The sequence below is a fragment of the Pseudophryne corroboree genome, unplaced genomic scaffold, assembly GCF_028390025.1.
Source record: "Pseudophryne corroboree isolate aPseCor3 unplaced genomic scaffold, aPseCor3.hap2 scaffold_299, whole genome shotgun sequence".
Classification (NCBI taxonomy): domain Eukaryota; kingdom Metazoa; phylum Chordata; class Amphibia; order Anura; family Myobatrachidae; genus Pseudophryne; species Pseudophryne corroboree.
Genome location: NW_026969662.1, coordinates 14962 through 75613, shown reverse-complemented (window position 1 = coordinate 75613; position 60652 = coordinate 14962). Strand labels below are relative to the sequence as shown.

Here is a 60652-nt window from a genome sequence, read left to right as displayed (position 1 = left end):
CAAGGTCAATTACGTCCCTAGGTGGGATTGAACCACCAACCTTTTGGTTAACAACTGAACACGCTAACTGTTTGTGCCTCAGAGACACTTTGCGAAAGTACATACTGACAAAGGCTAATAAGCATTCATCTAGAACGTTTCCTAGAAAAACTTTAAAAAGTCAATAATCTGGAGAGTTTTTGTAAGATGTTTCTTCCATCAACCAATGAAGAAACACATTGGTACTTTCCCATGATGAGTGAGTGCTTCAGGATCTCTTGCACTTACATGTGCAGCAGAGTACTGTAATGGAAGCATGCTGGGTCCATAACCCAGAGGTAGGCAGATTGAAACTATCCTCTGCTATATGCATTGTTTTTTGTTAATTAAAGTAATCCAAAACTGGGATTGATATTTTTGCTCTTTTATTTTTACTTAAAGTACAATAACTTTTACCATTTTAATTTGTTTTAATAGTATATTGACAGTATTGTTTTCTTTCAAAAATCCACTTAATTTTCTTTACCCTATTATTAAAATGGTAATTGACAAAAACAAACTACATTGTCACCAGAAGAGCAGTACAAAATATACAAGTGATATATTAAAATCATCTTTCCAGCTTTAATTTCAATGATGCCTTGGTGCAACAATTTTGTGAGAAACATCTTCACCCATAAAGAAAGATTTTCTTAATTCCTTACCTGTGTGCTGATTAGATATCACCTTGTTTTCACATTAAACAGACTTCCCCATGAGGAAGCAGCAAGGATGCAGTGACGTTTATGTTTCCTGGTGTCAACCTGTATTATTTCAGTAGACATTGAAATGAGGATGCATCTTGCTTCCTTTCCAATGAAGCAAGTTTAATTCAGTAATAGGTGGATAATCATTCCTACAAAGGTGTTAATCAGAGACTTGGCTTTGTGGACACTTTTCAGAGAGCAAATTTGTTAGCATAAACATAAAATCAGAAAATGAAGAGCTGTTTAATCACTCAATTGGACTTTTCTGCCAGCATAATTTTTTTTCTCTGCAACCCACTGCTAAATTGTGCTTCCTAGCTGTTTTTTATAAAATCACTTAATCAAATCTAACTCTGATTACATCAGAGAAGGCCGGGTACCCTACACCATAAGAGGGGGTTTGAAATTTTGACTTGTCTACTTAAAGATCACCAAAATCTGATAACAAGGTCAATTACGTCCCTGGGTGGGATTGAATCACCAACCTTTAGGTTAATAGCCATACACACTGACTGATTGCGCCACAGCGACACTTTGCAAAAGTACATACTGACAAAGGCTAATAAGCATTCATCTAGAACGTTTCCTAGAAAAACTTTAAAAAGTCAATAATCTGGAGAATTTTTGTAAGAAACACATTGGTACTTTCCCATGATGAGTGAGTGCTTCAGGATCTCTTGCACTTACATGGGCTATTAACCAAAAGGTTCCCACCCAGTGATGTAATTGACCTTGTGATCAGATTTTGGTGATCTTTAAGTAGACAAGTCAAAATTTCAAACCCCCTCTTATGGTGTAGGGTACCTGGCCTTCTCTGACGTAATCAGAGTTAGATTTAATTAAGGTGCGCAAGGACATAGAAGGGAGCGGTTTAAGAAAAGAGAAGTGGAAACAGACAGCAAACTAGGCTGGAGAGAGACCTGAGACAAAGAGATCTGAATTATACGAGAGCCGACCAGGGGAAACACAAATTATGCAGTCAAGTTTCCCACATTTGGGGAAATCGCAGGAGCAGCACACCCAGAGTGCAATGGGTGAGCCTTGCCCTGGGAGAAGCACCTTCATGATCATAGTATCTCACCTGGCAGGTAAGTAGGAGTTGGGCTAGTGCTGGGGAGGGTCGCTGCTCGGGTACGCCCCTGTCAAGTGAAGGAGATCCAACTGAGGCAGCACAAGGGAACTCTCGAAAGAAGAACAAGGCTAGAGGAAGATCTGAGACAAAGAAATCTGACTTTTACCAGAGCTGACCAGAGGAAAGCACAAACACAGTCCCCCACTACCACCAGGAAACATTAACGCCACTGCATCCTTGCTGCTTTCTCATGTGGAAGTCTATTTAATGTGAAAACAAGGTGCTATCTAATTAGCACACAGAAAAGAAAATTAAGTGAATTTTTGAAAGAAAACAATACTGTCAATATACTATTAAAACAAATTAAAATGGTAAAAGTTATTGTACTTTAAGTAAAAATAAAAGAGCAAAAATGTCAATCCCAGTTTTGGATTACTTTAATTAACAAAAAAAATGCATATAGCAGAGGATAGTTTCAATCTGCCTACCTCTGGGTTATGGACCCAGCATGCTTCCATTACAGTACTCTGCTGCACATGTAAGTGCAAGAGATCCTGAAGCACTCACTCATCATGGGAAAGTACCAATGTGTTTCTTCATTGGTTGATGGAAGAAACATCTTACAAAAACTCTCCACATTATTGACTTTTTAAAATGTTTCTAGGAAACGTTCTAGATGAATGCTTATTAGCCTTTTTCAGTATATGCTTTTGCAAAGTGTCGCTGTGGCGCAATCAGTTAGTGTGTAAGGCTATTAACCAAAAAGTTGGTGGTTCAATCCCACCCAGGGACGTAATTGACCTTGTTATCAGATTTTGGTGATCTTTATGTAGACAAGTAAAAATTTCAAACCCCCTCTTATGGTGTAGGGTACCTGGCCTTCTCTGATGTAATCAGAGTTAGATTTGATTCAGTGATTTTATAAAAAACAGCTAGGAAGCACAATTTAGCAGTGGGTTGCAGAGAAAAAGAAATATGCTGGCAAAAAAATCCAATTGAGTGATTAAACAGCTCTTCATTTTCTGGCTTTATTTTTATGCTAACAAATTTGTTCTGTGAAAAGTGTCCACAAAGCCAAGTCTCTGATTAACACCTTTGTAGGGATGGTTTTTCACCTATTACTAAATTAAACTTGCTTCATTGGAAAGGCAGCAAGATGCATCCTCATTTCAATATCTACAGAAATAATACAGGTTGACACCAGGAAACATTAACGCCACTGCAAACTTGCTGCTTTCTCATGTGGAAGTCTGTTTAATGTGAAAACAAGGTGATATCTAATTAGCACACAGGTAAGGAATTAAGAAAATCTTTATTTAAGGGTGAAGATGTTTCTCACAAAATCGTTGCCCCAATGCATCATTGAAATTCAAGCTGGAAAGATGATTTTAATATATCACTTGTACATTTTGTATTGCTCTTCTGGTGACAATGTAGTTTGTTTTTGTCAATTACCATTTTAATAATCGGGTAAAGAAAATTAATTGGATTTTTGAAAGAAAACAATACTGTCAATATACTATTAAAACAAATTAAAATGGTAAAAGTTATTGTACTTTAAGTAAAAATAAAAGAGCAAAAATATCAATCCCAGTTTTGGATTACTTTAATTAACAAAAAAAAATGCATATAGCAGAGGATAGTTTCAATCTGCCTACCTCTGGGTTATGGACCCAGCATGCTTCCATTACAGTACTCTGCTGCACATGTAAGTGCAAGAGGTCCTGAAGCACTCACTTATCATGGGAAAGTACCAATGTGTTTCTTCATTGGTTGATGGAAGAAACATCTTACAAAAACTCTCCACATTATTGACTTTTTAAAATGTTTCTAGGAAGCGTTCTAGATGAATGCTTATTAGCCTTTGTCAGTAAGTACTTTTGCAAAGTGTCGCTGTGGCGCAATCAGTTAGTGTGTATGGTTATTAACCAAAAGGTTGGTGGTTCAATCCCACCCAGGGACGTAATTGACCTTGTTATCAGATTTTGGTGATCTTTAAGTAGACGAGTCAAAATTTCAAACCCCCTGTTATGGTGTAGGGTACCTGGCCTTCTCTGATGTAATCAGAGTTAGATTTGATTCAGTGATTTTATAAAAACAGCTAGGAAGCACAATTTAGCAGTGGGTTGCAGAGAAAAAGAAATATGCTGGCAAAAAAATCCAATTGAGTGATTAAACAGCTCTTCATTTTCTGGCTTTATTTTTATGCTAACAAATTTGTTCTCTGAAAAGTGTCCACAAAGCCAAGTCTCTGATTAACACCTTTGTAGGGATGGTTTTTCACCTATTACTAAATTAAACTTGCTTCATTGGAAAGGCAGCAAGATGCATCCTCATTTCAATGTCTACTGAAATAATACAGGTTGACACCAGGAAACATTAACGCCACTGCATCCTTGCTGCTTTCGCATGTTGAAGTCTGTTTAATGTGAAAACAAGGTGATATCTAATTAGCACACAGGTAAGGAATTAAGAAAATCTTTATTCAAGGGTGAAGGTGTTTCTCACAAAATCGTTACCCCAATGCATCATTGAAATTCAAGCTGGAAAGATGATTTTAATATATCACTTGTACATTTTGTATTGCTCTTCTGGTGACAATGTAGTTTGTTTTTGTCAATTACCATTTTAATAATAGGGTAAAGAAAATTAAGTGGATTTTTGAAAGAAAACAATACTGTCAATATACTATTAAAACAAATTAAAAAGGTAAAAGTTATTGCACTTTAAGTAAAAATAAAAGAGCAAAAATATCAATCCCAGTTTTGGATTACTTTAATTAACAAAAAAAAATGCATATAGCAGAGGATAGTTTCAATCTGCCTACCTCTGGGTTATGGGCCCAGCATTTTTCCATTGCAGTACTCTGCTGCACATGTAAGTGCAAGAGATCCTGAAGCACTCACTCATCATGGGAAAGTACCAATGTGTTTCTTCGTTGGTTGATGGAAGAAACATCTTACAAAAACTCTCCAGATTATTGACTTTTTAAAGTTTTTCTAGGAAACGTTCTAGATGAATGCTTATTAGCCTTTGTCAGTATGTACGTTTGTAAAGTGTCTCTGTGGCGCAATCTGTTGGTGTGTTTGGTTATTAATCACAGGGTTGGTGGTTCAATCCCACGCAGGGATGTAATTGACCTTGTTATCAGATTTTGGTGATCTTTAAGTAGACAAGTCAAAATTTCAAACCCCCTTCTTATGGTGTAGGGTACCTGGCCTACTCTGATGTAATCAGAGTTAGATTTGAATCAGTGATTTTATAAAAAAAACAGCTAGGAAGCACAATTTAGCAGTGGGTTGCAGAGAAAAAGAAATATGCTGGCAGAAAAATCCAATTGAGTGATTAAACAGCTCTTCATTTTCTGGCTTTATTTTTATGCTAACGAATTTGTTCTCTGAAAAGTGTCCACAAAGCCAAGTATCTGATAAACATATTTGTAGGGATGGTTTTTCACCTATTACTAAATTAAACTTGCTTCATTGGAAAGGCAGCAAGATGCATCCTCATTTCAATATCTACTGAAATAATACAGGTTGACACCAGGAAACATTAACGCCACTGCATCCTTGCTGCTTTCTCATGTGGAAGTCTGTTTAATGTGAAAACAAGGTGATATCTAATTAGCACACAGGTAAGGAATTAAGAAAATCTTTATTTAAGGGTGAAGATGTTTCTCACAAAATCGTTGCCCCAATGCATCATTGAAATTCAAGCTGGAAAGATGATTTTAATATATCACTTGTACATTTTGTATTGCTCTTCTGGTGACAATGTAGTTTGTTTTTGTCAATTACCATTTTAATAATCGGGTAAAGAAAATTAATAGGATTTTTGAAAGAAAACAATACTGTCAATATACTATTAAAACAAATTAAAATGGTAAAAGTTATTGTACTTTAAGTAAAAATAAAAGCTAAAATATCAATCCCAGTTTTGGATTACTTTAATGAACAAAAAAAAAATGCATATAGCAAAGGATAGTTTCAATCTGCCTACCTCTGGGTTATGGGCCCAGCATGCTTCCATTGCAGTACTCTGCTGCACATGTAAGTGCAAGAGATCCTGAAGCACTCACTCATCATGCGAAAGTACCAATGTGTTTCTTCATTGGTTGCTGGAAGAAACATCTTACAAAAACTCTCCAGATTATTGACTTTTTAAAGTTTTTCTAGGAAACGTTCTAGATGAATGCTTATTAGTCTTTGTCAGTATGTACTTTTCGCAAAGTGTCTCTGTGGCGCAATCGGTTAGTGTGTTCAGCTATTAATCAAAAGGTTGGTGGTTCAATCCCATCCAGGGACGTAATTGACCTTGTGATCAGATTTTGGTAATATTTAAGTAGACAAGTCAAAATTGCAAACCCCCTCTTATGGTGTAGGGTACCTGGCCTTCTCTGATGTAATCAGAGTTAGATTTGATTAAGTGATTTTATAAAAAAAACAGCTAGGAAGCACAATTTAGCAGTGGGTTGCAGAGAAAAAGAAAAATGCTGGCAGAAAAATCCAATTAAGTGATTAAACAGCTCTTCATTTTCTGGCTTTATTTTTATGATTACAAATTTGTTCTCTGAAAAGTGTCCACAAAGCCAAGTATCTGATTAACATCTTTGTAGGGATGGTTTTTCACCTATTACTAAATTAAACTTGCTTCATTGGAAAGGCAGCAAGATGCATCCTCATTTCAATATCTACGGAAATAATACAGGTTGACACCAGGAAACATTAACGCCACTGCATCTTTGCTGTTTTCTCATGTGGAAGTCTGTTTAATGTGAAAACAAGGTGATATCTAATTAGCACACAGGTAAGGAATTAAGAAAATCTTTATTTAAGGGTGAAGATGTTTCTCACAAAATCGTTGCCCCAATGCATCATTGAAATTCAAGCTGGAAAGATGATTTTAATATATCACTTGTACATTTTGTATTGCTCTTCTGGTGACAATGTAGTTTGTTTTTGTCAATTACCATTTTAATAATCGGGTAAAGAAAATTAAGTGGATTTTTGAAAGAAAACAATACTGTCAATATACTCTTAAAACAAATTAAAATGGTAAAAGTTATTGTACTTTAAGTAAAAATAAAAGAGTAAAAATATCAATCCCAGTTTTGGATTACTTTAATTAACAAAAAAAAATGCATATAGCAGAGGATAGTTTCAATCTGCCTACCTCTGGGTTATGGACCCAGCATGCTTCCATTACAGTACTCTGCTGCACATGTAAGTGCAAGAGGTCCTGAAGCACTCACTTATCATGGGAAAGTACCAATGTGTTTCTTCATTGGTTGATGGAAGAAACATCTTACAAAAACTCTCCACATTATTGACTTTTTAAAATGTTTCTAGGAATCGTTCTAGATGAATGCTTATTAGCCTTTGTCAGTATGTACTTTTGCAAAGTGTAGCTGTGGCGCAATCAGTTAGTGTGTAAGGCTATTAACCAAAAGGTTGGTTGTTCAATCCCACCCAGGGACTTAATTGACCTTGTTATCAGATTTTGGTGATCTTTAAGTAGACAAGTCAAAATTTCAAACCCCCTGTTATGGTGTAGGGTACCTGGCCTTCTCTGATGTAATCAGAGTTAGATTTGATTCAGTGATTTTATAAAAACAGCTAGGAAGCACAATTTGGCAGTGGGTTGCAGAGAAAAAGAAATATGCTGGCAGAAAAATCCAATTGAGTGATTAAACAGCTCTTCATTTTCTGGCTTTATTTTTATACTAACTAATTTGTTCTCTGAAAAGTGTCCACAAAGCCAAGTATCTGATTAACATATTTGTAGGGATGGTTTTTCACCTATTACTAAATTAAACTTGCTTCATTGGAAAGGCAGCAAGATGCATCCTCATTTCAATATCTACTGAAATAATACAGGTTGATACCAGGAAACATTAACGCCACTGCATCCTTGCTGCTTTCTCATGTGGAAGTCTGTTTAATGTGAAAACAAGGTGATATCTAATTAGCACACAGGTAAGGAATTAAGAAAATCTTTATTTAAGGGTGAAGATGTTTCTCACAAAATCGTTGCCCCAATGCATCATTGAAATTCAAGCTGGAAAGATGATTTTAATATATCACTTGTACATTTTGTATTGCTCTTATGGTGACAATGTAGTTTGTTTTTGTCAATTACCATTTTAATAATAGGGTAAAGAAAATTAAGTGGATTTTTGAAAGAAAACAATACTGTCAATATACTATTAAAACAAATTAAAATGGTAAAAGTTATTGTACTTTAAGTAAAAATAAAAGCTAAAATATCAATCCCAGTTTTGGATTACTTTAATGAACAAAAAAAAAAATTCATATAGCAAAGGATAGTTTCAATCTGCCTACCTCTGGGTTATGGGCCCAGCATGCTTCCATTGCAGTACTCTGCTGCACATGTAAGTGCAAGAGATCCTGAAGCACTCACTCATCATGCGAAAGTACCAATGTGTTTCTTCATTGGTTGCTGGAAGAAACATCTTACAAAAACTCTCCAGATTATTGACTTTTTAAAGTTTTTCTAGGAAACGTTCTAGATGAATGCTTATTAGTCTTTGTCAGTATGTGCTTTTTGCAAAGTGTCGCTGTGGCGCAATCAGTTAGTGTGTAAGGCTGTTAACCAAAAGGTTGGTGGTTCAATCCCACCCAGGGACTTAATTGACCTTGTTATCAGATTTTGGTGATATTTAAGTAGACAAGTCAAAATTGCAAACCCCCTCTTATGGTATAGGGTACCTGGCCTTCTCTGATGTAATCAGAGTTAGATTTGATTAAGTGATTTTATAAAAAAACAGCTAGGAAGCACAATTTAGCAGTGGGTTGCAGAGAAAAAGAAAAATGCTGGCAGAAAAATCCAATTGAGTGATTAAACAGCTCTTCATTTTCTGGCTTTATTTTTATGATTACAAATTTGTTCTCTGAAAAGTGTCCACAAAGCCAAGTATCTGATTAACATCTTTGTAGGGATGGTTTTTCACCTATTACTAAATTAAACTTGCTTCATTGGAAAGGCAGCAAGATGCATCCTCATTTCAATATCTACGGAAATAATACAGGTTGACACCAGGAAACATTAACGCCACTGCATCTTTGCTGTTTTCTCATGTGGAAGTCTGTTTAATGTGAAAACAAGGTGATATCTAATTAGCACACAGGTAAGGAATTAAGAAAATCTTTATTTAAGGGTGAAGATGTTTCTCACAAAATCGTTGCCCCAATGCATCATTGAAATTCAAGCTGGAAAGATGATTTTAATATATCACTTGTACATTTTGTATTGCTCTTCTGGTGACAATGTAGTTTGTTTTTGTCAATTACCATTTTAATAATCGGGTAAAGAAAATTAATTGGATTTTTGAAAGAAAACAATACTGTCAATATACTATTAAAACAAATTAAAATGGTAAAAGTTATTGTACTTTAAGTAAAAATAAAAGAGCAAAAATATCAATCCCAGTTTTGGATTACTTTAATTAACAAAAAAAAATGCATATAGCAGAGGATAGTTTCAATCTGCCTACCTCTGGGTTATGGACCCAGCATGCTTCCATTACAGTACTCTGCTGCACATGTAAGTGCAAAAGATCCTGAAGCACTCACTCATCATGGGAAAGTACCAATGTGTTTCTTCATTGGTTGATGGAAGAAACATCTTACAAAAACTCTCCACATTATTGACTTTTTAAAATGTTTCTAGGAATCGTTCTAGATGAATGCTTATTAGCCTTTGTCAGTATGTACTTCTGCAAAGTGTCGCTGTGGCGCAATCAGTTAGTGTGTAAGGCTGTTAACCAAAAGGTTGGTGGTTCAATCCCACCCAGGGACTTAATTGACCTTGTTATCAGATTTTGGTGATCTTTAAGTAGACAAGTCAAAATTTCAAACCCCCTGTTATGGTGTAGGGTACCTGGCCTTCTCTGATGTAATCAGAGTTAGATTTGATTCAGTGATTTTATAAAAACAGCTAGGAAGCACAATTTAGCAGTGGGTTGCAGAGAAAAAGAAATATGCTGGCAGAAAAATCCAATTGAGTGATTAAACAGCTCTTCATTTTCTGGCTTTATTTTTATGCTAACAAATTTGTGCTCTGAAAAGTGTCCACAAAGCCAAGTATCTGATTAACACCTTTGTAGGGATGGTTTTTCACCTATTATTAAATTAAACTTGCTTCATTGGAAAGGCAGCAAGTGATGTCATCCAAGCAGTGGGTCAAAGTTGGCTTCAAACCTCGTCTGCTTATGAAAAGAGAAAAGGGGTATGCAGGGCATGGCGGCCTTTTGCGGTGCTTGGATGACCCCTAGTTCGCATTAAATAATGCAGTCGAGTTTCCCACATTTGGGGAAATCACAGGGGTCAGCATACCCAGAATGCAATGAATGAACCGCACCCTGGGAGAACAGTCTTCATGACCATGGTATCTCCTATGCAAAATAAGTATGATTTGGGATAGGGCTGGGGAGGGCCGCTGCTCAGGCACATCTCTGTCAAGTAAAGGAGATTCAACTGAGGCAGCACAAGGGAACTCTCATCTGGGGACAACAACTGCAGGGAGAACACATATTTTCAGATGAACATGGGAGGGCAGAAGGCTGCCTAATACTGAAGCACCCTCAAACAACAAACCAAATGCAACAACTAGTGCAAGTATTCCTGGGGGAAGGCCTGCAGCAGATGGATTTGCATATGGCGATGTCATCCAAGCAGTGGGTCAAAGTTGGCTTCAACCCTCGTCTGCATATGAAAAGAGAAAAGGGGCGTGCAGGGCATGGCGGCCTTTTGCGGCACTTGGATGACCCCTAGTTCGCATTAAACACCTCCACCCTCCGTCGGTGTGGGGCTCATGTTGGCTATGCCCCAGCCCCTGAAGGATTCAAGCTGATTTCTTGCAGCAGCTGGGCACTGTAACAGCTCCAGAGCTGCTCTGTAAGGCAAGTAAAAGGGTGTGGGCCCTGCAGCACTACCTGTAGTTTGCATTGTGCATTGGAAGGCACAAAGTAAGCAGACGGGAGGAGAAGTTAGGATAGTGCACAAGGGTATAGACGGGAGGGGCTCAAGAAAAAAGAAGTGGAAACAGACAGCAAACTAGGCTTCCAATGCACAATGCAAACTACAGGTAGTGCTGCAGGGCCCACACCCTTTTACTTGCCTTACAGAGCAGCTCTGGAGCTGTTTAATCACTCAATTGGATTTTTCTGCCAGCATAATTTTTCTCTTACGTCCTAGAGGATGCTGGGGACTCCGTAAGGACCATGGGGGATAGACGGGCTCCGCAGGAGACATGGGCACTTTAAGAAAGACTTTAGATCTGGGTGTGCACTGGCTCCTCCCTTTATGCCCCTCCTCCAGACCTCAGTTTACTACTGTGCCCAGAGGAGACTGGGTGCTTTTCAGGGAGCTCTCCTGAGTTTCCTGACAGAAAGTATATTTGTTAGATTTTTTTATTTTCAGGGAGCCTGCTGGCAACAGACTCCCTGCATCGAGGGGCGGAGGGGAGAGATGCACACCTACTTCTGTGAGTTGATAGGCTCTGCTTCTTAGGCTACTGTACAGCATTAGCTCCAGAGGGATCGGTACGCAGGTCTCACCCTCGCCGTCCGTCCCAGAGCCGCGCCGCCGTCCCCCTCGCAGAGCCGGAAGATAGAAGCCGGGTGAGTATGAGAAGAAAAGAAGACTTCAGAGGCGGCGGAAGACTTCATGATCTTCACTGAGGTAACGCACAGCAGTAAAGCTGTGCTCCATTGCTCCAATACACCTCACACACGGCAGTCAGTGTAAGGGAGAAGGGCGCAGGGGGGACGCCCTGGGCAGCAATATAGACCACTCTTTGGCAAAATAAATATATATGCAGCTAGGCACTGTATATATATATATAAGAGCCCCCGCCATTTTTTTACTATATTTGAGCGGGACAGAAGCCCATCGCTGAGGGGGTGGGGCTTCTCCCTCAGCACTCACCAGCGCCATTTTCTCCACAGCACCGCTGAGGGGAAGCTCCACGGACTCTCCCCTGCTTATACCACGGTAGAAAGAGGGTCTTAAAGAAGAGGGGGGCACATAATTAGGCGCATATATATATGGAAATACAGCGCTACTGGGTAAACATAAAATTATTGTGTTTTTTTCCTGGGTCATATAGCGCTGGGGTGTGTGCTGGCATACTCTCTCTCTCTGTCTCTCCAAAGGGCCTTGTTGGGGAACTGTCCTCAGATAAGAGGATTCCCTGAGTGTATGGTGTGTCGGTACACGTGTGTCGACATGTCTGAGGTAGAAGGCTCTCCTAGAGAGGAGCAGGAGCAAATTAATGTGGTGTCTCCATCGACAACGCCGACACCTGACTGGATGGATATGTGGAATGTTTTAAGTGCTAATGTAAACTTATTACACAAGAGATTAGACAAAGCTGAAGCTAGGGAACAGTCAGGGAGTCAACCCATGCCTGTCCCTATGTCGCAGGGACCTTCGGGGTCTCAAAAGTGCCCACTATCCCAAATAGTTGACACAGATACCGACATAGTGTCGACTACGATGATGCAAAGTTACAGCCAAAATTGGCTAAATGTATTCGATATATGATTATTGCAATAAAAGATGTTTTGCACATCACAGAGTCCCCTGTCCCTGACACGAGGGTACACATGTATAAGGGAAAGAAACCTGAGATAACCTTTCCCCCCTCACATGAGTTGAACGAATTATGTGAAAAAGCTTGGGAATCTCCAGACAAAAAGCTGCAGATTCCCAAAAGGATTCTTATGGCGTATCCTTTCCCGCCAATGGACAGGATACGGTGGGAATCCTCCCCTAGGGTGGATAAAGCATTGACACGCTTATCCAAAAAGGTAGCGCTGCCATCCCAGGATACGGCTACCATCAGGGACCCTGCTGACCGCAAGCAGGAGGTTACCCTAAAGTCCATTTACACACATTCTGGTACCTTACTCAGACCGGTAATTGCGTCGGCCGGGGTTGTAGCGCAGTGGCAGCATGGACAGATACCTTATCAGCAGAGATTGAGACCCTAGATAAGGATGCTATGTTATTGACCATAGGGCATATAAAAGATGCTGTCCTATATATGAGAGATGCTCAAAGTGACATTAGTCTACTGGGTTCTAGAATAAACGCTATGTCGATTTCTGCTAGACGAGTCCTATGGACCCGGCAATGGACAGGTGATGCCGACTCAAAAAGGCATATGGAGGTTTTACCTTACAGGGGTGAGGAATTGTTTGGGGAAGGTCTCTCGGACCTAGTCTCCACAGCTACAGCTGGTAAATCAAATTTTTTGCCTTATATTCCCTCACAGCCTAAGAAAGCACCACATTATCAAATGCAGTCCTTTCGATCACAGAGAAACAAGAAAGTACGAGGTGCGTCCTTTCTTGCCAGAGGTAAGGGCAGAGGGAAGAAGCTGCACAACACAGCTAGTTCCCAGGAACAGAAGTCCTCCCCGGCCTCTACAAAATCCACCGCATGACGCTGGGGCTCCGCTAAAGGAGTCCGCCCAGTTGGGGGCACGTCTTCGAGTTTTCAGCCACATCTGGGTTCATTCGCAGGTGGATCCCTAGGCAATAGAAATTGTTTCTCAGGGTTACAAGCTGAAATTCGAAGAGGTGCCTCCTCGCCGGTTTTTCAAATCGGCCCTACCATCTTCTCCCCAGGAAAGGGAGATAGTGTTAAATGCAATTCACAAATTGTATCTTCAACATATGCCGCTGTTCGGGCACCCCCCTGTCAAGTGAAAGAGATCCAACTGAGGCAGCACAAGGGAACTCTCGAAAGAAGAACAAGGCTAGAGGAAGATCTGAGACAAAGAAATCAGACTTTTTCCAGAGCTGACCAGAGGAAAGCACAAACACAGTCCCCCACTACCACAAATAATGCAGTCGAGTTTCCCACATTTGGGGAAATCACAGGGGTCAGCATACCCAGAATGCAATGAATGAACCTCACCCTGGGAGAAAAATCTTCATGACCATGGTATCGCCTATGCAAAATAAGTATGATTTGGGATAGGGCTGGGGAGGGCCGCTGCTCAGGCACTTCTCTGTCAAGTAAAGGAGATTCAACTGAGGCAGCACAAGGGAACTCTCATCTGGGGACAACAACTGCAGGGAGAACACATATTTTCAGATGAACATGTGAGGGCAGAAGGCTGCCTAATGCTGAAGCACCCCCAAACAACAAACCAAATGCAACAACTAGTGCAAGCATTCCTGGGGGAAGGCCTGCAGCAGATGGATTTGCATGTGGTGATGTCATCCAAGCAGTGGGTCAAAGTTGGCTTCAACCCTCGTCTGCATATGAAAAGAGAAAAGGGGCGTGCAGGGCATGGCGGCCTTTTGCAGCGCTTGGATGACCCCTAGTTCGCATTACACACCTCCACCCTCCTTCGGTGTGGGGCTCATGTTGGCTATGCCCCAGCCCCTGAAGCATTCAAGCTGATTTCTTGCAGCAGCTGGGCACTGTAACTGCTCCAGAGCTACTCTGTAAGGCAAGTAAAAGGGTGTGGGCCCTGCAGCACTACCTGTAGTTCGCATTGTGCGTTGGAAGGCACGAAGTAAGCAGACGGGAGAAGTCAGGATAGTGCGCAAGGGCATAGAAGGGAGCGGCTCAAGAAAAGAGAAGTGGAAACAGACAGCAAACTAGGCTGTAGAGAGACCTGAGACAAAGAGATCTGAATTATACGAGAGCCGACGAGGGGAAACACAAATTATGCAGTCAAGTTTCCCACATTTGGGGAAATCGCAGGAGCAGCACACCCAGAGTGCAATGGTTGAGCCTTGCCCTGGGAGAAGCACCTTCATGATCATAGTATCTCACCTGGCAGGTAAGTAGGAGTTGGGCTAGAGCTGGGGAGGGTCGCTGCTCGGGTTCCCCCCTGTGAAGTGAAGGAGATCCAACTGAGGCAGCACCAGGGAACTCTCGAAAGAAGAACAAGGCTAGAGGAAGATCTGAGACAAAGAAATCTGACTTTTACCAGAGCTGACCAGAGGAAAGCACAAACACAGTCCCCCACTACCACAAATAATGCAGTCGAGTTTCCCACATTTGGGAAAATCACAGGGGTCAGCATACCCAGAATGCAATGAATGAACCTCACCCTGGGAGAACAATCTTCATGACCATGGTATCTCCTATGCAAAATAAGTATGATTTGGGATAGGGCTGGTGAGGGCCGCTGCTCAGGCACATCTCTGTCAAGTAAAGGAGATTCAACTGAAGCAGCACAAGGGAACTCTCATCTGGGGACAACAACTGCAGGGAGACCACATCTTTTCAGATGAACATGGGAGGGCGGAAGGCTGCCTAATACTGAAGCACCATCAAATATCAAACCATATGCAACAACTACTACAAGCACTCCTGGGGGAAGGTCTGCAGCAGACGGATTTGCATACGGTGATGTTATCCAAGCAGTGGGCCAAAGTTGACTGGAACCCTCATCTGCATATGAAAAGAGAAAAGGGGCATGCAGGGCATGGCGGCCTTTTGCAGTGCTTGGATGACCCCTAGTTCGCATTAAACACCCCCACCCTCCTTTGGTGTGGGGCTCATGTTGGCCATGCCCCATCCCCTGAAGCATTCAAGCTGATTTCTTGCAGCAGCTGGGCACTGTAACAGCTCCAGAGCTGTTCTGTAAGGCAAGAAAAAGGGTGTGGGCCCTGCAGCACCACCTGTTGTTCGCATTGTGCGTTGGAAGGCACAAATTAAGCAGACGGGAGGAGAAGTCAGGATAGTGCGCAAGGGCATACTTTTCTCTTAGTCCGGGGGCAAGGCTTCAAAATGGGGTCTGCAACGGAGGAGACACAGGGGGCGTGGTCACAGCAGCTTTTCTCTACAGCCTGCACCAGCAGGAGCCTACACCATTTTTTATGATCACGCTGAACTGCAGTGCGACTGCAATTACAGCATGGTCAAGAAGGGAGGCGTCATGCTGGGTGGCCATGCCCTGTCACTGTGCAGGAGCCAGCACAGCTCACACACTAGTCCCCGGGTGCAGCCCCCAACCCCCGGGACACCCGGAGCAACAAAATGTAGATTCAGGCCACCAGGCCACGCCCCTACCTATGAAACCATGCCTCCTTTTTACCATTGCGCTGTTTATCTGCGCGCACTGCATTACAATCTCCCTCGCCACCTCTCTGGGTGTCACCAGTGATAGTGACACCTCTGCCATGCTTGTAGCAGCTGGTCCTAAGATCTACGCCTCAAGCCCTGAGTGTTTGCCCTTGTGACTTGTTGATCATCATAGCGAAGCAGATGCTTACAGAAAACTGCAGGGGCTTAGATTGAAAATAAAAAAATTGATGGGTATAAGGTAGAGAGGAGCGGGTTCGGTTCTCCGAGAACCGAATTCCCCACGAACTCCACGTGGTTTACACTGGTCCGAGGCAGGCTCGGTTGTTCCCGCCTGACTCGGAAAACCTGAACAAGGGAAAATGTCATCATCCCGCTGTCGGATTCTTGCGAGATTCGGATTCCATATAAAGAGCTGCGCGTTGCTGCCATTTTTACTCGTGCATTGAAGAGAGAGCGGAGAGGACGTGGCTATGTTCTCTCAGTGGAAATCTCAATATCAGTGCTCAGTATCAGTGGTTACTTATTGCTGCTCAGTAATACTAGTAGTGTGTCTCTCCTGCTCAGTGTCAGTTCTCAGTAGTATCCTCATCAGTGCTCAGTATCACTGCTCATTGTCTTGTGCTGCATTGTGGTGCTCAGCATACTACAGTACATTACTAATAGTCCAGTGCTGCATCTTGCTGCTCAGTGTCAGTTCTAGTATCCTCATCAGTGCTCACTATCACTGCTCATTGCATTGTGGTGTTCTGTATACTACAGTAACATAGTAATATAGTATATATAGAGGAGCGGGTTCGGTTCTCCGAGAACCGAATTCCCTACGAACTCCACGTGGTTTACACTGGTCCGAGGCAGGCTCGGTTGTTCCCGCCTGACTCGGAAAACCTGAACAAGGGAAAATGTCATCATCCCGCTGTCGGATTCTCGCGAGATTCGGATTCCATATAAAGAGCTGCGCGTTGCCGCCATTTTTACTCGTGCATTGAAGAGAGAGCGGAGAGGACGTGGCTATGTTCTCTCAGTGGAAATCTCAATATCAGTGCCCAGTATCAGTGGTTACTTATTGCTGCTCAGTAATACTAGTAGTGTGTCTCTCCTGCTCAGTGTCAGTTCTCAGTAGTATCCTCATCAGTGCTCAGTATCACTGCTCATTGTCTTGTGCTGCATTGTGGTGCTCAGCATACAACAGTACATTACTAATAGTCCAGTGCTGCATCTTGCTGCTCATGTTGGCTATGCCCCAGCCCCTGAAGCATTCAAGCTGATTTCTTGCAGCAGCTGGGCACTGTAACAGCTCCAGAGCTGCTCTGTAAGGCAAGTAAAAGGGTGTTGGCCCTGCAGCACTACCTGTAGTTTGCATTGTGCGTTGGAAGGCACAAAGTAAGCAGACAGGAGAAGTCAGGAGAGTGCACAAGGGCATAGAAGGCAGGGGCTCAAGAAAAGAGAAGTGGAAACAGACAGCAAACTAGGCTGGAGAGAGACTTGAGACAAAGAGATCTGAATTATACGAGTAGCCGACCAGAGGAAACACAAATTATGCAGTCAAGTGTCCCACATTTGGGGAAATCGTAGGAGCAGCACACCCAGAGTGCAATGGGTGAGCCTTGCCCTGGGAGAAGCACCTTCCTGATCATAGTATCTCACTTGGCAGGTAAGTAGGAGTTGGGCTTGAGCTGGGGAGGGTCGCTGCTCGGGCACCCCCCTGTCAAGTGAAGGAGATCCAACTGAGGCAGCACAAGGAAACTCTCGAAAAAAGAACAAGGCTAGAGGAAGATCTGAGACAAAGAAATCTGACTTTTACCAGAGCTGACCAGAGGAAAGCACAAACACAGTCCCCCACTACCACAAATAATGCAGTCGAGTTTCCCACATTTGGGGAAATCACAGGGGTCAGCATACCCAGAATGCAATGAATGAACCTCACCCTGGGAGAACAATCTTCATGACCATGGTATCTCCTATGCAAAATAAGTATGATTTGGGATAGGGCTGGGGAGGGCCGCTGCTCAGGCACATCTCTGTCAAGTTAAGGAGATTCAACTGAGGCAGCACAAGGGAACTCTCATCTGGAGACAACAACTGCAGGGAGAACACATATTTTCAGATGAACATGGGAGAGCAGAAGGCTGCCTAATACTGAAGCACCCCAAACAACAAACCAAATGCAACAACTAGTACAAGCATTCCTGGGGGAAGGTCTGCAGAAGACGGATTTGCATACGGTGATGTTATCCAAGCAGTGGGCCAAAGTTGACTGGATCCCTCATCTGCATATGAAAAGAGAAAAGGGGCATGCAGGGCATGGCGGCCTTTTGCAGTGCTTGGATGACCCCTAGTTCGCATTAAACACCTCCCCCCTCCAGGTAGTGCTGCAGGGCCCACACCCTTTTACTTGCCTTACAGAGCAGCTCTGGAGCTGTTACAGTGCCCAGCTGCTGCAAGAAATCAGCTTGAATCCTTCAGGGGCTGGGGCATAGCCAACATGAGCCCCACACCGACGGAGGGTGGAGGTGTTTAATGCGAACTAGGGGTCATCCAAGTGCCGCAAAAGGCCGCCATGCCCTGCACGCCCCTTTTCTCTTTTCATATGCAGACGAGGGTTGAAGCCAACTTTGACCCACTGCTTGGATGACATCGCCATATGCAAATCCATCTGCTGCAGGCCTTCCCCCAGGAATACTTGCACTAGTTGTTGCATTTGGTTTGTTGTTTGAGGGTGCTTCAGTATTAGGCAGCCTTCTGCCCTCCCATGTTCATCTGAAAATATGTGTTCTCCCTGCAGTTGTTGTCCCCAGATGAGAGTTCCCTTGTGCTGCCTCAGTTGAATCTCCTTTACTTGACAGAGATGTGCCTGAGCAGCGGCCCTCCCCAGCCCTATCCCAAATCATACTTATTTTGCATAGGAGATACCATGGTCATGAAGACTGTTCTCCCAGGGTGCAGTTCATTCATTGCATTCTGGGTATGCTGACCCCTGTGATTTCCCCAAATGTGGGAAACTCGACTGCATTATTTAATGCGAACTAGGGGTCATCCAAGCACCGCAAAAGGCCGCCATGCCCTGCATACCCCTTTTCTCTTTTCATAAGCAGACGAGGTTTGAAGCCAACTTTGACCCACTGCTTGGATGACATCACTTGCTGCCTTTCCAATGAAGCAAGTTTAATTTAATAATAGGTGAAAAACCATCCCTACAAAGGTGTTAATCAGATACTTGGCTTTGTGGACACTTTTCAGAGCACAAATTTGTTAGCATAAAAATAAAGCCAGAAAATGAAGAGCTGTTTAATCACTCAATTGGATTTTTCTGCCAGCATATTTCTTTTTCTCTGCAACCCACTGCTAAATTGTGCTTCCTAGCTGTTTTTATAAAATCACTGAATCAAATCTAACTCTGATTACATCAGAGAAGGCCAGGTACCCTACACCATAACAGGGGGTTTGAAATTTTGACTTGTCTACTTAAAGATCACCAAAATCTGATAACAAGGTCAATTAAGTCCCTGGGTGGGATTGAACCACCAACCTTTTGGTTAACAGCCTTACACACTAACTGATTGCGCCACAGCGACACTTTGCAGAAGTACATACTGACAAAGGCTAATAAGCATTCATCTAGAACGATTCCTAGAAACATTTTAAAAAGTCAATAATGTGGAGAGTTTTTGTAAGATGTTTCTTCCATCAACCAATGAAGAAACACATTGGTACTTTCCCATGATGAGTGAGTGCTTCAGGATCTTTTGCACTTACATGTGCAGCAGAGTACTGTAATGGAAGCATGCTGGGTCCATAACCCAGAGGTAGGCAGATTGAAACTATCCTCTGCTATATGCATTTTTTTTTGTTAATTAAAGTAATCCAAAACTGGGATTGATATTTTTGCTCTTTTATTTTTACTTAAAGTACAATAACTTTTACCATTTTAATTTGTTTTAATAGTATATTGACAGTATTGTTTTCTTTCAAAAATCCAATTAATTTTCTTTACCCGATTATTAAAATGGTAATTGACAAAAACAAACTACATTGTCACCAGAAGAGCAATACAAAATGTACAAGTGATATATTAAAATCATCTTTCCAGCTTGAATTTCAATGATGCATTGGGGCAACGATTTTGTGAGAAACATCTTCACCCTTAAATAAAGATTTTCTTAATTCCTTACCTGTGTGCTAATTAGATATCACCTTGTTTTCACATTAAACAGACTTCCACATGAGAAAACAGCAAAGATGCAGTGGCGTTAATGTTTCCTGGTGTCAACCTGTATTATTTCCGTAGATATTGAAATGAGGATGCATCTTGCTGCCTTTCCAATGAAGCAAGTTTAATTTAGTAATAGGTGAAAAACCATCCCTACAAAGATGTTAATCAGATACTTGGCTTTGTGGACACTTTTCAGAGAACAAATTTGTAATCATAAAAATAAAGCCAGAAAATGAAGAGCTGTTTAATCACTCAATTGGATTTTTCTGCCAGCATTTTTCTTTTTCTCTGCAACCCACTGCTAAATTGTGCTTCCTAGCTGTTTTTTTATAAAATCACTTAATCAAATCTAACTCTGATTACATCAGAGAAGGCCAGGTACCCTATACCATAAGAGGGGGTTTGCAATTTTGACTTGTCTACTTAAATATCACCAAAATCTGATAACAAGGTCAATTAAGTCCCTGGGTGGGATTGAACCACCAACCTTTTGGTTAACAGCCTTACACACTAACTGATTGCGCCACAGCGACACTTTGCAAAAAGCACATACTGACAAAGACTAATAAGCATTCATCTAGAACGTTTCCTAGAAAAACTTTAAAAAGTCAATAATCTGGAGAGTTTTTGTAAGATGTTTCTTCCAGCAACCAATGAAGAAACACATTGGTACTTTCGCATGATGAGTGAGTGCTTCAGGATCTCTTGCACTTACATGTGCAGCAGAGTACTGCAATGGAAGCATGCTGGGCCCATAACCCAGAGGTAGGCAGATTGAAACTATCCTTTGCTATATGAATTTTTTTTTTTGTTCATTAATGTAATCCAAAACTGGGATTGATATTTTAGCTTTTATTTTTACTTAAAGTACAATAACTTTTACCATTTTAATTTGTTTTAATAGTATATTGACAGTATTGTTTTCTTTCAAAAATCCACTTAATTTTCTTTACCCTATTATTAAAATGGTAATTGACAAATACAAACTACATTGTCACCATAAGAGCAATACAAAATGTACAAGTGATATATTAAAATCATCTTTCCAGCTTGAATTTCAATGATGCATTGGGGCAACGATTTTGTGAGAAACATCTTCACCCTTAAATAAAGATTTTCTTAATTCCTTACCTGTGTGCTAATTAGATATCACCTTGTTTTCACATTAAACAGACTTCCACATGAGAAAGCAGCAAGGATGCAGTGGCGTTAATGTTTCCTGGTATCAACCTGTATTATTTCAGTAGATATTGAAATGAGGATGCATCTTGCTGCCTTTCCAATGAAGCAAGTTTAATTTAGTAATAGGTGAAAAACCATCCCTACAAATATGTTAATCAGATACTTGGCTTTGTGGACACTTTTCAGAGAACAAATTAGTTAGTATAAAAATAAAGCCAGAAAATGAAGAGCTGTTTAATCACTCAATTGGATTTTTCTGCCAGCATATTTCTTTTTCTCTGCAACCCACTGCCAAATTGTGCTTCCTAGCTGTTTTTATAAAATCACTGAATCAAATCTAACTCTGATTACATCAGAGAAGGCCAGGTACCCTACACCATAACAGGGGGTTTGAAATTTTGACTTGTCTACTTAAAGATCACCAAAATCTGATAACAAGGTCAATTAAGTCCCTGGGTGGGATTGAACAACCAACCTTTTGGTTAATAGCCTTACACACTAACTGATTGCGCCACAGCTACACTTTGCAAAAGTACATACTGACAAAGGCTAATAAGCATTCATCTAGAACGATTCCTAGAAACATTTTAAAAAGTCAATAATGTGGAGAGTTTTTGTAAGATGTTTCTTCCATCAACCAATGAAGAAACACATTGGTACTTTCCCATGATAAGTGAGTGCTTCAGGACCTCTTGCACTTACATGTGCAGCAGAGTACTGTAATGGAAGCATGCTGGGTCCATAACCCAGAGGTAGGCAGATTGAAACTATCCTCTGCTATATGCATTTTTTTTTGTTAATTAAAGTAATCCAAAACTGGGAATGATATTTTTGCTCTTTTATTTTTACTTAAAGTACAATAACTTTTACCATTTTAATTTGTTTTAAGAGTATATTGACAGTATTGTTTTCTTTCAAAAATCCACTTAATTTTCTTTACCCGATTATTAAAATGGTAATTGACAAAAACAAACTACATTGTCACCAGAAGAGCAATACAAAATGTACAAGTGATATATTAAAATCATCTTTCCAGCTTGAATTTCAATGATGCATTGGGGCAACGATTTTGTGAGAAACATCTTCACCCTTAAATAAAGATTTTCTTAATTCCTTACCTGTGTGCTAATTAGATATCACCTTGTTTTCACATTAAACAGACTTCCACATGAGAAAACAGCAAAGATGCAGTGGCGTTAATGTTTCCTGGTGTCAACCTGTATTATTTCCGTAGATATTGAAATGAGGATGCATCTTGCTGCCTTTCCAATGAAGCAAGTTTAATTTAGTAATAGGTGAAAAACCATCCCTACAAAGATGTTAATCAGATACTTGGCTTTGTGGACACTTTTCAGAGAACAAATTTGTAATCATAAAAATAAAGCCAGAAAATGAAGAGCTGTTTAATCACTTAATTGGATTTTTCTGCCAGCATTTTTCTTTTTCTCTGCAACCCACTGCTAAATTGTGCTTCCTAGCTGTTTTTTTATAAAATCACTTAATCAAATCTAACTCTGATTACATCAGAGAAGGCCAGGTACCCTACACCATAAGAGGGGGTTTGCAATTTTGACTTGTCTACTTAAATATTACCAAAATCTGATCACAAGGTCAATTACGTCCCTGGATGGGATTGAACCACCAACCTTTTGATTAATAGCTGAACACACTAACCGATTGCGCCACAGAGACACTTTGCGAAAAGTACATACTGACAAAGACTAATAAGCATTCATCTAGAACGTTTCCTAGAAAAACTTTAAAAAGTCAATAATCTGGAGAGTTTTTGTAAGATGTTTCTTCCAGCAACCAATGAAGAAACACATTGGTACTTTCGCATGATGAGTGAGTGCTTCAGGATCTCTTGCACTTACATGTGCAGCAGAGTACTGCAATGGAAGCATGCTGGGCCCATAACCCAGAGGTAGGCAGATTGAAACTATCCTTTGCTATATGAATTTTTTTTTTTGTTCATTAAAGTAATCCAAAACTGGGATTGATATTTTAGCTTTTATTTTTACTTAAAGTACAATAACTTTTACCATTTTAATTTGTTTTAATAGTATATTGACAGTATTGTTTTCTTTCAAAAATCCACTTAATTTTCTTTACCCTATTATTAAAATGGTAATTGACAAATACAAACTACATTGTCACCATAAGAGCAATACAAAATGTACAAGTGATATATTAAAATCATCTTTCCAGCTTGAATTTCAATGATGCATTGGGGCAACGATTTTGTGAGAAACATCTTCACCCTTAAATAAAGATTTTCTTAATTCCTTACCTGTGTGCTAATTAGATATCACCTTGTTTTCACATTAAACAGACTTCCACATGAGAAAGCAGCAAGGATGCAGTGGCGTTAATGTTTCCTGGTATCAACCTGTATTATTTCAGTAGATATTGAAATGAGGATGCATCTTGCTGCCTTTCCAATGAAGCAAGTTTAATTTAGTAATAGGTGAAAAACCATCCCTACAAATATGTTAATCAGATACTTGGCTTTGTGGACACTTTTCAGAGAACAAATTTGTAATCATAAAAATAAAGCCAGAAAATGAAGAGCTGTTTAATCACTTAATTGGATTTTTCTGCCAGCATTTTTCTTTTTCTCTGCAACCCACTGCTAAATTGTGCTTCCTAGCTGTTTTTTTATAAAATCACTTAATCAAATCTAACTCTGATTACATCAGAGAAGGCCAGGTACCCTACACCATAAGAGGGGGTTTGCAATTTTGACTTGTCTACTTAAATATTACCAAAATCTGATCACAAGGTCAATTACGTCCCTGGATGGGATTGAACCACCAACCTTTTGATTAATAGCTGAACACACTAACCGATTGCGCCACAGAGACACTTTGCGAAAAGTACATACTGACAAAGACTAATAAGCATTCATCTAGAACGTTTCCTAGAAAAACTTTAAAAAGTCAATAATCTGGAGAGTTTTTGTAAGATGTTTCTTCCAGCAACCAATGAAGAAACACATTGGTACTTTCGCATGATGAGTGAGTGCTTCAGGATCTCTTGCACTTACATGTGCAGCAGAGTACTGCAATGGAAGCATGCTGGGCCCATAACCCAGAGGTAGGCAGATTGAAACTATCCTTTGCTATATGCATTTTTTTTTTGTTCATTAAAGTAATCCAAAACTGGGATTGATATTTTAGCTTTTATTTTTACTTAAAGTACAATAACTTTTACCATTTTAATTTGTTTTAATAGTATATTGACAGTATTGTTTTCTTTCAAAAATCCTATTAATTTTCTTTACCCGATTATTAAAATGGTAATTGACAAAAACAAACTACATTGTCACCAGAAGAGCAATACAAAATGTACAAGTGATATATTAAAATCATCTTTCCAGCTTGAATTTCAATGATGCATTGGGGCAACGATTTTGTGAGAAACATCTTCACCCTTAAATAAAGATTTTCTTAATTCCTTACCTGTGTGCTAATTAGATATCACCTTGTTTTCACATTAAACAGACTTCCACATGAGAAAGCAGCAAGGATGCAGTGGCGTTAATGTTTCCTGGTGTCAACCTGTATTATTTCAGTAGATATTGAAATGAGGATGCATCTTGCTGCCTTTCCAATGAAGCAAGTTTAATTTAGTAATAGGTGAAAAACCATCCCTACAAATATGTTAATCAGATACTTGGCTTTGTGGACACTTTTCAGAGAACAAATTCGTTAGCATAAAAATAAAGCCAGAAAATGAAGAGCTGTTTAATCACTCAATTGGATTTTTCTGCCAGCATATTTCTTTTTCTCTGCAACCCACTGCTAAATTGTGCTTCCTAGCTGTTTTTTTTATAAAATCACTGATTCAAATCTAACTCTGATTACATCAGAGTAGGCCAGGTACCCTACACCATAAGAAGGGGGTTTGAAATTTTGACTTGTCTACTTAAAGATCACCAAAATCTGATAACAAGGTCAATTACATCCCTGCGTGGGATTGAACCACCAACCCTGTGATTAATAACCAAACACACCAACAGATTGCGCCACAGAGACACTTTACTAACGTACATACTGACAAAGGCTAATAAGCATTCATCTAGAACGTTTCCTAGAAAAACTTTAAAAAGTCAATAATCTGGAGAGTTTTTGTAAGATGTTTCTTCCATCAACCAACGAAGAAACACATTGGTACTTTCCCATGATGAGTGAGTGCTTCAGGATCTCTTGCACTTACATGTGCAGCAGAGTACTGCAATGGAAAAATGCTGGGCCCATAACCCAGAGGTAGGCAGATTGAAACTATCCTCTGCTATATGCATTTTTTTTTGTTAATTAAAGTAATCCAAAACTGGGATTGATATTTTTGCTCTTTTATTTTTACTTAAAGTGCAATAACTTTTACCTTTTTAATTTGTTTTAATAGTATATTGACAGTATTGTTTTCTTTCAAAAATCCACTTAATTTTCTTTACCCTATTATTAAAATGGTAATTGACAAAAACAAACTACATTGTCACCAGAAGAGCAATACAAAATGTACAAGTGATATATTAAAATCATCTTTCCAGCTTGAATTTCAATGATGCATTGGGGTAACGATTTTGTGAGAAACACCTTCACCCTTGAATAAAGATTTTCTTAATTCCTTACCTGTGTGCTAATTAGATATCACCTTGTTTTCACATTAAACAGACTTCAACATGCGAAAGCAGCAAGGATGCAGTGGCGTTAATGTTTCCTGGTGTCAACCTGTATTATTTCAGTAGACATTGAAATGAGGATGCATCTTGCTGCCTTTCCAATGAAGCAAGTTTAATTTAGTAATAGGTGAAAAACCATCCCTACAAAGGTGTTAATCAGAGACTTGGCTTTGTGGACACTTTTCAGAGAACAAATTTGTTAGCATAAAAATAAAGCCAGAAAATGAAGAGCTGTTTAATCACTCAATTGGATTTTTTTGCCAGCATATTTCTTTTTCTCTGCAACCCACTGCTAAATTGTGCTTCCTAGCTGTTTTTATAAAATCACTGAATCAAATCTAACTCTGATTACATCAGAGAAGGCCAGGTACCCTACACCATAACAGGGGGTTTGAAATTTTGACTTGTCTACTTAAAGATCACCAAAATCTGATAACAAGGTCAATTACGTCCCTGGGTAGGATTGAACCACCAACCTTTTGGTTAATAACCATACACACTAACTGATTGCGCCACAGCGACACTTTGCAAAAGTACATACTGACAAAGGCTAATAAGCATTCATCTAGAACGCTTCCTAGAAACATTTTAAAAAGTCAATAATGTGGAGAGTTTTTGTAAGATGTTTCTTCCATCAACCAATGAAGAAACACATTGGTACTTTCCCATGATAAGTGAGTGCTTCAGGACCTCTTGCACTTACATGTGCAGCAGAGTACTGTAATGGAAGCATGCTGGGTCCATAACCCAGAGGTAGGCAGATTGAAACTATCCTCTGCTATATGCATTTTTTTTTTGTTAATTAAAGTAATCCAAAACTGGGATTGATATTTTTGCTCTTTTATTTTTACTTAAAGTACAATAACTTTTACCATTTTAATTTGTTTTAATAGTATATTGACAGTATTGTTTTCTTTCAAAAATCCAATTAATTTTCTTTACCCGATTATTAAAATGGTAATTGACAAAAACAAACTACATTGTCACCAGAAGAGCAATACAAAATGTACAAGTGATATATTAAAATCATCTTTCCAGCTTGAATTTCAATGATGCATTGGGGCAACGATTTTGTGAGAAACATCTTCACCCTTAAATAAAGATTTTCTTAATTCCTTACCTGTGTGCTAATTAGATATAACCTTGTTTTCACATTAAACAGACTTCCACATGAGAAAGCAGCAAGTTTGCAGTGGCGTTAATGTTTCCTGGTGTCAACCTGTATTATTTCTGTAGATATTGAAATGAGGATGCATCTTGCTGCCTTTCCAATGAAGCAAGTTTAATTTAGTAATAGGTGAAAAACCATCCCTACAAAGGTGTTAATCAGAGACTTGGCTTTGTGGACACTTTTCACAGAACAAATTTGTTAGCATAAAAATAAAGCCAGAAAATGAAGAGCTGTTTAATCACTCAATTGGATTTTTTTGCCAGCATATTTCTTTTTCTCTGCAACCCACTGCTAAATTGTGCTTCCTAGCTGTTTTTTATAAAATCACTGAATCAAATCTAACTCTGATTACATCAGAGAAGGCCAGGTACCCTACACCATAAGAGGGGGTTTGAAATTTTTACTTGTCTACATAAAGATCACCAAAATCTGATAACAAGGTCAATTACGTCCCTGGGTGGGATTGAACCACCAACTTTTTGGTTAATAGCCTTACACACTAACTGATTGCGCCACAGCGACACTTTGCAAAAGCATATACTGAAAAAGGCTAATAAGCATTCATCTAGAACGTTTCCTAGAAACATTTTAAAAAGTCAATAATGTGGAGAGTTTTTGTAAGATGTTTCTTCCATCAACCAATGAAGAAACACATTGGTACTTTCCCATGATGAGTGAGTGCTTCAGGATCTCTTGCACTTACATGTGCAGCAGAGTACTGTAATGGAAGCATGCTGGGTCCATAACCCAGAGGTAGGCAGATTGAAACTATCCTCTGCTATATGCATTTTTTTTGTTAATTAAAGTAATCCAAAACTGGGATTGACATTTTTGCTCTTTTATTTTTACTTAAAGTACAATAACTTTTACCATTTTAATTTGTTTTAATAGTATATTGACAGTATTGTTTTCTTTCAAAAATTCACTTAATTTTCTTTTCTGTGTGCTAATTAGATAGCACCTTGTTTTCACATTAAATAGACTTCCACATGAGAAAGCAGCAAGGATGCAGTGGCGTTAATGTTTCCTGGTGGTAGTGGGGGACTGTGTTTGTGCTTTCCTCTGGTCAGCTCTGGTAAAAGTCAGATTTCTTTGTCTCAGATCTTCCTCTAGCCTTGTTCTTCTTTCGAGAGTTCCCTTGTGCTGCCTCAGTTGGATCTCCTTCACTTGACAGGGGCGTACCCGAGCAGCGACCCTCCCCAGCACTAGCCCAACTCCTACTTACCTGATAGGTGAGATACTATGATCATGAAGGTGCTTCTCCCAGGGCAAGGCTCACCCATTGCACTCTGGGTGTGCTGCTCCTGCGATTTCCCCAAATGTGGGAAACTTGACTGCATAATTTGTGTTTCCCCTGGTCGGCTCTCGTATAATTCAGATCTCTTTGTCTCAGGTCTCTCTCCAGCCTAGTTTGCTGTCTGTTTCCACTTCTCTTTTCTTAAACCGCTCCCTTCTATGTCCTTGCGCACCTTAATTAAATCTAACTCTGATTACGTCAGAGAAGGCCAGGTACCCTACACCATAAGAGGGGGTTTGAAATTTTGACTTGTCTACTTAAAGATCACCAAAATCTGATCACAAGGTCAATTACATCACTGGGTGGGAACCTTTTGGTTAATAGCCCATGTAAGTGCAAGAGATCCTGAAGCACTCACTCATCATGGGAAAGTACCAATGTGTTTCTTACAAAAATTCTCCAGATTATTGACTTTTTAAAGTTTTTCTAGGAAACGTTCTAGATGAATGCTTATTAGCCTTTGTCAGTATGTACTTTTGCAAAGTGTCGCTGTGGCGCAATCAGTCAGTGTGTATGGCTATTAACCTAAAGGTTGGTGATTCAATCCCACCCAGGGACGTAATTGACCTTGTTATCAGATTTTGGTGATCTTTAAGTAGACAAGTCAAAATTTCAAACCCCCTCTTATGGTGTAGGGTACCCGGCCTTCTCTGATGTAATCAGAGTTAGATTTGATTAAGTGATTTTATAAAAAACAGCTAGGAAGCACAATTTAGCAGTGGGTTGCAGAGAAAAAAAATTATGCTGGCAGAAAAGTCCAATTGAGTGATTAAACAGCTCTTCATTTTCTGATTTTATGTTTATGCTAACAAATTTGCTCTCTGAAAAGTGTCCACAAAGCCAAGTCTCTGATTAACACCTTTGTAGGAATGATTATCCACCTATTACTGAATTAAACTTGCTTCATTGGAAAGGAAGCAAGATGCATCCTCATTTCAATGTCTACTGAAATAATACAGGTTGACACCAGGAAACATAAACGTCACTGCATCCTTGCTGCTTCCTCATGGGGAAGTCTGTTTAATGTGAAAACAAGGTGATATCTAATCAGCACACAGGTAAGGAATTAAGAAAATCTTTCTTTATGGGTGAAGATGTTTCTCACAAAATTGTTGCACCAAGGCATCATTGAAATTAAAGCTGGAAAGATGATTTTAATATATCACTTGTATATTTTGTACTGCTCTTCTGGTGACAATGTAGTTTGTTTTTGTCAATTACCATTTTAATAATAGGGTAAAGAAAATTAAGTGGATTTTTGAAAGAAAACAATACTGTCAATATACTATTAAAACAAATTAAAATGGTAAAAGTTATTGTACTTTAAGTAAAAATAAAAGAGCAAAAATATCAATCCCAGTTTTGGATTACTTTAATTAACAAAAAACAATGCATATAGCAGAGGATAGTTTCAATCTGCCTACCTCTGGGTTATGGACCCAGCATGCTTCCATTACAGTACTCTGCTGCACATGTAAGTGCAAGAGATCCTGAAGCACTCACTCATCATGGGAAAGTACCAATGTGTTTCTTCATTGGTTGATGGAAGAAACATCTTACAAAAACTCTCCAGATTATTGACTTTTTAAAGTTTTTCTAGGAAACGTTCTAGATGAATGCTTATTAGCCTTTGTCAGTATGTACTTTCGCAAAGTGTCTCTGAGGCACAAACAGTTAGCGTGTTCAGTTGTTAACCAAAAGGTTGGTGGTTCAATCCCACCTAGGGACGTAATTGACCTTGTTATCAGATTTTGGTGATCTTTAAGTAGACAAGTCAAAATTTCGAAAACCCCTGTTATGGTGTAGGGTACCTGGCCTTCTCTGATGTAATCAGAGTTAGATTTGATTAAGTGATTTTATAAAAAAAACAGCCACGAAGCACAATTTAGCAGTGGGTTGCAGAGAAAAAGAAATATGCTGGCAGAAAAATCCAATTGAGTGATTAAACAGCTCTTCATTTTCTGGCTTTATTTTTATGCTAACAAATTTGTGCTCTGAAAAGTGTCCACAAAGCCAAGTATCTTATTAACACCTTTGTAGGGATGGTTTTTCACCTATTATTAAATTAAACTTGCTTCATTGGAAAGGCAGCAAGTGATGTCATCCAAGCAGTGGGTCAAGGTTGGCTTCAAACCTCGTCTGCTTATGAAAAGAGAAAAGGGGTATGCAGGGCATGGCGGCCTTTTGCGGTGCTTGGATGACCCCTAGTTCGCATTAAATAATGCAGTCGAGTTTCCCACATTTGGGGAAATCACAGGGGTCAGCATACCCAGAATGCAATGAATGAACCGCACCCTGGGAGAACAGTCTTCATGACCATGGTATCTCCTATGCAAAATAAGTATGATTTGGGATAGGGCTGGGGAGGGCCGCTGCTCAGGCACATCTCTGTCAAGTAAAGGAGATTCAACTGAGGCAGCACAAGGGAACTCTCATCTGGGGACAACAACTGCAGGGAGAACACATATTTTCAGATGAACATGGGAGGGCAGAAGGCTGCCTAATACTGAAGCACCCCCAAACAACAAACCAAATGCAACAACTAGTGCAAGCATTCCTGGGGGAAGGCCTGCAGCAGATGGATTTGCATATGGCGATGTCATCCAAGCAGTGGGTCAAAGTTGGCTTCAACCCTCGTCTGCATATGAAAAGAGAAAAGGGGCGTGCAGGGCATGGCGGCCTTTTGCGGCACTTGGATGACCCCTAGTTCGCATTAAACACCTCCACCCTCTGTCGGTGTGGGGCTCATGTTGGCTATGCCCCAGCCCCTGAAGGATTCAAGCTGATTTCTTGCAGCAGCTGGGCACTGTAACAGCTCCAGAGCTGCTCTGTAAGGCAAGTAAAAGGGTGTGGGCCCTGCAGCACTACCTGTAGTTCGCATTGTGCAAGACCCCTAGTTCGCATTAAACACCCCCACCCTCCTTCGGTGTGGGGCTCATGTTGGCCATGCCCCAGCCCCTGAAGCATTCACGCTGATTTCTTGCAGCAGCTGGGCACTGTAACAGCTCAAGAGCTGCTCTGTAAGGCAAGTAAAAGGGTGTGGGCCCTGCAGCACTACCTGTAGTTTGCATTGTGCATTGGAAGGCACAAAGTAAGCAGACGGGAGGAGAAGTCAGGATAGTGCACAAGGGTATAGACGGGAGGGGATCAAGAAAAAAGAAGTGGAAACAGACAGCAAACTAGGCTTCCAATGCACAATGCAAACTACAGGTAGTGCTGCAGGGCCCACACCCTTTTACTTGCCTTACAGAGCAGCTCTGGAGCTGTTTAATCACTCAATTGGATTTTTCTGCCAGCATAATTTTTCTCTTACGTCCTAGAGGATGCTGGGGACTCCGTAAGGACCATGGGGGATAGACGGGCTCCGCAGGAGACATGGGCACTTTAAGAAAGACTTTAGATCTGGGTGTGCACTGGCTCCTCCCTCTATGCCCCTCCTCCAGACCTCAGTTTACTACTGTGCCCAGAGGAGACTGGGTGCTTTTCAGGGAGCTCTCCTGAGTTTCCTGACAGAAAGTATATTTGTTAGATTTTTTTATTTTCAGGGAGCCTGCTGGCAACAGACTCCCTGCATCGAGGGGCGGAGGGGAGAGATGCACACCTACTTCTGTGAGTTGATAGGCTCTGCTTCTTAGGCTACTGTACAGCATTAGCTCCAGAGGGATCGGTACGCAGGTCTCACCCTCGCCGTCCGTCCCAGAGCCGCGCCGCCGTCCCCCTCGCAGAGCCGGAAGATAGAAGCCGGGTGAGTATGAGAAGAAAAGAAGACTTCAGAGGCGGCGGAAGACTTCATGATCTTCACTGAGGTAACGCACAGCAGTAAAGCTGTGCTCCATTGCTCCCATACACCTCACACACGGCAGTCAGTGTAAGGGTGAAGGGCGCAGGGGGGACGCCCTGGGCAGCAATATAGACCTCTCTTTGGCAAAATAAATATATATGCAGCTAGGCACTGTATATATATATAAGAGCCCCCGCCATTTTTTTATGGGGGGGGCTATTTGAGCGGGACAGAAGCCCGTCGCTGAGGGGGTGGGGCTTCTCCCTCAGCACTCCCCAGCGCCATTTTCTCCACAGCACCGCTGAGGGGAAGCTCCATGGACTCTCCCCTGCTTATACCACGGTAGAAAGAGGGTCTTAAAGAAGAGGGGGCACATAATTAGGCGCATATATATATGGAAATACAGCGCTACTGGGTAAACATAAAATGATTGTGTTTTTTTCCTGGGTCATATAGCGCTGGGGTGTGTGCTGGCATACTTTCTCTCTCTGTCTCTCCAAAGGGCCTTGTTGGGGAACTGTCCTCAGATAAGAGGATTCCCTGAGTGTATGGTGTGTCGGTACACGTGTGTCGACATGTCTGAGGTAGAAGGCTCTCCTAGAGAGGAGCAGGAGCAAATTAATGTGGTGTCTCCATCGACAACGCCGACACCTGACTGGATGGATATGTGGAATGTTTTAAGTGCTAATGTAAACTTATTACACAAGAGATTAGACAAAGCTGAAGCTAGGGAACAGTCAGGGAGTCAACCCATGCCTGTCCCTATGTCGCAGGGACCTTCGGGGTCTCAAAAGCGCCCACTATCCCAAATAGTTGACACAGATACCGACACAGATTCTGACTCCAGTGTCGACTACGATGATGCAAAGTTACAACCAAAATTGGCTAAATGTATTCGATATATGATTATTGCAATAAAAGATGTTTTGCACATCACAGAGTCCCCTGTCCCTGACACGAGGGTACACATGTATAAGGGAAAGAAACCTGAGATAACCTTTCCCCCCTCACATGAGTTGAACGAATTATGTGAAAAAGCTTGGGAATCTCCAGACAAAAAGCTGCAGATTCCCAAAAGGATTCTTATGGCGTATCCTTTCCCGCCAATGGACAGGATACGGTGGGAATCCTCCCCTAGGGTGGATAAAGCATTGACACGCTTATCCAAAAAGGTAGCGCTGCCATCCCAGGATACGGCTACCATCAGGGACCCTGCTGACCGCAAGCAGGAGGTTACCCTAAAGTCCATTTACACACATTCTGGTACCTTACTCAGACCGGCAATTGCGTCGGCCGAGGTTGTAGCGCGGTGGCAGCATGGACAGATACCTTATCAGCAGAGATTGAGACCCTAGATAAGGATGCTATGTTATTGACCATAGGGCATATAAAAGATGCTGTCCTATATATGAGAGATGCTCAAAGTGACATTAGTCTACTGGGTTCTAGAATAAACGCTATGTCGATTTCTGCTAGACGAGTCCTATGGACCCGGCAATGGACAGGTGATGCCGACTCAAAAAGGCATATGGAGGTTTTACCTTACAGGTGTGAGGAATTGTTTGGGGAAGGTCTCTCGGACCTTGTCTCCACAGCTACAGCTGGTAAATCAAATTTTTTGCCTTATATTCCCTCACAGCCTAAGAAAGCACCACATTATCAAATGCAGTCCTTTCGATCACAGAGAAACAAGAAAGTACGAGGTGCGTCCTTTCTTGCCAGAGGTAAGGGCAGAGGGAAGAAGCTGCACAACACAGCTAGTTCCCAGGAACAGAAGTCCTCCCCGGCCTCTACAAAATCCACCGCATGACGCTGGGGCTCCGCTAAAGGAGTCCGCCCAGTTGGGGGCACGTCTTCGTGTTTTCAGCCACATCTGGGTTCATTCGCAGGTGGATCCCTAGGCAATAGAAATTGTTTCTCAGGGTTACAAGCTGAAATTCGAAGAGGTGCCTCCTCGCCGGTTTTTCAAATCGGCCCTACCATCTTCTCCCCAGGAAAGGGAGATAGTGTTAAATGCAATTCACAAATTGTATCTTCAACAGGTGGTGGTCAAGGTTCCCCTGCTTCAACAAGGAAAGGGAAATTATTCGACCCTGTTTGTAGTCCCAAAACCGGACGGTTTGGTCAGACCCATATTAAATTTAAAATCCCTGAACCTATACTTGAAAAGGTTCAAGTTCAAGATGGAATCGCTAAGAGCGGTCATCGCCAGCCTAGAAGGGGGGGATTTTATGATATCTCTGGACATAAAGGATGCATACCTTCATGTACTCATTTATCCACCTCATCAGGCGTACCTAAGATTTGCGGTACAGTATTGTCATTACCAATTTCAGACGTTGCCGTTTGGTCTCTCCAGAATTTTCTCCGAGAATTTTCACCAAGGTAATGACGGAAATTATGGTGCTCCTGCGAAAGCAAGGTGTCACAATTATCCCGTACTTGAACGATCTCCTCATAAAAGCGAGATCAAGAGAGCAGTTGCTGAACAGCGTATAACTTTCATTGAAGGTGTTACAGCAAAACGGCTGGATTCTCAATATCCCGAAGTCGCAGTTGGTTCCTACGACTCGTCTGACTTTGCTTGGGCATTATTCTGGATACGGACCAGAAAAGGGTTTATCTTCCGATAGAAAAGGCCCAGGAACTCATGACTCTGGTCAGGAACCTATTGAAACCAAAACAGGTGTCAGTGCATCACTGCACTCGAGTCCTGGGAATGATGGTGGCATCATACGAGGCCATTCCCTTCGGCAGGTTCCATGCGAGGATCTTGCAATGGGACCTACTGGACAAGTGGTCCGGGTCACATCTACAGATTCATCAGTTGATCACCCTGTCCCCCAGGGCCAGGGTATCTCTCCTGTGGTGGCTGCAGAGTGCTCACCTTCTAGAGGGCCGCAGGTTCGGCATTCAGGACTGGATCCTGGTGACCACGAACGCGAGCCTCCGAGGTTGGGGAGCAGCCACACAGGGAAGAAATTTCCAAGGTCTTTGGTCAAGTCAGGAGACTTGTCTTCACATCAACATCCTGGAGCTAAGGGCCATATACAACGCCCTATGTCAAGCGGAGACCTTACTTCGCGACCAACCAGTTCTGATCCAGTCAGACAACGTCACCGCAGTAGTTCATGTAAACCGCCAAGGCGGCACAAGGAGCAGAGTGGCGATGGCGGAAGCCACCAGAATTCTTCGCTGGGCGGAGAATCATGTAAGCGCACTGTCAGCAGTGTTCATTCCGGGAGTGGACAACTGGGAAGCAGACTTCCTCAGCAGACACGACCTACATCCAGGAGAGTGGGGACTCCATCAGGAAGTCTTCGCACAGATTGCAAGTCGGTGGGGACTGTTCCAGATAGACATGATGGCGTCCCGCCTCAACAAAAAGCTACAGAGGTATTGCACCAGGTCAAGAGACCCTCAGGCAGTAGCTGTTTAAACAGCTCTTCATTTTCTGATTTTATGTTTATGCTAACAAATTTGCTCTCTGAAAAGTGTCCACAAAGCCAAGTCTCTGATTAACACCTTTGTAGGAATGGTTTTTCACCTATTACTGAATTAAACTTGCTTCATTGGAAAGGCAGCAAGATGCATCCCCATTTCAATGTCTACTGAAATAATACAGGTTGACACCAGGAAACATAAACGCCACTGCATCCTTGCTGCTTTCGCATGTGGAAGTCTGTTTAATGTGAAAACAAGGTGATATCTAATTAGCACACAGGTAAGGAATTAAGAAAATCTTTATTTAAGGGTGAAGGTGTTTCTCACAAAATCGTTGCCCCAATGCATCATTGAAATTCAAGCTGGAAAGATGATTTTAATATATCACTTGTACATTTTGTATTGCTCTTCTGGTGACAATGTAGTTTGTTTTTGTCAATTACCATTTTAATAATAGGGTAAAGAAAATTAAGTGGATTTTTGAAAGAAAACAATACTGTCAATATACTATTAAAACAAATTAAAATGGTAAAAGTTATTGTACTTTAAGTAAAAATAAAAGAGCAAAAATATCAATCCCAGTTTTGGATTACTTTAAAAAAAAAAAATGCATATAGCAGAGGATAGTTTCAATCTGCCTACCTCTGGGTTATGGGCCCAGCATGTTTCCATTGCAGTACTCTGCTGCACATGTAAGTGCAAGAGATCCTGAAGCACTCACTCATCATGGGAAAGTACCAATGTGTTTCTTCGTTGGTTGATGGAAGAAACATCTTACAAAAACTCTCCAGATTATTGACTTTTTAAAGTTTTTCTAGGAAACGTTCTAGATGAATGCTTATTAGCCTTTGTCAGTATGTATGTTTGTAAAGTGTCTCTGTGGCGCAATCGGTTAGTGTGTTTGGTTATTAATCAAAGGGTTGGTGGTTCAATCCCACCCAACGATGTAATTGAATTTGTTATCAGATTTTGGTGATCTTTAAGTAGACAAGTCAAAATTTCAAACCCCCTTCTTATGGTGTAGGGTACCTGGCCTACTCTGATGTAATCAGAGTTAGATTTGAATCAGTGATTTTATAAAAAAACAGCTAGGAAGCACAATTTAGCAGTGGGTTGCAGAGAAAAAGAAATATGCTGGCAGAAAAATCCAATTGAGTGATTAAACAGCTCTTCATTTTCTGGCTTTATTTTTATGCTAACTAATTTGTTCTCTGAAAAGTGTCCACAAAGCCAAGTATCTGATTAACATATTTGTAGGGATGGTTTTTCACCTATTACTAAATTAAACTTGCTTCATTGGAAAGGCAGCAAGATGCATCCTCATTTCAATATCTACTGAAATAATACAGGTTGACACCAGGAAACATTAACGCCACTGCATCCTTGCTGCTTTCTCATGTGGAAGTCTGTTTAATGTGAAAACAAGGTGATATCTAATTAGCACACAGGTAAGGAATAAAGAAAATCTTTATTTAAGGGTGAAGATGTTTCTCACAAAATCGTTGCCCCAATGCATCATTGAAATTCAAGCTGGAAAGATGATTTTAATATATCACTTGTACATTTTGTATTGCTCTTCTGGTGACAATGTAGTTTGTTTTTGTCAATTACCATTTTAATAATCGGGTAAAGAAAATTAATTGGATTTTTGAAAGAAAACAACACTGTCAATATACTATTAAAACAAATTAAAATGGTAAAAGTTATTGTACTTTAAGTAAAAATAAAAGCTAAAATATCAATCCCAGTTTTGGATTACTTTAATGAACAAAAAAAAATGCATATAGCAAAGGATAGTTTCAATCTGCCTACCTCTGGGTTATGGGCCCAGCATGCTTCCATTGCAGTACTCTGCTGCACATGTAAGTGCAAGAGATCCTGAAGCACTCACTCATCATGGGAAAGTACCAATGTGTTTCTTCATTGGTTGCTGGAAGAAACATCTTACAAAAACTCTCCAGATTATTGACTTTTTAAAGTTTTTCTAGGAAACGTTCTAGATGAATGCTTATTAGTCTTTGTCAGTATGTACTTTTTGCAAAGTGTCTCTGTGGCGCAATCGGTTAGTGTGTTCAGCTATTAATCAAAAGGTTGGTGGTTCAATCCCATCCAGGGACGTAATTGACCTTGTCATCAAATTTTGGTAATATTTAAGTAGACAAGTCATATAGCAGAGGATAGTTTCAATCTGCCTACCTCTGGGTTATGGACCCAGCATGCTTCCATTACAGTACTCTGCTGCACATGTAAGTGCAAGAGATCCTGAAGCACTCACTCATCATGCGAAAGTACCAATGTGTTTCTTCATTGGTTGCTGGAAGAAACATCTTACAAAAACTCTCCAGATTATTGACTTTTTAAAGTTTTTCTAGGAATCGTTCTAGATGAATGCTTATTAGCCTTTGTCAGTATGTACTTTTGCAAAGTTTCGCTGTGGCGCAATCAGTTAGTGTGTACGGCTATTAACCAAAAGGTTGGTGGTTCAATCCCACCCAGGGACGTAATTGAACTTGTAATCAGATTTTGTTGATCTTTAAGTAGACAAGTCAAAATTTCGAAAACCCCTGTTATGGTGTAGGGTACCTGGCCTTCTCTGATGTAATCAGAGTTAGATTTGATTCATACTGTTAACTGGGTAGTATATCACAAGTTATACGGTGTGATTGGTGTGGCTGGTATGAATCTTGACCTTGGATTAACAAAAATCCTTTCCTCGAACTGTCTGTCTCCTCTGGGCACAGTTTCTCTAACTGAGGTATGGAGGAGGGGCATAGAGGGAGGAGCCAGTGCACACCCAGATCTAAAGTCTTTCTTAAAGTGCCCATGTCTGCTGCGGAGCCCGTCTATCCCCCATGGTCCTTACGGAGTCCCCATCATCCTCTACGGACTACGAGAAAAAAAAATTACCGGTAGGTTTAAAATGTTATTTTTTTCTCTGCAACCCACTGCTAAATTGTGCTTCCTAGCTGTTTTTTATAAAATCACTTAATTAAATCTAACTCTGATTACGTCAGAGAAGGCCAGGTACCCTACACCATAAGAGGGGGTTTGAAATTTTGACTTGTCTACTTAAAGATCACCAAAATCTGATGACAAGGTCAATTACATCCCTGGGTGGGATTGAACCACCAACCTTTTGGTTAATAGCCCATGTAAGTGCAAGAAATCCTGAAGCACTCACTCATCATGGGAAAGTACCAATGTGTTTCTTACAAAAATTCTCCAGATTATTGACTTTTTAAAGTTTTTCTAGGAAACGTTCTAGATGAATGATTATTAGCCTTTGTCAGTATTGACTTTTGCAAGGTGTCTCTGTGGCGCAATCGGTTAGCATGTTTGGCTATTAACCAAAAGGTTGGTGGTTCAATCCCACCCAGGGATGTAATTGACCTTGTAATCAGATTTTGGTGATCTTTAAGTAGACAAGTCAAAATTTCAAAAACCCCCCTTATGGTGTAGGGTACCTGGCCTTCTCTGATGTAATCAGAGTTAGATTTGATTAAGTGATTTTATAAAAAAACAGCTAGGAAGCACAATTTAGCAGTGGGTTGCAGAGAAAAAAAATATGCTGGCAGAAAAGTCCAATTGAGTGATTAAACAGCTCTTCATTTTCTGATTTTATGTTTATGCTAACAAATTTGCTCTCTGAAAAGTGTCCACAAAGCCAAGTCTCTGATTAACACCTTTGTAGGAATGGTTTTTCACCTATTACTGAAATAAACTTGCTTCATTGGAAAGGCATCAAAGATGCATCCTCATTTCAATGTCTACTGAAATAATACAGGTTGACACCAGGAAACGTCACTGCATCCTTGCTGCTTCCTCACGGGGAAGTCTGTTTAATGTGAAAACAAGGTGATATCTAATCAGCACACAGGTAAGGAATTAAGAAAATCTTTCTTTGTGGGTGAAGATGTTTCTCACAAATTGTTGTCCCAATGCATCATTGAAATTCAAGATGGAAGATGATTTTCATATATCACTTGTACATTTTGCATTGCTCTTCTGGTGACAATGTAGTTTGTTTTTGTCAATTACCATTTCAGTAATAGGGTAAAGAAAATTAAGTGGATTTTTTAAAGAAAACAATGCTGTCAATATACTATTAAAACAAATTAAAATGATAAAAGTTATTGTACTTTAAGTAAAAATAAAAGAGCCAAAATATCAATCCCAGTTTTTGATTACTTTAATTATAAAAAAAAAAATGCACATAGCAGAGGATAGTTTCGATCAATCGACCTCTGGGTTATGGGCCCAGCATGCTTCCATTGCACTACTCTGCTGCTCATGGAAGTGTAAGAGATCCTGAAGACTAAATTGATTAAAGGCCTAAAAGTACTGGACTATAAGGAAAGACTTACTAGGCTGAATATTTATACACTAGAAAAGAGGTGCCTAAGAGGAGATATTATTAATATCTTCAAATATGTAAAGATACATAACAAAGAGTTATCAGAGGAATTATTTATTAAAAGAACACGTGGTCACTCGCTGCGACTGGAGGAAAGTTCAGAACGCAATGGAGGAAAGGTTTCTTCACTGTTAGGGCAATCAGGATGTGGAATTCCCTGCCAGGGAAGGTGGTAATGGCGGACTCTGTAATTGGATTTAAAAAAGGAATGGATACATTTCTGAATGAAAAAGCTATCCAAGGTTATAATACTTAAAATATCAACATGGTTAATCCGGGGGTAACATGAGTTATAGTAGCTAACTAGTCATAAAACATTATTCAGCAAGTATGTAGAATCATCACAACTTAAAACAGGTTGAACACGATGGGCAATTTGCCTCTATTCAACCTCAAAAACTATGTTACTATATTACTATGTTATTGTAGTATACAGAACACCACAATGCAATGAGCAGTGATAGTGAGCACTGATGAGGATACTAGAACTGACACTGAGCAGCAAGATGCAGCACTGGACTATTAGTAATGTACTGTAGTATGCTGAGCACCACAATGCAGCACAAGACAATGATCAGTGATACTGAGCACTGATGAGGATACTACTGAGAACTGACACTGAGCAGGAGAGACACACTACTAGTATTACTGAGCAGCAATAAGTAACCACTGATACTGAGCACTGATATTGAGATTTCCACTGAGAGAACATAGCCACGTCCTCTCCGCTCTCTCTTCAATGCACGAGTAAAAATGGCAGCAACGCGCAGCTCTTTATATGGAATCCGAATCTCGCGAGAATCCGACAGCGGGATGATGACATTTTCCCTTGTTCAGGTTTTCCGAGTCAGGCGGGAACAACCGAGCCTGCCTCGGACCAGTGTAAACCACGTGGAGTTCGTGGGGAATTCGGTTCTCGGAGAACCGAACCCGCTCCTCTCTACCTTATACCCATCAATTTTTTTATTTTCAATCTAAGCCCCTGCAGTTTTCTGTAAGCATCTGCTTCGCTATGATGATCAACAAGTCACAAGGGCAAACACTCAGGGTTTGAGGCGTAGATCTTAGGACCAGCTGCTACAAGCATGGCAGAGGTGTCACTATCACTGGTGACACACAGAGAGGTGGCGAGGGAGATTGTAATGCAGTGCGCGCAGATAAGCAGCGCAATGGTAAAAAGGAGGCATGGTTTCATAGGTAGGGGCGTGGCCTGGTGGCCTGAATCTACATTTTGTTGCTCCGGGTGTCCCGGGGGTTGGGGGCTGCACCCGGGGACTAGTGTGTGAGCGGTGCTGGCTCCTGCACAGTGACAGGGCATGGCCACCCAGCATGACGCCTCCCTTCTTGACCATGCTGTAATTGCAGTCGCACTGCAGTTCAGCGTGATCATAAAAAATGGTGTAGGCTCCTGCTGGTGCAGACTGTATGTGCGCGCAGGAAGCCGCCACCATTTTTGTGATCACAGCGGCTGAATGTGATGTCATACAGCCGCTGTGACCACGCCCCCTGTGTCTCCTCCGTTGCAGACCCCATTTTGAAGCCTTGCCCCCGCACCGCTCCATCCCTGACTTGGAAATGGAGTGTTGCTGACCCACCTCTCCCCCCCTTCCCCACCCCGATTGACAGGCAGAGGCGATCACATTCTCTGCGGGGTGCCGCAGAAAATGCAGGCACATGCGTATGCTCTTAGCAATTTTTGCAGTTGGATCGCTTATTGTGATTGCAATCCAACCTGAATCAGGCCCTATTACCTATCACAATGCGCTGCGGGCAGTACAAAATTGGGTTAATATAGGAGAAAAACCCCCAGACCTGTGCTCCTTAACTGTACCTGGTGGCTAGTGGAGCGGCTGCCCAGTAATCAGTGTCCACCGCAGTGCGCACACGGCCCACCCCCTACGGCCTCGCTCCCCTTCATCAGCGGCCTCGTGATCCGGAAGGGTGGTGTGTGTGTGACTGACCTTAGGATGAAACCGGAGCCTCCGCTGCAGTGACCCAGCAACCAGGGCACGGGAGTATATAGCGCCGCTGGGAGTGATGAAGCTGCAGTAAAGATGTCTATTAGACCTAGCCTGCTGCAGCCCTTGTAGATTCTCATAAAACAAGTTCTTCTTTTCTTGTCAAAATTAATAGCTAAGAATAGGCTGCCTGAGGCAGGCCCCTGTTAATTGGCCTGCTACTGAAGGCACCAACTACAAACTGAGCTCCCTGTTCATGGAAGCGGGGTTATAGAGGAGAATGCACTGAGCTTCTTGGGAACAGTCAAAAGCTTTGAGCCGGTTGGTGCCTCAGATCAAGATCCTACTCTACACCCCAATGTGAATCCTTGTGGAGTCCAGTGTACCCCACAGAAGAAATTAATGTGTCACACCCATTGGCAGCAACCTTAGAATAGCTGCTGACGGGCACAATTGAGAAAGGAAGCGGGGGGGACATTTGAATCCAGCACATAGATGCAATTCAAATATGTAATTTGTACCTTCCTATTTTAAAATATAATGGATGAACCTCACCCTGTGAGAACAATCTTCATGATCAAGAGATCTAATATGTAAAATAAGTATGAGTTGGGATAGGGCTGGGGAGGGTGGCAGCTCGGGCAGCCCCTCCCCCGTCAAGTTAAGGAGATTCAACTGAGGAAGCACAAGGGAACTCTCGTCTGGGGACAACAACTGCAGGGAGACCACATCTTTTCAGATGAACATGGGATGGCGGAAGGCTGCCTAATACTGAAGCACCATCAAATATCAAACCATATCCAACAACTAGTAACAGCATTCCTGGGGGAAGGTCTGCAGCAGACGGATTTGCATACGGTGATGTCATCCAAGCAGTGGGCCAAAGTTGGCTGGAACCCTCATCTGCATATAAAAAGAGAAAAGGGGCATGCAGGGCATGGCGGCCTTTTGCAGTGCTTGGATGACCCCTAGTTCGCATTAAACACCCCCACCCTCCTTTGGTGTGGGGCTCATGTTGGCCATGCCCCATCCCCTGAAGCATTCATGCTGATTTCTTGCAGCAGCTGGGCACTGTAACAGCTCCAGAGCTGCTCTGTAAGGCAAGTAAAAGGGTGTGGGCCCTGCAGCACCACCTGTAGTTCGCATTGTGCGTTGGAAGGCACAAAGTAAGCAGACGGGAGGAGAAGTCAGGATAGTACACAAGGGCATCCTTTTCTCTTAGTCCGTAGAGGATGCTGGGGTCACATTAAGAACCATGGGGTATAGACGGGATCCGCAAGAGACATGGGCACTTTAAGACTTTCAAAGGGTGTGAACTGGCTCCTCCCTCTATGCCCCTCCTCCAGACTCCAGTTATAGGAACTGTGCCCAGGGAGACGGACATTTCGAGGAAAGGATTTATTGTTAAACTAAGGTGAGCATCTTACCAGCTCACACCTTAAGCATGCCGCAGAACGTGGCATTCAACAGAACACAAGCCAACGGCATGAACAATTGCAGCAAAAAGCTGACCAGAACCGTAACACAACATGTGTATAACCACAAGTAATAACTGCAGACACAGTATGGACTGGGACGGGTGCCCAGCATCCTCTACGTACTAAGAGAAAAGGATTTACCGGTAGGTATTAAAATCCTATTTTCTCATACGACCTAGAGGATGCTGGGGTCACATTAAGAACCATGGGGTTATACCAAAGCTCTTGAACGGGTGGGAGAGTGCGTACGACTCTGCAGCACCGAATGACCCAACTTGAGGTTATCATCAGCCAAGGTATCAAACTTGTAAAACTTAGCAAAAGTGTTTACTAAATAGCTGCTCGGCAAAGTTGCAATGCCGAGACTCCCCGACCAGCTGCCCAGGATGAACCCACCTTTCTAGTAGAATGGGTCTTCACCTAATTCAGTAACGGCAATCCTGCCGTGGAATGAGCATGCTGAATTTTACCACAGATCCAGCGCATAATGGTCTGCATGGAAGCAGGACACCCAATCATGTTGGGAGCATACAGGACAAACAGAGCCTCTGTTTTCCTAATCTGAACCGTTCTGGTGACATAAATTTTCAAAGTTCTGACCACAGCCAGAGACTTTGACTCAACGAAGGTGTCAGTGGCCAAAGGCACCATGTGGAAAGATGAACCACCTTCGGCAGAAATTGTTGACGTGTCCTCAATTCTGCTCTATCTTCATGAAAGATCAAATAAAGGCTCTTGTGATACTGCATGGTTTGTACTGTTTTCCATGTGCTCCCAGATCTTTCAAGCAAGTAGCATGGTCAAGAAAGTTCTGTTTGAAAAGAAACAAACATTTACTGTCATTGTTATGCAAATAAACTTACATTAAAGCTAACAAGAAAGCACACTCGTTCTGTCTTTAAACTGATAAAAGAAACCCCAATAATATGGGGCATGCAAAAATTGAGATAAAACTCAGTTTTGCTCCTCTCCACGGAAATCTTTAATAAAAGGCGAAATATTTGTTAGTTCTGAAGAGAAACCAGAGCATGACCAAGATTCCACCTGTCGCCTGAGTGCCATGCCAGCAGTTCTCATTCAGCTCAAAGTGAGCACCCAATTTGAATGAAAGAAAGCAGATTTCTCACCAGGCTTCCCGTTGCTATAAACATGGTTTGTACTCTTTTCCATGTGCTCCCAGATCTTTCAAACAATTAGTGTGGTCAAGAAAGTTCTGTTTGAAAAGAAACAAACATTTACTGTCATTTCTATGCAAATGAGCTTACATTAAAGCACACTCGTTCTATCTTTAAACCAATAAAATAAAACCCCAATAAGATGGGGCATGCAAAAATTGAGATAAAACTCAGTTTTGCTCCTCTCCACGGAAATCTTTAGTAAAAGGCGAAAGATTTGTTCGTTCTGAAGAGAAACCACAGCATGACCAAGATTCTACCTGTCGCCTGAGTGCCATGCCAGCAGTCCTCATTCAGCTCAAAGTGAGCACCCAATTTGAAAGAAAGAAAGCAGATTTCTCACCAGGCTTCCCCTTGCTATAAACATGGTTTGTACTCTTTTCCATGTGCTCCCAGATCTTTCAAGCAATTAGTATAGTCAAGAAAGTTCTGTTTGAAAAGAAACAAACATTTACTGTCATTTCTACGCAAATGAGCTTACATTAAAGCACACTCGTTCTATCTTTAAACTGATAAAAGAAACCCCAATAAGACGGGGCATGCAAAAATTGAGATAAAACTCAGTTTTGCTCCTCTCCACGGAAATCTTTAGTAAAAAGCAAAAGATTTGTTCGTTCTGAAGAACTAGCAGAAGGGAACTCTCAAAAGAAGAACAAGGCTCTGAAACAAAGAAATCTGACTTTTACCAGAGCTGACCAGAGGAAAACACAAACACAGTCCCCCACTACCACAAATAAAGCAGTCGAGTTTCCCACATTTGGGGAAATCACAGGGGTCAGCATACCCAGAATGCAATGAATGAACCTCACCCTGGGAGAATAATCTTCATGACCATGGTATCTCCTATGCAAAATAAGTATGATTTGGGATAGAGCTGGGGAGGGCCGCTGCTCAGGCACATCTCTGTCAAGTTAAGGAGATTCAACTGAGGCAGCACAAGGGAACTCTCATCTGGGGACAACAACTGCAGGGAGAACACATATTTTCAGATGAACATGGGAGGGCAGAAGGCTGCCTAATACTGAAGCACCCCCAAACAACAAACCAAATGCAACAACTAGTGCAAGCATTCCTGGGGGAAGGCCTGCCGCAGATGGATTTGCATATGGTGATGTCATCCAAGCAGTGGGTCAAAGTTGGCTTCAACCCTCGTCTGCATATGAAAACAGAAAAGGGGCGTGCAGGGCATGGTGGCCTTTTGCGGCGCTTGTCTGACCCCTAGTTTGCATTAAACACCTCCACCCTCCTTCGGTGTGGGGCTCATGTTGGCTATGCCCCAGCCCCTGAAGCATTCAAGCTGATTTTTCTCCCAAACGAAAGACACTAGAATGAAAATTTTAAAGCCTCCTGTTAGTGCTTCATCTACACGTTATAGCCCTGAATTTTCCAATGCCTATCTCTTTGCAAAAGAGAGATATCGGCAAGGAAAAGCTGTATTGTACCTTTGCATTTTTCTCCCAAACGAAAGACACTAGAATGAAAATTTTAAAGCCTCCTGTTAGTGCTTCATCTACACGTTATAGCCCTGAATTTTCCAATGCCTAGCTCTTTGCAAAAGAGAGATATTGGCAAGGAAAAGCTGTATTGTACCTTTGCATTTTTCTCCCAAACGAAAGACACTAGAATGAAAATTTTAAAGTCTACTGTTAGAGCTTCATCTACACGTTATAGCCCTGAATTTTCCAATGCCTAGCTCTTTGCAAAAGAGAGATATCGGCAAGGAAAAGCTGTATTGTACCTTTGCATTTTTCTCCCAAACGAAAGACACTAGAATGAAAATTTTAAAGCCTCCTGTTAGTGCTTCATATACACGTTATAGCCCTGAATTTTCCAATGCCTATCTCTTTGCAAAAGAGAGATATCGACAAGGAAAAGCTGTATTGTACCTTTGCATTTTTCTCCCAAACGAAGGACATTAGAATGAAAATTTTAAAGCCTCCTATTAGTGCTTCATCTACACGTTATAGCCCTGAATTTTCCAATGCCTAGCTCTTTGCAAAAGAGAGATATCGGCAAGGAAAAGCTGTATTGTACCTTTGCATTTTTCTCCCAAACGAAAGACACTAGAATGAAAATTTTAAAGCCTCCTGTTAGTGCTTCATCTACACGTTATAGCCCTGAATTTTCCAATGCCTATCTCTTTGCAAAAGAGAGATATCGGCAAGGAAAAGCTGTATTGTACCTTTGCATTTTTCTCCCAAACGAAGGACACTAGAATGAAAATTTTAAAGCCTCCTATTAGTGCTTCATCTACACGTTATAGCCCTGAATTTTCCAATGCCTATCTCTTTGCAAAAGAGAGATATCGGCAAGGAAAAGCTGTATTGTACCTTTGCATTTTTCTCCCAAACGAAGGACACTAGAATGAAAATTTTAAAGCCTCCTGTTAGTGCTTCATCTATACGTTATAGCCCTGAATTTTCAAATGCCTATCTCTTTGCAAAAGAGAGATATCGGCAAGGAAAAGCTGTATTGTACCTTTGCATTTTTCTCCCAAACGAAAGACACTAGAATGAAAATTTTAAAGCCTCCTGTTAGTGCTTCATCTACACGTTATAGCCCTGAATTTTCCAATGCCTATCTCTTTGCAAAAGAGAGATATCGGCAAGGAAAAGCTGTATTGTACCTTTGCATTTTTCTCCCAAACGAAGGACACTAGAATGAAAATGTAAAAGCCTCCTGTTAGTGCTTCATCTACACGGTATAGCCCTGAATTTTCCAATGCCTAGCTCTTTGCAAAAGAGAGATATTGGCAAGGAAAAGCTGTATTGTACCTTTGCATTTTTCTCCCAAACGAAGGACACTAGAATGAAAATTTTAAAGCCTCCTGTTAGTGCTTCATCTACACGTTATAGCCCTGAATTTTCCAATGCCTATCTCTTTGCAAAAGAGAGATATCGGCAAGGAAAAACTGTATTGTACCTTTGCATTTTTCTCCCAAACGAAAGACACTAGAATGAAAATTTTAAAGCCTCCTGTTAGTGCTTCATCTACACGTTATAGCCCTGAATTTTCCAATGCCTAGCTCTTTGCAAAAGAGAGATATCGGCAAGGAAAAGCTGTATTGTACCTTTGCATTTTTCTCCCAAACGAAGGACACTAGAATGAAAATGTAAAAGCCTCCTGTTAGTGCTTCATCTACACGGTATAGCCCTGAATTTTCCAATGCCTAGCTCTTTGCAAAAGAGAGATATTGGCAAGGAAAAGCTGTATTGTACCTTTGCATTTTTCTCCCAAACGAAGGACACTAGAATGAAAATTTTAAAGCCTCCTGTTAGTGCTTCATCTACACGTTATAGCCCTGAATTTTCCAATGCCTATCTCTTTGCAAAAGAGAGATATCGGCAAGGAAAAACTGTATTGTACCTTTGCATTTTTCTCCCAAACGAAAGACACTAGAATGAAAATTTTAAAGCCTCCTGTTAGTGCTTCATCTACACGTTATAGCCCTGAATTTTCCAATGCCTAGCTCTTTGCAAAAGAGAGATATTGGCAAGGAAAAGCTGTATTGTACCTTTGCATTTTTCTCCCAAACGAAAGACACTAGAATGAAAATTTTAAAGCCTCCTGTTAGTGCTTCATCTACACGTTATAGCCCTGAATTTTCCAATGCCTAGCTCTTTGCAAAAGAGAGATATCGGCAAGGAAAAGCTGTATTGTACCTTTGCATTTTTCTCCCAAACGAAAGACACTAGAATGAAAATTTTAAAGCCTCCTGTTAGTGCTTCATCTACACGTTATAGCCCTGAATTTGTCCAATGCCTATCTCTTTGCAAAAGAGAGATATCGGCAAGGAAAAGCTGTATTGTACCTTTGCATTTTTCTCCCAAACGAAGGACACTAGAATGAAAATTTTAAAGCCTCCTGTTAGTGCTTCATCTACACGTTAAAGCCCTGAATTTTCCAATGCCTATCTCTTTGCAAAAGAGAGATATCGGCAAGGAAAAGCTGTATTGTACCTTTGCATTTTTCTCCCAAACGAAAGACACTAGAATGAAAATTTTAAAGCCTCCTGTTAGTGCTTCATCTACATGTTATAGCCCTGAATTTTCCAATGCCTATCTCTTTGGAAAAGAGAGATATCGGCAAGGAAAAGCTGTATTGTACCTTTGCATTTTTCTCCCAAACGAAGGACATTAGAATGAAAATTTTAAAGCCTCCTATTAGTGCTTCATCTACACGTTATAGCCCTGAATTTTCCAATGCCTATCTCTTTGCAAAAGAGAGATATCGGCAAGGAAAAGCTGCATTGTACTTTTGCATTTTTCTCCCAAACGAAAGACACTAGAATGAAATTTTTAAAGCCTACTGTTAGTGCTTCATCTACACGTTATAGCCCTGCATTTTCCAATGCCTATCTCTTTGCAAAAGAGAGATATCGGCAAGGAAAAGCTGCATTGTACTTTTGCATTTTTCTCCCAAACGAAAGACACTAGAATGAAAATTTTAAAGCCTCCTGTTAGTGCTTCATCTACACGTTATAGCCCTGAATTTTCCAATGCCTAGCTCTTTGCAAAAGAGAGATATTGGCAAGGAAAAGCTGTAATGTACCTTTGCATTTTTCTCCCAAACGAAGGACACTAGAATGAAAATTTTAAAGCCTCCTGTTAGTGCTTCATCTACACGTTATAGCCCTGAATTTTCCAATGCCTATCTCTTTGCAAAAGAGAGATATCGGCAAGGAAAAGCAGCATTGTACTTTTGCATTTTTCTCCCAAACGAAAGACACTAGAATGAAAATTTTAAAGCCTCCTATTAGTGCTTCATCTACACGTTATAGCCCTGAATTTTCCAATGCCTAGCTCTTTGCAAAAGAGAGATATCGGCAAGGAAAAGCTGTATTGTACCTTTGCATTTTTCTCCCAAACGAAAGACACTAGAATGAAAATTTTAAAGCCTCCTGTTAGTGCTTCATCTACACGTTATAGCCCTGAATTTTCCAATGCCTATCTCTTTGCAAAAGAGAGATATCGGCAAGGAAAAGCTGTATTGTACCTTTGCATTTTTCTCCCAAACGAAGGACACTAGAATGAAAATGTAAAAGCCTCCTGTTAGTGCTTCATCTACACGGTATAGCCCTGAATTTTCCAATGCCTAGCTCTTTGCAAAAGAGAGATATTGGCAAGGAAAAGCTGTATTGTACCTTTGCATTTTTCTCCCAAACGAAGGACACTAGAATGAAAATTTTAAAGCCTCCTGTTAGTGCTTCATCTACACGTTATAGCCCTGAATTTTCCAATGCCTATCTCTTTGCAAAAGAGAGATATCGGCAAGGAAAAACTGTATTGTACCTTTGCATTTTTCTCCCAAACGAAAGACACTAGAATGAAAATTTTAAAGCCTCCTGTTAGTGCTTCATCTACACGTTATAGCCCTGAATTTTCCAATGCCTAGCTCTTTGCAAAAGAGAGATATCGGCAAGGAAAAGCTGTATTGTACCTTTGCATTTTTCTCCCAAACGAAGGACACTAGAATGAAAATGTAAAAGCCTCCTGTTAGTGCTTCATCTACACGGTATAGCCCTGAATTTTCCAATGCCTAGCTCTTTGCAAAAGAGAGATATTGGCAAGGAAAAGCTGTATTGTACCTTTGCATTTTTCTCCCAAACGAAGGACACTAGAATGAAAATTTTAAAGCCTCCTGTTAGTGCTTCATCTACACGTTATAGCCCTGAATTTTCCAATGCCTATCTCTTTGCAAAAGAGAGATATCGGCAAGGAAAAACTGTATTGTACCTTTGCATTTTTCTCCCAAACGAAAGACACTAGAATGAAAATTTTAAAGCCTCCTGTTAGTGCTTCATCTACACGTTATAGCCCTGAATTTTCCAATGCCTAGCTCTTTGCAAAAGAGAGATATTGGCAAGGAAAAGCTGTATTGTACCTTTGCATTTTTCTCCCAAACGAAAGACACTAGAATGAAAATTTTAAAGCCTCCTGTTAGTGCTTCATCTACACGTTATAGCCCTGAATTTTCCAATGCCTAGCTCTTTGCAAAAGAGAGATATCGGCAAGGAAAAGCTGTATTGTACCTTTGCATTTTTCTCCCAAACGAAAGACACTAGAATGAAAATTTTAAAGCCTCCTGTTAGTGCTTCATCTACACGTTATAGCCCTGAATTTGTCCAATGCCTATCTCTTTGCAAAAGAGAGATATCGGCAAGGAAAAGCTGTATTGTACCTTTGCATTTTTCTCCCAAACGAAGGACACTAGAATGAAAATTTTAAAGCCTCCTGTTAGTGCTTCATCTACACGTTAAAGCCCTGAATTTTCCAATGCCTATCTCTTTGCAAAAGAGAGATATCGGCAAGGAAAAGCTGTATTGTACCTTTGCATTTTTCTCCCAAACGAAAGACACTAGAATGAAAATTTTAAAGCCTCCTGTTAGTGCTTCATCTACATGTTATAGCCCTGAATTTTCCAATGCCTATCTCTTTGGAAAAGAGAGATATCGGCAAGGAAAAGCTGTATTGTACCTTTGCATTTTTCTCCCAAACGAAGGACATTAGAATGAAAATTTTAAAGCCTCCTATTAGTGCTTCATCTACACGTTATAGCCCTGAATTTTCCAATGCCTATCTCTTTGCAAAAGAGAGATATCGGCAAGGAAAAGCTGCATTGTACTTTTGCATTTTTCTCCCAAACGAAAGACACTAGAATGAAATTTTTAAAGCCTACTGTTAGTGCTTCATCTACACGTTATAGCCCTGCATTTTCCAATGCCTATCTCTTTGCAAAAGAGAGATATCGGCAAGGAAAAGCTGCATTGTACTTTTGCATTTTTCTCCCAAACGAAAGACACTAGAATGAAAATTTTAAAGCCTCCTGTTAGTGCTTCATCTACACGTTATAGCCCTGAATTTTCCAATGCCTAGCTCTTTGCAAAAGAGAGATATTGGCAAGGAAAAGCTGTAATGTACCTTTGCATTTTTCTCCCAAACGAAGGACACTAGAATGAAAATTTTAAAGCCTCCTGTTAGTGCTTCATCTACACGTTATAGCCCTGAATTTTCCAATGCCTATCTCTTTGCAAAAGAGAGATATCGGCAAGGAAAAGCAGCATTGTACTTTTGCATTTTTCTCCCAAACGAAAGACACTAGAATGAAAATTTTAAAGCCTCCTATTAGTGCTTCATCTACACGTTATAGCCCTGAATTTTCCAATGCCTAGCTCTTTGCAAAAGAGAGATATCGGCAAGGAAAAGCTGTATTGTACCTTTGCATTTTTCTCCCAAACGAAAGACACTAGAATGAAAATTTTAAAGCCTCCTGTTAGTGCTTCATCTACACGTTATAGCCCTGAATTTTCCAATGCCTATCTCTTTGCAAAAGAGAGATATCGGCAAGGAAAAGCTGTATTGTACCTTTGCATGTTTCTCCCAAACGAAGGACACTAGAATGAAAATTTTAAAGCCTCCTATTAGTGCTTCATCTACACGTTATAGCCCAGATTTTTCCAATGCCTATCTCTTTGCAAAAGAGAGATATCGGCAAGGAAAAGCTGTATTGTACCTTTGCATTTTTCTCCCAAACGAAGGACACTAGAATGAAAATTTTAAAGCCTCCTGTTAGTGCTTCATCTACACGTTATAGCCCTGAATTTTCAAATGCCTATCTCTTTGCAAAAGAGAGATATCGGCAAGGAAAAGCAGTATTGTACCTTTGCATTTTTCTCCCAAATGAAAGACACTAGTATGAAAATTTTAAAGCCTCCTGTTAGTGCTTCATCTACACGTTATAGCCCTGAATTTTCCAATGCCTATCTCTTTGCAAAAGAGAGATATCGGCAAGGAAAAACTGTATTGTACCTTTGCATTTTTCTCCCAAACGAAAGACACTAGAATGAAAATTTTAAAGCCTCCTGTTAGTGCTTCATCTACACGTTATAGCCCTGAATTTTCCAATGCCTATCTCTTTGCAAAAGAGAGATATCGGCAAGGAAAAGCTGTATTGTACCTTTGCATTTTTCTCCCAAACGAAGGACACTAGAATGAAAATTTTAAAGCCTCCTGTTAGTGCTTCATCTACACGTTATAGCCCTGAATTTTCCAATGCCTATCTCTTAGCAAAAGAGAGATATCAGCAAGGAAAAGCTGTATTGTACCTTTGCATTTTTCTCCCAAACGAAAGACACTAGAATGAAAATTTTAAAGCCTCCTGTTAGTGCTTCATATACACTTTATAGCCCTGAATTTTCTCATGCCTATCTCTTTGCAAAAGAGAGATATCGGCAAGGAAAAGCTGCATTGTACTTTTACATTTTTCTCCCAAACGAAAGACACTAGAATGAAAATTTTAAAGCCTCCTGTTAGTGCTTCATCTACACGTTATAGCCCTGAATTTTCCAATGCCTATCTCTTTGCAAAAGAGAGATATCGGCAAGGAAAAGCGGCATTGTACTTTTACATTTTTCTCCCAAACGAAAGACACTAGAATGAAAATTTTAAAGCCTCCTTTTAGTGCTTCATCTACACGTAATAGCCCTGAATTTTCCAATGCCTATCTCTTTGCAAAAGAGAGATATCGGCAAGGAAATGCTGTATTGTACCTTTGCATTTTTCTCCCAAACGAAAGACACTAGAATGAAAATTTTAAAGCCTCCTGTTAGTGCTTCATCTACACGTTATAGCCCTGAATTTTCCAATGCCTAGCTCTTTGCAAAAGAGAGATATTGGCAAGGAAAAGCTGTAATGTACCTTTGCATTTTTCTCCCAAACGAAGGACACTAGAATGAAAATTTTAAAGCCTCCTGTTAGTGCTTCATCTACACGTTATAGCCCTGAATTTTCCAATGCCTATCTCTTTGCAAAAGAGAGATATCGGCAAGGAAAAGCAGCATTGTACTTTTGCATTTTTCTCCCAAACGAAAGACACTAGAATGAAAATTTTAAAGCCTCCTATTAGTGCTTCATCTACACGTTATAGCCCTGAATTTTCCAATGCCTAGCTCTTTGCAAAAGAGAGATATCGGCAAGGAAAAGCTGTATTGTACCTTTGCATTTTTCTCCCAAACGAAAGACACTAGAATGAAAATTTTAAAGCCTCCTGTTAGTGCTTCATCTACACGTTATAGCCCTGAATTTTCCAATGCCTATCTCTTTGCAAAAGAGAGATATCGGCAAGGAAAAGCTGTATTGTACCTTTGCATGTTTCTCCCAAACGAAGGACACTAGAATGAAAATTTTAAAGCCTCCTATTAGTGCTTCATCTACACGTTATAGCCCTGAATTTTCCAATGCCTATCTCTTTGCAAAAGAGAGATATCGGCAAGGAAAAGCTGTATTGTACCTTTGCATTTTTCTCCCAAACGAAGGACACTAGAATGAAAATTTTAAAGCCTCCTGTTAGTGCTTCATCTACACGTTATAGCCCTGAATTTTCAAATGCCTATCTCTTTGCAAAAGAGAGATATCGGCAAGGAAAAGCTGTATTGTACCTTTGCATTTTTCTCCCAAACGAAAGACACTAGAATGAAAATTTTAAAGCCTCCTGTTAGTGCTTCATCTACACGTTATAGCCCTGAATTTTCCAATGCCTATCTCTTTGCAAAAGAGAGATATCGGCAAGGAAAAACTGTATTGTACCTTTGCATTTTTCTCCCAAACGAAAGACACTAGAATGAAAATTTTAAAGCCTCCTGTTAGTGCTTCATCTACACGTTATAGCCCTGAATTTTCCAATGCCTAGCTCTTTGCAAAAGAGAGATATTGGCAAGGAAAAGCTGTATTGTACCTTTGCATTTTTCTCCCAAACGAAAGACACTAGAATGAAAATTTTAAAGTCTACTGTTAGTGCTTCATCTACACGTTATAGCCCTGAATTTTCCAATGCCTAGCTCTTTGCAAAAGAGAGATATCGGCAAGGAAAAGCTGTATTGTACCTTTGCATTTTTCTCCCAAACGAAAGACACTAGAATGAAAATTTTAAAGCCTCCTGTTAGTGCTTCATCTACACGTTATAGCCCTGAATTTTCCAATGCCTATCTCTTTGCAAAAGAGAGATATCGGCAAGGAAAAGCTGTATTGTACCTTTGCATTTTTCTCCCAAACGAAGGACACTAGAATGAAAATTTTAAAGCCTCCTGTTAGTGCTTCATCTACACGTTATAGCCCTGAATTTTCCAATGCCTAGCTCTTTGCAAAAGAGAGATATTGGCAAGGAAAAGCTGTAATGTACCTTTGCATTTTTCTCCCAAACGAAGGACACTAGAATGAAAATTTTAAAGCCTCCTGTTAGTGCTTCATCTACACGTTATAGCCCTGAATTTTCCAATGCCTATCTCTTTGCAAAAGAGAGATATCGGCAAGGAAAAGCAGCATTGTACTTTTGCATTTTTCTCCCAAACGAAAGACACTAGAATGAAAATTTTAAAGCCTCCTATTAGTGCTTCATCTACACGTTATAGCCCTGAATTTTCCAATGCCTAGCTCTTTGCTAAAGAGAGATATCGGCAAGGAAAAGCTGTATTGTACCTTTGCATTTTTCTCCCAAACGAAAGACACTAGAATGAAAATTTTAAAGCCTCCTGTTAGTGCTTCATCTACACGTTATAGCCCAGAATTTTCCAATGCCTATCTCTTTGCAAAAGAGAGATATCGGCAAGGAAAAGCTGTATTGTACCTTTGCATGTTTCTCCCAAACGAAGGACACTAGAATGAAAATTTTAAAGCCTCCTATTAGTGCTTCATCTACACGTTATAGCCCTGAATTTTCCAATGCCTATCTCTTTGCAAAAGAGAGATATCGGCAAGGAAAAGCTGTATTGTACCTTTGCATTTTTCTCCCAAACGAAGGACACTAGAATGAAAATTTTAAAGCCTCCTGTTAGTGCTTCATCTACACGTTATAGCCCTGAATTTTCAAATGCCTATCTCTTTGCAAAAGAGAGATATCGGCAAGGAAAAGCTGTATTGTACCTTTGCATTTTTCTCCCAAACGAAAGACACTAGAATGAAAATTTTAAAGCCTCCTGTTAGTGCTTCATCTACACGTTATAGCCCTGAATTTTCCAATGCCTATCTCTTTGCAAAAGAGAGATATCGGCAAGGAAAAACTGTATTGTACCTTTGCATTTTTCTCCCAAACGAAAGACACTAGAATGAAAATTTTAAAGCCTCCTGTTAGTGCTTCATCTACACGTTATAGCCCTGAATTTTCCAATGCCTAGCTCTTTGCAAAAGAGAGATATTGGCAAGGAAAAGCTGTATTGTACCTTTGCATTTTTCTCCCAAACGAAAGACACTAGAATGAAAATTTTAAAGTCTACTGTTAGTGCTTCATCTACACGTTATAGCCCTGAATTTTCCAATGCCTAGCTCTTTGCAAAAGAGAGATATCGGCAAGGAAAAGCTGTATTGTACCTTTGCATTTTTCTCCCAAACGAAAGACACTAGAATGAAAATTTTAAAGCCTCCTGTTAGTGCTTCATCTACACGTTATAGCCCTGAATTTTCCAATGCCTATCTCTTTGCAAAAGAGAGATATCGGCAAGGAAAAGCTGTATTGTACCTTTGCATTTTTCTCCCAAACGAAGGACACTAGAATGAAAATTTTAAAGCCTCCTATTAGTGCTTCATCTACACGTTATAGCCCTGAATTTTCCAATGCCTATCTCTTTGCAAAAGAGAGATATCGGCAAGGAAAAGCTGTATTGTACCTTTGCATTTTTCTCCCAAACGAAGGACACTAGAATGAAAATTTTAAAGCCTCCTTTTAGTGCTTCATCTACACGTTATAGCCCTGAATTTTCCAATGCCTATCTCTTAGCAAAAGAGAGATATCGGCAAGGAAAAGCTGTATTGTACCTTTGCATTTTTCTCCCAAACGAAAGACACTAGAATGAAAATTTTAAAGCCTCCTGTTAGTGCTTCATATACACGTTATAGCCCTGAATTTTCCAATGCCTATCTCTTTGCAAAAGAGAGATATCGGCAAGGAAAAGCTGCATTGTACTTTTACATTTTTCTCCCAAACGAAAGACACTAGAATGAAAATTTTAAAGCCTCCTGTTAGTGCTTCATCTACACGTTATAGCCCTGAATTTTCCAATGCCTATCTCTTTGCAAAAGAGAGATATCGGCAAGGAAAAGCTGCATTGTACTTTTACATTTTTCTCCCAAACGAAAGACACTAGAATGAAAATTTTAAAGCCTCCTGTTAGTGCTTCATATACACGTTATAGCCCTGAATTTTCCAATGCCTAGCTCTTTGCAAAAGAGAGATATTGGCAAGGAAAAGCTGTATTGTACCTTTGCATTTTTCTCCCAAACGAAGGACACTAGAATGAAAATTTTAAAGCCTCCTGTTAGTGCTTCATCTACACGTTATAGCCCTGAATTTTCCAATGCCTATCTCTTTGCAAAAGAGAGATATCGGCAAGGAAAAACTGTATTGTACCTTTGCATTTTTCTCCCGAACGAAAGACACTAGAATGAAAATTTTAAAGCCTCCTGTTAGTGCTTCATCTACACGTTATAGCCCTGAATTTTCCAATGCCTAGCTCTTTGCAAAAGAGAGATATCGGCAAGGAAAAGCTGTATTGTACCTTTGCATTTTTCTCCCAAACGAAAGACACTAGAATGAAAATTTTAAAGCCTCCTGTTAGTGCTTCATCTACACGTTATAGCCCTGAATTTTCCAATGCCTATCTCTTTGCAAAAGAGAGATATCGGCAAGGAAAAGCTGTATTGTACCTTTGCATGTTTCTCCCAAACGAAGGACACTAGAATGAAAATTTTAAAGCCTCCTATTAGTGCTTCATCTACACGTTATAGCCCTGAATTTTCCAATGCCTATCTCTTTGCAAAAGAGAGATATCGGCAAGGAAAAGCTGTATTGTACCTTTGCATTTTTCTCCCAAACGAAGGACACTAGAATGAAAATTTTAAAGCCTCCTGTTAGTGCTTCATCTACACGTTATAGCCCTGAATTTTCAAATGCCTATCTCTTTGCAAAAGAGAGATATCGGCAAGGAAAAGCTGTATTGTACCTTTGCATTTTTCTCCCAAACGAAAGACACTAGAATGAAAATTTTAAAGCCTCCTGTTAGTGCTTCATCTACACGTTATAGCCCTGAATTTTCCAATGCCTATCTCTTTGCAAAAGAGAGATATCGGCAAGGAAAAACTGTATTGTACCTTTGCATTTTTCTCCCAAACGAAAGACACTAGAATGAAAATTTTAAAGCCTCCTGTTAGTGCTTCATCTACACGTTATAGCCCTGAATTTTCCAATGCCTATCTCTTTGCAAAAGAGAGATATCGGCAAGGAAAAGCTGTATTGTACCTTTGCATTTTTCTCCCAAACGAAGGACACTAGAATGAAAATTTTAAAGCCTCCTGTTAGTGCTTCATCTACACGTTATAGCCCTGAATTTTCCAATGCCTATCTCTTAGCAAAAGAGAGATATCAGCAAGGAAAAGCTGTATTGTACCTTTGCATTTTTCTCCCAAACGAAAGACACTAGAATGAAAATTTTAAAGCCTCCTGTTAGTGCTTCATATACACTTTATAGCCCTGAATTTTCTCATGCCTATCTCTTTGCAAAAGAGAGATATCGGCAAGGAAAAGCTGCATTGTACTTTTACATTTTTCTCCCAAACGAAAGACACTAGAATGAAAATTTTAAAGCCTCCTGTTAGTGCTTCATCTACACGTTATAGCCCTGAATTTTCCAATGCCTATCTCTTTGCAAAAGAGAGATATCGGCAAGGAAAAGCGGCATTGTACTTTTACATTTTTCTCCCAAACGAAAGACACTAGAATGAAAATTTTAAAGCCTCCTTTTAGTGCTTCATCTACACGTAATAGCCCTGAATTTTCCAATGCCTATCTCTTTGCAAAAGAGAGATATCGGCAAGGAAATGCTGTATTGTACCTTTGCATTTTTCTCCCAAACGAAAGACACTAGAATGAAAATTTTAAAGCCTCCTGTTAGTGCTTCATCTACACGTTATAGCCCTGAATTTTCCAATGCCTAGCTCTTTGCAAAAGAGAGATATTGGCAAGGAAAAGCTGTAATGTACCTTTGCATTTTTCTCCCAAACGAAGGACACTAGAATGAAAATTTTAAAGCCTCCTGTTAGTGCTTCATCTACACGTTATAGCCCTGAATTTTCCAATGCCTATCTCTTTGCAAAAGAGAGATATCGGCAAGGAAAAGCAGCATTGTACTTTTGCATTTTTCTCCCAAACGAAAGACACTAGAATGAAAATTTTAAAGCCTCCTATTAGTGCTTCATCTACACGTTATAGCCCTGAATTTTCCAATGCCTAGCTCTTTGCAAAAGAGAGATATCGGCAAGGAAAAGCTGTATTGTACCTTTGCATTTTTCTCCCAAACGAAAGACACTAGAATGAAAATTTTAAAGCCTCCTGTTAGTGCTTCATCTACACGTTATAGCCCTGAATTTTCCAATGCCTATCTCTTTGCAAAAGAGAGATATCGGCAAGGAAAAGCTGTATTGTACCTTTGCATGTTTCTCCCAAACGAAGGACACTAGAATGAAAATTTTAAAGCCTCCTATTAGTGCTTCATCTACACGTTATAGCCCAGATTTTTCCAATGCCTATCTCTTTGCAAAAGAGAGATATCGGCAAGGAAAAGCTGTATTGTACCTTTGCATTTTTCTCCCAAACGAAGGACACTAGAATGAAAATTTTAAAGCCTCCTGTTAGTGCTTCATCTACACGTTATAGCCCTGAATTTTCAAATGCCTATCTCTTTGCAAAAGAGAGATATCGGCAAGGAAAAGCTGTATTGTACCTTTGCATTTTTCTCCCAAACGAAAGACACTAGAATGAAAATTTTAAAGCCTCCTGTTAGTGCTTCATCTACACGTTATAGCCCTGAATTTTCCAATGCCTATCTCTTTGCAAAAGAGAGATATCGGCAAGGAAAAACTGTATTGTACCTTTGCATTTTTCTCCCAAACGAAAGACACTAGAATGAAAATTTTAAAGCCTCCTGTTAGTGCTTCATCTACACGTTATAGCCCTGAATTTTCCAATGCCTATCTCTTTGCAAAAGAGAGATATCGGCAAGGAAAAGCTGTATTGTACCTTTGCATTTTTCTCCCAAACGAAGGACACTAGAATGAAAATTTTAAAGCCTCCTGTTAGTGCTTCATCTACACGTTATAGCCCTGAATTTTCCAATGCCTATCTCTTAGCAAAAGAGAGATATCAGCAAGGAAAAGCTGTATTGTACCTTTGCATTTTTCTCCCAAACGAAAGACACTAGAATGAAAATTTTAAAGCCTCCTGTTAGTGCTTCATATACACTTTATAGCCCTGAATTTTCTCATGCCTATCTCTTTGCAAAAGAGAGATATCGGCAAGGAAAAGCTGCATTGTACTTTTACATTTTTCTCCCAAACGAAAGACACTAGAATGAAAATTTTAAAGCCTCCTGTTAGTGCTTCATCTACACGTTATAGCCCTGAATTTTCCAATGCCTATCTCTTTGCAAAAGAGAGATATCGGCAAGGAAAAGCGGCATTGTACTTTTACATTTTTCTCCCAAACGAAAGACACTAGAATGAAAATTTTAAAGCCTCCTTTTAGTGCTTCATCTACACGTAATAGCCCTGAATTTTCCAATGCCTATCTCTTTGCAAAAGAGAGATATCGGCAAGGAAATGCTGTATTGTACCTTTGCATTTTTCTCCCAAACGAAAGACACTAGAATGAAAATTTTAAAGCCTCCTGTTAGTGCTTCATCTACACGTTATAGCCCTGAATTTTCCAATGCCTAGCTCTTTGCAAAAGAGAGATATTGGCAAGGAAAAGCTGTAATGTACCTTTGCATTTTTCTCCCAAACGAAGGACACTAGAATGAAAATTTTAAAGCCTCCTGTTAGTGCTTCATCTACACGTTATAGCCCTGAATTTTCCAATGCCTATCTCTTTGCAAAAGAGAGATATCGGCAAGGAAAAGCAGCATTGTACTTTTGCATTTTTCTCCCAAACGAAAGACACTAGAATGA

At 40.5% G+C, this 60652-nt stretch overlaps 10 non-coding genes and 4 pseudogenes across 10 annotated transcripts; 2 read left to right on the top strand and 12 right to left on the bottom strand.

Moving 5' to 3' along the window:
- Positions 1 to 1658: 1658 nt before the first annotated feature.
- Positions 1659 to 1821, bottom strand: LOC135016334 (U1 spliceosomal RNA). The gene has a single exon (XR_010214467.1). It is a non-coding gene; the product is annotated as a U1 spliceosomal RNA (small nuclear RNA).
- An 8227-nt stretch (positions 1822 to 10048) lies between these two features.
- On the bottom strand, positions 10049 to 10227 carry LOC135016467 (U1 spliceosomal RNA; annotated as a pseudogene).
- Positions 10228 to 13629: 3402 nt separating this feature from the next.
- Positions 13630 to 13793, bottom strand: LOC135016222 (U1 spliceosomal RNA). The gene has a single exon (XR_010214357.1). It is a non-coding gene; the product is annotated as a U1 spliceosomal RNA (small nuclear RNA).
- A 698-nt stretch (positions 13794 to 14491) lies between these two features.
- LOC135016409 (U1 spliceosomal RNA) lies at positions 14492 to 14627 on the bottom strand (annotated as a pseudogene).
- A 152-nt stretch (positions 14628 to 14779) lies between these two features.
- LOC135016350 (U1 spliceosomal RNA) lies at positions 14780 to 14943 on the bottom strand. Its single transcript, XR_010214483.1, has one exon. It is a non-coding gene; the product is annotated as a U1 spliceosomal RNA (small nuclear RNA).
- Positions 14944 to 17367: 2424 nt separating this feature from the next.
- On the bottom strand, positions 17368 to 17531 carry LOC135016407 (U1 spliceosomal RNA). The gene has a single exon (XR_010214535.1). It is a non-coding gene; the product is annotated as a U1 spliceosomal RNA (small nuclear RNA).
- A 152-nt stretch (positions 17532 to 17683) lies between these two features.
- On the bottom strand, positions 17684 to 17847 carry LOC135016258 (U1 spliceosomal RNA). The gene has a single exon (XR_010214393.1). It is a non-coding gene; the product is annotated as a U1 spliceosomal RNA (small nuclear RNA).
- A 911-nt stretch (positions 17848 to 18758) lies between these two features.
- Positions 18759 to 18937, top strand: LOC135016475 (U1 spliceosomal RNA; annotated as a pseudogene).
- A 9399-nt stretch (positions 18938 to 28336) lies between these two features.
- Positions 28337 to 28499, top strand: LOC135016347 (U1 spliceosomal RNA). The gene has a single exon (XR_010214481.1). It is a non-coding gene; the product is annotated as a U1 spliceosomal RNA (small nuclear RNA).
- A 2083-nt stretch (positions 28500 to 30582) lies between these two features.
- LOC135016465 (U1 spliceosomal RNA) lies at positions 30583 to 30761 on the bottom strand (annotated as a pseudogene).
- Positions 30762 to 44405: 13644 nt separating this feature from the next.
- On the bottom strand, positions 44406 to 44521 carry LOC135016508 (U5 spliceosomal RNA). The gene has a single exon (XR_010214593.1). It is a non-coding gene; the product is annotated as a U5 spliceosomal RNA (small nuclear RNA).
- A 275-nt stretch (positions 44522 to 44796) lies between these two features.
- Positions 44797 to 44912, bottom strand: LOC135016495 (U5 spliceosomal RNA). Its single transcript, XR_010214579.1, has one exon. It is a non-coding gene; the product is annotated as a U5 spliceosomal RNA (small nuclear RNA).
- Positions 44913 to 45186: 274 nt separating this feature from the next.
- On the bottom strand, positions 45187 to 45302 carry LOC135016518 (U5 spliceosomal RNA). The gene has a single exon (XR_010214603.1). It is a non-coding gene; the product is annotated as a U5 spliceosomal RNA (small nuclear RNA).
- Positions 45303 to 45362: 60 nt separating this feature from the next.
- LOC135016230 (U1 spliceosomal RNA) lies at positions 45363 to 45526 on the bottom strand. Its single transcript, XR_010214365.1, has one exon. It is a non-coding gene; the product is annotated as a U1 spliceosomal RNA (small nuclear RNA).
- Between the last annotated feature and the right edge of the window lie 15126 nt (positions 45527 to 60652).